Here is a 72,089-nt window from a genome sequence, read left to right on the forward strand (position 1 = left end):
AAATTCGTAGCATCAAAGGGTACAGATAAAATTGAGACTTTTGAAAACAAATTAAACACCGATTTTGTACAACAAGTCACGATTTTAAAACGTAACAGTGAAAACAATTATACTCAACATACAAACGAGTGTGATGAAAAGGCAAGTACCTCAGGCTCTACGAATTCGACATCTGTTGGTCAATCGAACTCTCCTAAGTTTGTGGAAAGGAGAACATGTTTTAAATGTGGGGAGTTTGGACATATCATTAAAAATTGCCCAAACACTCCAAAAGATAAATTTGTTGAGAAAGCACCACCTGAAAAGGTTCACCCTCAACGTCGTCCAGTTTCACCAAAACATGATAAACGAACTGTTAAAGAACAAGAAATGAAACAACGACGTAAGAACATCAAAGCAGTTGAAAAGGCTTTAAAATCTGAAGTCAAAACAGTAAAAAGGGAACCAAGTGTTTCACAACCTTTAAAACCAGAAGCTTCGAAATCTGTTTACAACACTCAATCTTGTAAACAAAAACAAACTTGGAAACCTAAGACGGGTGATGGTTCAGGGGGAGCTGCTGTGTTTGAGAATCATCAAGAAATTGAGATCACGCTTCGTGATGCTCAGGGACGACCCAAGACCACTAAGGCTTGGGTCCCCATCCTCAACTGATCTTTGAAAGACATGTGCAGGGTGTTCCAGGAGGAACTACTAATAGTCATTGGATTGTTGATAGTGGAGCATCCAGGCACATGACAGGCGACTTACGGCTTCTATATGACGTGAGAAATATTAGAGGAGGCTATGTCGCATTTGCAGGAGACAAAGGCGGATACATCACTGGAGAGGGAAGTATCTCCAATGGTATTGTGTGTTTCGATAAGATCAATTATGTTCGTCAAATTGATCATAATCTTCTCAGTTTGTCGCAAATCTGCGATAAAAAGTTCACCGTGCATTTTGATGATGCCGGTTGTTATGTGCTTAAACCTGGTTTTAAGATTCCTAAAGAATGGATTCTCTTATCGGCTCCAAGAGTAAATGATCTCTATATTCTTGATATGAGCCAAGCGATTACTACATCTGCACAAGTCACTTGCTTTGTCTCTAAAGCCACAGAAAAGGAGTCTATATCTTGGCACAGAAGAATGGGGCACATTCACTTGAGGAAAATGAACCATTTGGTGAAAAACAATCTTGTGAATGGTGTGCCTGTGAGAAGTTTTCATCTACAAGATATCTGTGTTTCGTGTCAGAAAGGGAAGCAAACAAAGAAGTCTCACCCATTGAAGAAAATCAATACTGTTAGCATGCCTCTCGAACGTCTTCATATGGACCTGTTTGGACCGATGAAACACAAGACAACTTTCGGGGATGCTTACTGTCTGGTGGTTACTGATGACTATTCTAGATTTTCTTGGGTATCTTTTATGGCACACAAGAGTGATACTCCTGGCATCCTCAAAGATCTTCTTACAATGTTGGAGAATCTCTACACGTTGAAAGTTAAGAGGATTAGAAGCGACAATGGAATGGAGTTCAAGAATCATGTGATGGATGAGTTCTGTACTTCAAAGGGCATTCTGCATGAATACAGTTCTCGTTACACTCCACAACAAAACGGCGTCGCTGAGAGGAAGAATAGGACAATTATTGAAACTGCAAGAACAATGCTGGTAGAGTCGGAACTCCCTGTTCAATTCTGGGGGGAGGCTGTGTCGACTGCGTGCTACACATTAAACTGAGTTCTTACGGTTAAGAGACATGGCAAAACTTGTTTCGAACTTCTACAGAAAAGGAAACCGGATATTTCTTACTTAAAACCATTTGGAGCTCCATGTACTATGATTGAGCCGGATGGAAAGTTTGGCGCGAAAGCTATCGATGGTTTCTTCCTTGGATATGCAACTCCAAATTTTCATGTATGGAATCTGGCAACCAAAAAGATTGAACTATGGAGTGAAGTAAGGGTTCAAAGGTACACAAGTCCTGTTAGGGCTCCGGGTGATCCTTGGATGTTCGATTACGATGGACTGTTTGACTCCTTTAATCTGCCAACCTTTGACGAAGAATCTGTAGCTGCTAGAATGTTATTTGACAGTGACAACGCTGCTGACTCGCCATTGGTCAGACCTGTTATCGTTAACCCTCAAGGTTCTTCTTCGGTTAACAATATGGTACAAAATGAGGTATTTGAAGATGCTGCTGATTACAATGAGTCATCGGAAGATGATGAATATCATGATGCAGCAGAAGGATCTTCAGCTCCAGTTGCTCCTGTTCAAGGTGCCTCTGTTGAGACGCCTCATGTGCAGAATGTAGATACTGCTGAAGGAAATGCATCCACTTTTACACACATTCCAGGTGTGGAATTGGTTGTTGATCTTAATCTTAGCAATCTGGGTATCAATTCACGTGTTCCTGAAAATCCTGAAATGAGGATTCATGATACCCATCCCCAGCAGAATATTATAGGAGATGTCCATCACGGTGTGCAGACACGTAATCAGCTGAGAAACAACCAGAATGCTGATTTATATTCAGCCATCAGAGAATCTGGTCTTCAAAATGATTGGTCCTTCACGTGTTACGTTTCACAAGAAGAACCAAAATCTTGGAAAGAAGCCTTAAAAGATAATGCTTGGGTTGAAGCCATGCAGGACGAAATGCAGCAATTTTAAAAGCTTGGTGTTTGGAAGCTTGTTGAAAGGCCGGAAAATTACAAGAAAATTGGCACTCGCTGGGTTTTTAAATGCAAGAAGGACGATCGTGGAGTAGTTATTCGTAACAAAGCGAGACTGGTTGTACAAGGTTTTCGACAGATTGAGGGGATTGACTACAATGAAGTTTATGCACCAGTTGCACGTCTGGAAGCTATTCGGATCTTTCTTGCTTATGCTTCTTTTAAAGGATTCAAAGTCTACCAGATGGATGTTAAAAGTGCTTTTCTTCATGGGATAGTTCAAGAAGAGGTGTACGTCGAACAGCCTCCAGGTTTTGAAGATCCAATTCACCCCGATCGGGTCTGGTTGCTCAACAAAGCTCTTTATGGTTTACATCAAGCACCTAGAGCTTGGTACGCAACCTTATCTAACTATCTTCTGCAGAATGGATTTCGACGAGGTCTTATCGATTGCACTCTCTTTATCAAGGAACAAGATGGAGACCTTCTGTTGGTACAGGTATACGTTGATGATATCATATTTGGTTCTACTAATGACTCTTTGTGCAGGCAATTCGAACGTATTATGCAGGAAAAGTTCAAGATGAGCGCTATGGGGAAGATGACTTTCTTTTTGGGCCTACAAGTTCAACAAACCGAGTCTGGGATATTCATCCATCAGACTAAATATATTGGTGACATCTTGAGCCGGTTCCAGATGTCAGAAGCAACGCCCATTGGTACCCCACTTCCGCAAAATCACGGGATTACTCCGGATTTGAAGGGTGAAAGCATCAACTCTTCATACTATCGCGCCATGATCGGATCTCTCATGTATCTCACTGCTTCGAGGCCTGACATCATGTATCCAACGTGCCTGCTTGCAAGATATCAAGCCAACCCGAAGGCCTCTCATCTATCAGCTGTTAAAAGGATTTTTCGCTATATGAAGGGATGCCCAGACACCGGTCTTTGGTACCCTAGGGATGATAGCTTTGACTTGATTGCATACAGTGATTCTGATTTCGGTGGTTGCAAAATTGATGGCAAATCAACAACAGCAGGATGTCAATTCTTAGGAAATCGCCTGGTTACGTGGCAGTGCAAAAAGCAAAGGTGTGTTGCTACATCAACTTGTGAAGCAGAATACATTGCTGCCTCCAGTTGTTGCTCCCAAGTCTTGTGGATTCAACAACAAATGCGTGACTACGGTTTTGAATTTCTATCTACTCCTAGTTTTGTTGATAACAATGCTGCCTTACAGATCACTAGAAATCCTGTGCAGCATTCCAAGACCAAACACATCGAAATTAAATATCACTTCATACGTGATTGTTTTGACAAAAGATTAATCGTGTCGTTCATATCCCCACCGATCACCAATGTGCCGACCTGTTTACAAAAGCTTTTGATAAATCACGGTTTGATTATCTACTTTTGGTCAATGGCATTAAGGTGATACCCGAGTAAACCTCTTTGGCTAATCGTTTTTGTAAATATTTTCTTTCAAAACTCTAAAAATACAAAAAGATTTTCATTTTCGTAACCTTTTAGCATTTTAGGGGGAGAAAATTTCAAGAAAATACAAAAACATTTGAAAAATTCAAAAATCCAAAAAGATGTCTTTATGCTCTGTCTTTTCGTTTGAAAAATTCAAAAATTAAAAAAAAACTGCAAAATTCAAAAATTCAAAAAAAATAGAAAACCCAAAAATGAGTTTCTTGGAAAAAGGAAGATGATGAACTCACTGGTGTGGTCGGTCAAGATGGTCAAAAATGTTAAACAAATGATAAGTATCTCTACTAACGATGTATCGGTAGGCTCACAATCAAACTAAAATGTGCAGGATGATACAAACCTAACAGACTTCAAGTCAGGTGGGAACCATTCATTGGCATATGGTCTTGGTACCAAAATTTCGTTTGATAGATTGCCGAGGTTCTGAGACATTCGGTCTTTATGCTGCTTATCATCTGGGTATCATGGTTGTATCTTTTACCAAAAAATAACGGGGACGCAAGTCTAGATCTTCCATGATACCATACATACGTGTACATATTGCATCCGACCTCAATAAGTGATAAACAATCACATGTCCAAACAAATAAGTGATAAAATATCACATCTGTCCGGGAGTCAAGTTCGTCTCTCTGCTGTACGAAAGTACTGGCCTGTTCACGGACTTGCTCCTGTGCCCTCATGCATCGAAAATCAAGTTCCTCATCAATAAGTGATTCTATCACATAGGGCTTGGTTTTCAAATCAAAATAAGTGAGTTACTCACATTCTTCTATACGGTCAAACAGATGATAATCGGTATACTCACCGGTAAGATGAATTCTCGTGCATGCCTTGATACGGGAATGTGTCGTGAAGTGGATTCACATCGACTTGTAAGTATAATTCTTACCGTAAAGCGTATCTCCGAATGGTGATTACGTTTGATAAGCTTGATTTATGTGGACAACAATACCGATAATCGAGGTAGTATACTTATCAAGAACTTTAAACAGAAATCAAATCATGTTGACTAAGACCGTAAGCTGGTATGATTCCTTATCCTTGAAACTCGCAAAAGTTGCACTTGTACAGTTGTTTATCTTTTCCAATTGCATTTCGTTTAGTTTTTCGCGTTTTAGATTTGCTTGTAGTGTAGTGTGTAAGTTCGGTTTTGATTAAGCCAAAGTTGTTGCTTGGTGTTTATGCCGGAAGCCTGAAACCTACTTCATAAAACGTCTTTCATTTGAAAACTCAAACAGAATGTCAAAATGGTAAATTGTTAAAAACCTGTTCAGTGTACAACATTTTCATGCCTTGGTACTTTTGAACATGATGTCGACGAATCAAAACATGGTCGACAAAACAAATTCCTATCGACGAAACAGAGGGTGGTCAAAGTCAAAGTCAAAATTTGGTCAAACCAGTTTGGTTTCGGTGAAACAGGTCATTTCGCTGAGGTAATGACGAAACGGAGTAGCCCAAGTTCTGTTTCGTCATGGGCTAAACTTACAGGCCCAAGTCAGGCCCAGGTTTCCGTTTCGTCGAAGCCCAAGATTCTGATTCGTCGAGCTGTCTGTTTCGCCGAAGGGAGTCGGTGTATAAAAGTCTAAACTGTCAGATAGTTGTTCACTTTTTCAAACCATCACTATTCATCTTCTCCAAACACTCAAAACCCCCATATCTTCGGTTACCCACTCATTCACTCAAATCATCCGATTTTCTTCGAAATCTCACAAAGTTCAAAGGTGCAAACATGTTCATGCTTATATTTTTCATATTTTGCACCGTCGGTTTTCATCGGAAACCCTCGGAGACCCTTTGAGACCTTGTTTTCTTTGATAATATGTTTTAATGTTGATCTTGTTGTTATTTCTACCTGTACCTGTTGTAACTAAGGTTTTTGTATGCTTGTTTGACTTTGATTCGGGTTTAGGTTTTTGAAACAAAACAGGGGTTTGATGTTGGTGGTGGGTTTACCGTTTTAAACGGATTTTTGACCGAAAATCTCATCCCTATTTGTTTTTGGGCATGATTTCTACTTGGTTTGGGATAAACAAGTAACTGTTTGTAAGTTATAATGATCTGCACTTTGGTTAAACCCCGTACGGCGAAACGCCCAAAATTTCAAAACCCTAACTCCGGCGAATCGGAAAATCGGCGAAACAGAAAAGACAACGAGAATCCGGTCAACGAAACGAACATGATTCCGTTTCGTCGAAGACATGATTGGCGAAACAGAATGGTCAACTAATCAGAACTGGTCAACAATCAAATTCTGTTTCGTCGAACAGGTTTCTGTTTTGTTGAAGACTTAATCGACGAAACGCAGTGGTCAACGAATCAGAACTGGTCAACTATCAGATTCTGTTTCGTCGAATAATTTATGTTTCTTCGTCCATGCCTTAGGAAATTTCACAGTCTGTAATTTGCTCACAGTAGACATGGTTTGATAGGCTATCTGTCAAATGGATACATGAACTTGTATCCATACATGTCTAAATGCATATGTAATGTGATTGTTGCTTATTGTGGACGTTTCCAATTGCAGATGGCACCGAAAGAAGGAAAAAGAAAGCCCGCAACAAAGAAGGAAAACAAAACTGAAGAGGAGATAATGTCCGAGAAACGCCATAATCAAATCGCCTACTTGGATCCGGAAGAGAAACTTGATGAATTGAAAGAAATCACTAGGTGGATCAGGGAGTCTCGTATAAACTATGCCGTTACGTTCTCGACGCCGGTGTACAAGTCACTTATCAAGGCGTTCTGGGATTCCGCGAACGTTGTACAAATAGATGGAAAGGACGTTATCAGCGGACGTGTGAACAATGTGGATGCGATCGTATCTCCGGATACTCTGAACGAAGTACTTCAACTACAAGACAATCCGGACGCTCCAGATTCTATCCCAATTATGTGTACGCGAGGCTGCTTGCTACGCATGAAATGTACCGGAGACATCTTTAGCACGCAAATCAATAAAGGTGATCTGCCGTTACGATACAAATTTCTGCTACACGTTCTCATCCAGTGCCTGAGCAATAGACGTGCTGGTTATGACATGGCTGGCAACGATCTAGTCGGTCTTATGGTGGCCTTGGTGCTAAACAAACCGTTTAGCATCTCAAGGTACATCTTTGGCAACATGAAAGAAAACTTGACAAGAACTGGGAGGAGTAGGATAATTGGGAACAAGTTCTGGATGTATCCACGATTTCTTCAAATGGTTATGAATATCCAACATCTGGGTCTTCCTAAAGCCGACAACGATGTCCTGAAGATAGAGGCGATGAACTTCAATTCTTTAAGGATTATTAAGAATCTTGCGCACAAAAGATACAAGGAAAGCAATCCTCCAAGAAAGTTGTTTGGTGCCCTGGGTGATACTGCATACGTTGCTCCTGAAGAGAACAAGTGGCATCATGATGACAGTCAGTCCGATGATGAAGAACCTGAGTTAAAAAGGAGAATGAGTGAAAAGTTTGGTCCAGATCCGATTGATTCGGATAGTTCGGGGAGTGATAGTGATGATGAAGGTGGAGATGGTGGCGATACAGGTGCCGTTGGTGCATCTAGTGTTGGAACTACTGGTGGTACATCAGCTGGTGGTACATCAGCGGGTGGTACATCAGCAGGGGGAGTGTCAGCTGGTGATACATCAACCGGTGGTGATGATGAGGCTGAATCTGATTCAGATGATGATCATCTGATTGAACCTGGATACGAGATGTATCTCGACGAACGCGGTGTAAAGAGATTCAGGAGGATTCGACAAGAAGATGATCCGGAATACGTTCCTTCTGATTCGGAAGCGGAACATCTAAGGAAAAGAAAAGCTGAAAAATCTACAGAGCATCAGAAAAAGAAGAAAGCTCGCAGATACTTGAGTACCTCTACTCGAGAATCTGTCCCTCATGCTCCAGTTCAAGAACCACCGGTAGTCTCTACAGCTCCTGAAACTCAAACTGTATCTCCTCAGGCTATTCCTCAAAGATCCATGGCTGAAGCGATTAGAGCAACAACCTCTCAGCCGAGTGGTGAACGTCAGAGGATCTTCCTGGAAATGACTCAAGAGGAGAAGAATAACTTTCTATTCTCTCATCTTGAAGCAGCGGCGGATCGTATCCAAAGACAAACAGACTTCATCAGGATCACGAAAAACAATCAAATCACTCATCAGGTGGACATTGATAGGTTGAAGTCCACGGTTGGCGAACAACAAGCTGTCATACAACGCCAACAAGCTGAGATCGATCAACTTAAGGCTGAAAACGTCCGATTAAGAGCTGCAGACGAAGAAAGACAAAGAAGTAGTTCTGTACTTCAAAAGTTGGCTGAAGACCTGAAAGGTAGATGTGACTTCATGAAAGATTGGTATGAGTCACGAAACACAACTATAGCTGAAGGAGTGAAAAAGATAACCCGTGGGTATGAATTTCTCCGAAAACGGGTTGCTACATTGTGGGAAGACAGGTGTAAACAACAAAAGATTATGCAGAAGAGGGATGAGGATCCAGAAGATCAAGGAAACCCAGATCCTTCTGCTACATCACAGCAGCCCCCAGCCACTACCTCCTCTGCAATGGTTGTTTATCAGCCGTCGGCAATAGGATCATCTCAAGGAACATCCAGCGGAACAGTTGCTGAAGAACAATTACTTAAAGCTTTGGGTGGTACATCTTCTGTCCCTAGTTCAGCTGATCTGGCATTGCAGGTTGTTCATCCAGTTACCGGAGAATTTCTTGAAGAAGGTGAGATTGTTGAAGATCTCTCGCATCAGCAGTTGATTACTTTGAAAGCAATTCGAGATATTGATGATGATGAGATTGAGAAGATGCCGAGTGAGCCGGATTCTACTAATGTTGAGAACATTGATGAAATTGTCTTCGAGGGAGATGTGAAGAAGTCGTCGTATGTTCGACAAGATGGTACTGAGTTCGCCCCATTTGACGAAGAATGGTTAAAAGACAATGTAGAGGACATCGATGAACATCTAAAGAACCGCGATACATCAGAAAATGCCACGGATGCTTTCTCTGCGTGGCGTCAACGGTTCTTGTCAAGGATTTCCAAGCCTGTACTAGAGGCTACTCAGGTTGACTACTTGCAGCTCGAAAAAGCTAAGCCTAGTGGGCGAATCCTCTGCTGGATATTTGTGAAAGAAATACATTGTGTTGCAATTAAGCGGGAGTTTGGGATCCAGTACTTTCGATCACTGCTGAGCATTCTATCGTTGCCGTTCTATGATGTGGCAGCACTAACAAAGATTGAGCTCATAAATCGCTCAAACTTTGAAGGTGCATCTTTATTCGCACGATTGATCAAGATGAACAAGAAGTCCGGGTGGAAAGACAAGTCTTACAAGCCACAGTTCCCCAGGTATCAGCAGATAAAGTTTACGCTTGATCCGGCAACCAACACTGCTAGATACAAGCTTGTTTACGAGCCGGCGAAAGTGGTAGACAAGATTCCTTTGATGCCAATGAGGCAAGACTTTCTGGGTGATATGCATTTGTGGTGTTATGATTCCGACACACATGAGGCGGTGATCGTTTTCAATGGCGACCAAGAGAATTTCAGGATGTTGGATCCAATGTGGATAGTCAATATGTCCGCATCCGACATCAACAAGTTGTACCGGCATGACATATTTCACGAAGACAAGGACGCACATCAGGCGTTAAAGTTTCAACACGTCGCTTGCTTCTGTTACTACAGGGGAATACATTCGGGCAGTTCATCGTCCGAACGACACTGAAGAAGGAAGATATAAAGACCGAAGACCGAAGACCAGTAACAGACAAGGGGGAGTTTGTTGATGCATTTTTGTGTCTGTCACTAGTCTTGTATTTTACGATGTATTTTGTACGGTCGTTTATAGTTTATCGAGTCTGTATTCGCAGTTGACCAAGTCGGATATCCTCCTATCCGCTTGTGTCTGAGATATTTGTCTCGTTGTTATGTAACGGTCGTTAAACAATGCATGTTGCATGTTAAGGGTAATTCTGTCTATATGTAAATGTTTGTTTGTTGCCTGCTGTTTTGCTGTCTGTTATGCAGCAAACAGTTAACATATTGCAGCCTTCGACGAAACAAGTCTGTTTCGTCGAACACTTGTCGATGAAACAGACTTTGATAGTTTGTTTCTGTTTCGTCAAGGTCAGCGACGAAACGGATGTGTTTCGTCGTCTGATGGGCTTAGTTTTGGGCTCAGTTCTGTTTCGTCGGCCCAATCTTTGTTTCGTCGAAGTCACTAGCCCAGCTGCTATATAAAGGCACAGATAGTCTCAGTTACAACTCAGAGATGAGAGAATACCCTGAAGGTCACTTTGTGTAAACTGTGTTTGTATCAGTTGTGCATTCTCATCCAGTCAATCAAACGATTGTGTTTCTTTAGTTAACCACTGTCTTTACTTTGTTCTATGTTTGGTTTGGCTTAGTTAAGTGGATTCCGCACACTTAACTTTGTTTGTTATAAACAAGGATTTGGTAGTGAAAATCGATCCTCCGATTTAGGGACCTACAGTGATCTTGGAGCGAGCCGCATACATGCGCTCGTTATCCTTTGCACAAACAGCCTTCCAATCGGCACGTTCCTTTGAGAGAAGTTCTTCAGCGGCACGGAGTTTACCTTTAAGGCCTTCACGGCCCCACTCCTCAGCCTTTTTATCTATTTCAAACTTCGCCTTCTCCTCGTCAAAGGCGGCCTTCGATCTCTCAAAAGTTTTCACTTGCCTCAGCAACCGCTCACGGTACTTCTCCCACTCTTCCCTTTCCCTAACCATGGTCCGCCACTCGCGAACGATCTGATGGTTAGCAGCGCGGGTGTTGGCTTCACCAACAACGTAAGCATGATAGAGCGCGCTGTGGGTTCGCTCCCTTTGACGGTTAACCTCACCAGGAGGAATGGAATTAAGAAGCCAATCTCGGCAGGGCGCGAACTCCAGGAAAGTATCCTTCTGTTTCAAGCCCCATGGCGGCTGATGCAGCGCTTCTCCCCGGCTTTCCTCAGTATAGGACTTGTAATAAACATCTCCTAAAGTGTCCATTGGACCTATAGGAGAGTGAGACGTCGCACCGGGCCTCCCCGCGCCAGCTTGGCCAGCAGCAAAACCAGCAGCGGCAGTCTGCTCCTTAGTCGCTGGACCAGTTAATCCAGCAGAAGTTACCTGCGCAGTTTGAACAGGGGCGTCGGTGGGCGAGGGCTCAACAGGTTTTTCCACCTCCACGCCTTTTCCCTTCTCAAAGGTGGGTTGGTCAAGCCCAGTGATAGGAGTTGGCCCCAAGCCCTGCGCCTTCTCAGCTGAAAAGGTGGTGACAACCTCGGGCTCCTTGGGCCCAGTAGGAGGTTTCTCAATAGCTCTTTTTCTCTCAACCTCTCTTTCCTTAACAGGCTTCTCGACAGCCTTCTGTTTCTCCTTCTCAGATTGAAGAGCAGTGAAAGGTTTGATGGTAACCTTGGTAACCCTGGGCCTTTTCAGCGTCGGCTCTGAGGGCTCTGTGATAGTGACACCCTTCTTCTCAGGGGTCGTCTTTTCAGCCTCTGCAAAGAGAGAATATTAGCAAGAAGAATAACAAGTACAAGAAAACAATATACTAACCAGGAGATAATTTGTAAAGCGAGCGCAAGTTGCTCTTCTTTCCAATCAAAGGAGCGCCACCAGGTTTTGACAACATGGAGGTCCCAAGCGCAGCCTCCCTGCTCCTCTTCCTTATGAGCTTCACCGCCGGCTCTTCTTCCGTTTCTTCTTCATCACCTTCTTCTTGCGCAGCTGACGACGGGGTAGTCCCAGCATCCGGGTTGCGAGAACCCGCGCTCCCAGAGCTCCTTGACCCAGCAGCTCCAGCCTTTTTCTCGCCTATGCGCGCCAAACCCTCAAGTGAGTCACTTATAAGAACATAATCTTCTAAGTTACTTTGATGAAGGCGGAGAGTACCTTTGTCAGCAGCAGGAGCGGTTGCGCGACTACTCCCAGCTCCCTTGCTGGTCACCTCAGGATCCAAGGTGATAACTTTCTTCCTTTTCACAGGCTTTTTCGTCTTGTCTTCAGGGTCTATCCCCAAGTCGCGCAACACACCTGCAAAGATTTGAGACCACGGGCTTAGCTCTCCATTTGACGATCCCACAAACTCCTCGCTGGAAAGATAGACAATCTCTTTCCCAGCAGAAGTCACGGAGCGCAAGGGTCGAGGGTTAGGTATATGCGCACCTTCAGTTGCGGTAGGCGGATCGACGAAGGCATCAGCAACTGGGTACATGAAATTACCCTTGATCTGGTCATACCAGTATTCTTCTCCAGCCTGGAGTGGGCGCACGCCCATGGAACCACTAAAAGTAGAGAAGGCAGCTTGATACAAGTGCGCCTCTACACGTCGAATTGCATGAATAAACACAAAGTTGCGAAGGAAGAAATTCAGGAAACTAAGGAAATTACTAACCTCTATCGTCGATCATCAAAATCGGGACTTCTTGGCTGTCAGGCAGCCATTGATCACTCATGCGCGCGGCAACAAGGACATTCTCCCCAAATACTCGGTTAGGGGTGGGAGTAAGCTGTTGATGTAGGATCGTTTGCTGACCCGAACGAGTCGTTCAGAGGTTGTCTCTTGCGTTTCAGATGCGGAATAATAAGAAATGCAAGTAGATATAGCTTGTTCTTCCTCCTAACTGCTTGTTTTATTGATTTGAAACGTTTTACAGCGCAATCGTCACACCGGCAGAGCTTCGGCGTGGAATTCGACAACAACTACTGAGGACTGCTCATGAGGTTATTATATATAGAGTTTTAGGTCCGCTTATGTGTCACATGACCATAAGAGCGGACCACAATGGTACACATAAGCGGACCATCATGACAAGTAAGCGAACCAGGAACCTCATGACCCTATGAGCGGACCTAACTCATAAAACCTATACAGACTCCTGTTTTCTCATATTTCGTGCCCTATGCTATACAATACGATGTAAGACCTGATCCTAGACACCTAGACGCAATCAACAGATGTAGTGCACCAACAGACTCCCCCTCAGATGTTGATGGAGTCGCAAATACACCTTGACATCGAAACTGTGTCTTCATATCTTCAGTCTAGATCAGTCTCTGGGCTTTCACTTCTCTCAATCTTCAGACTCCCCTTCTCAATTTACTGGTATTCTTTTGTTCTTCAGTAACATCTTCAGGATCGTTGTCTGGCTTTAAAACACTTTAATTCTCTTGATCAGATCTCTTGATTCCTTAAGTTCATCAGCATCAACGATAGACGTGATCTTTAAGATCAGAATCTGACTCTACTCATTCTTTCAGGATCGATCAACCTGGCTCCAACAGAGATCTTCAGAAATCGAAACCTGGCTACCTGCACAATCTCAACCCCAAAATAAGACTTCTTTCATACCAACACTTGACTCCTCTCATATGCACTAAACAAACATATAATTTCACCAACTCAGATTCTCTCAAAACTTTATGATGAACCACTTGAAGAAGGTTAGATTTAACGAAAACAATTAGATTTACACAAACACTCCCCCTCAAATGCTGCTCATCATGTTTAGCACTTGGAATTTTGAAAATTAGTTCTCCAACATCAGCTGTCGAAAATTTTTTTAACTTTTTCAAAATTTATGCTAAAACACACACAAAATCTTGTTGGATTTTGAAATAAAGAAACCTGAAGTGCAAAGAATGAAATATTTACAAACATATTTTTGTGAGTTCGTGTAAGAGGATCATATCAGTTTATGAGACAAATCATCAACACCGTTAAGCTTGATTACATTTTAAGCTTTAAACAATTTACCTAGATTGTCAGTATGTTTGTCCACTTAAATTTTCAACACAAATTTCAATTGATTCGAGATACGATATTAATGTTTTAGAAACTTCAACTTAATTGTGTATCACTCCACTTGAATATACTCCCGTATCCAGATCCCAAATATTCAGTCTTACAGGTGAGTATACCACAGCTGATATCTGTAAAGGGGTTAGGTGCGAAACCGTGAGAGCTCAGGTCAGAACTTCCGTTCAGCAGAGAGATGACGGCTCGACTTTTGGTGGGTCCCCTTTAGAGGATCTTTTTTTACAACAGCAATGACTATCAATTTTATTGTTTAATCAGATTGCTGAGGGCGGCGCTTTTTCAAGCATTTGCAGAAAGTATTATCCGGGGACTAGGTCAGAACTTCCATTCAGCAGAAGTCCCGTGATAATACCCCAGATATCACTGAGTATAAAGACCTAGTATCTCAGAATATGGGACCTTTCAAACAAGATTTCGGGGGTTACCCATATATCCAAGAATAGTTACCCACGAATTAAGCAAGTTTGAATTAGGTTTATATCTCTTTTCAACTTACTAAATGTGCGAAAATCTACTGACACATCCGCAGTAAGATCTTTTATCACATTTAAACTTTACATTTCTTTAGCGTGCCGTGATAGTCCACTGATGTACTATCATTTCCTCTTTTCACAACGAAACTCATTTTTGAATTTTATCATGTTTTTGGCTTTTTCAAATTTTCAAATGTTTTTGGATTTTCTAAAATTTCCCTACTCCCCCTAAAATGCAAACACATTTCAACGGAAATTTGAAAATAAAAAGACTCTAGACTTAAAAATGAAAATATAAAATGCAACACAAACTGTACAGAAACTTGACAACTGACATCAAATCACCTCAAATCGCCATTCACTCGGCACAAACAATCAGAACTCCCCCTATCACAAACCATTTTCTCATTTAGATTTCAAAACACTTAAGTTTGTTTTAATCGAAATGACTTTTCCGGAAAAAGAGTTTGTGTTGATAAAAATCACTTGTTGATTTATCAATTTTAAGAACAGGGATGTGGTTCATTATCTTGTCTATCTTTTGCCATGAATAGTAAATCAAGTACAATTTAATGTCCCTGATTTACCATTTGCATTTTAGAACCTTCTGTACCACTTGTAAAAATACAAACATCTCAAAATATAACCACAAATACCATTTGTAAGATCAACGTTACCACTTGTAGGAATGTTACGTCCACATCACCATTTTACCAATCAGGATGTCGATTCCTGCTTCGCACTTACCAACCTGGAAGCTCCGGCGTAGTCCTTCAACCTGCAAAATCCAAAACACTATTCAAATTCTTTGAAACAAACTAAGCAAACACTAGAAAGATGCCGATTCATGATCCACGATATAAACTTGGGATCTCCGGCATAGTCCTTCGACTATCATGGGAAGCAGACTTCCATCCAAGTCTTCTCAGACTTGATGGCTTTCAGCTCTTGAGCCGTAGGGTTATATGTTGCCTTTTTAGTCGCGTAAAAATCTTTTACCCCTTTAGCTCTCCCACTCAACATTTTCCCAAATATCTTCTTAACATTCCCGTTGAATGTTTTCTCGACATCAAATTCATCTTTTTCTTTATAAAACTGATTTGAAATCTCAGTTTTTCCCACTTTCTTCTTCACTTCCTCAAACTTCAATGATGGAAACTCCTCATCATTCACTAAAATCTTCTTTTCAATCTGTGGCTCTTCTGGCTTTGTGGAACCAGATTCATCGCCGACATTCACTTCACCTTTCTTTGCAACCCACACCTGGTTGTCTTTTACTTTCTTCTCATATTTGTTCTTCTTAGAACACTCACCAACCTCGAATTTTGAATTCTCAAAAATTTTAGGTCTATTGGTTGGTGTGTCAACATCAACAACTTTTTCTTTCAACTTCTGAGAAACTCCCTGTTTTGATTGGATATTTTTTGAGCAATTCCATGCAATGTGACCAGCTTCATTACATCTATAACAGGTTCTAGTCTCTCTTTGATAACAAATATCAACTCCATTCTTCTTTTTCTCAGCAAGAAACTCCTGGTTAGATTGTTTCCAGAACGGTTTCTGTTGTTCCTCCTCAGCACTCCCACCTGACACAAATTCAGATTTTGTTTTAGAATTTTTCATATTTCTGTCATTTTCTGATGGAACAAAACCAAGACCTTTCTTTTTGTAGCTACGATTTTGGTTAGGTTTCTTTTGAAAACCAAGACCAGAATTGTTGCCCTTTTTCTTATTTAAACGTTGCTGAACTCTAGAAGTGTAATTTTTAGATTTTTCAAAACTTTTCAATACTTTTAATTCTGGAATATTAACCTCTATTAGTTTGAACGTTTTGTTTATTAGTTCCGTTTTAATACTCATTATTGGGAACTCTTTATTGTAATATAATTTGTCTGAACCATTCAAAGTATACACAACTTCGAATGTTTCATCATTCAAATCTGCCTTTGACAATAAAAATTCTTTACTATAAGACCGTTTATCCGACGAATTTTGACTGTTGACTGACGACTTTGACTTTCCAGACCCTGATTTCGACTCAGACTCCTCATCAATATCCAACACCTGATCGACCACCTTTTTGATTAATTCAGACTCATGATCAGTATCGGACGAGGTATACGTGACATCAATGTTATCTGGTAGAACGTCAGTTGTGTCGGTTTTAAGCTTTATATTGACTGCTTTTTCCAATTGCTCCTCATTTGGTCTCCTAGGTGAATAACCATCCCAAATCGGAGGCGGACATTTGTTGTAACTAACAGTCGATTTCTTACCACAGTCTTTCTTGTCTTTTAGCTTTTCATCTTTGAAAGCTTCCATTCCTGCAACAGTTGGGTAAATACGATCAATGAGATAATCAGAACTAGAATAACTTTGCAATAAGCGTCTAATTCTCTCATTCTCTATCTTTTCCGTCTCCAACTCTTGCTTCCACTTAGCACTCTCTTCGATGTAAAAGTTTATTGCTTTTTGTTTTGTCATTAAAACTGCATTCAACATCGTCAGCGCTTGTTCTCTCTCAGAGTTAGTCTTTTGGAGACCAGTTACTGTTTTATTCAAAACATCGTAAGATTCTTTCACATAGTTGAGGTTGAACAGTAACTGTTCCTTTTTCTTCTCGTACTCGGCTATGATGTCGTCTTTAGCTGCACAATTCTTGCAATTTTCCAAGCACTTCTCACACGGCTTGACGACTTCAACAATCTTCTCAACTTCGATTGTTTTAACAACTTCTACCACTTTTGCTACTTCAATCACCTTTTCTTCTTCTTTCACAACCTCAGTAATCTTCTCAGCAACATTCTCAGCGTTTTGAATATCACCTTCAGATTCGGATTGTTGTTCTTTAGCAGCTCGTTTCTCTTTCAGTTTCTCCATTCTTTCTGCAAAATAGAAATGAAAACTTTCAGGAGAAAGATGAGTTTTTGCAACATTTATGTGTTTTTCTTCCTCATCATCACTGCTGCTGTTATCAGGTGATTGATCAAACTGTACAGACTAATCAGAATCACCATCTGATACATCAGAATCAGATGGTGTTTTATCAAAAACAACTTCTTTTACTTGAACATTTTCATTTTGTACGCTTTTATCAGAAATCTGTAAATCTTCATCTGAACCCTGTAAACCTTCATCTGAACTTTTTGAAACTTCCCCAGAATGTTCTGAAAGTTTATTAGTACTATCTGAACTTTCAGATGACACAGATTTTTCATCTTCACTTTTCACAGTCTCTCCAATAGATTTCATCCAAGTAGCAAACAAATCTGGCTCTCGGACGATCTTGGCAATGAAAGCTTTAAACTCTCCCTTCTCATCCACAAACATATCCCAACTAAAACCTTCTGGTAGTTTCTCATCATCTTGATTGATAATGCGTGCTGTTGTGGCTTCAGATGATATGTAATTACTCCAGCTGAAATCTACCAAACATGCTCTCTTGGGATCGTCAATCTTTCTCCCGTGAGCTGTCTGTGGTTCTTGGGATTGACCAACTTGCTGATAGATAGCTTTACGGTAGTAATCATCTTTCCCGAATGGATTCTGTGCTCCGCTAGCTTCTCTTCCTTTGCACTCCCGTTTGAAATGGCCTTTCTCCCTGCATCGAAAACAAGTAACTTTAGATTTATCAAAACCTAAAGTTGAAACATGAGCATCTAGAAAGTCATTTCTCCCGGTAATGGTTTTGAATTTCTCAGCTCGTCGAAGAACACTTGCGAGACACCATTTGATATCCATGAGTTCCATTTCCTCAGCGTCTATTTGATCGTAATCCTCTTTGGTGAGCATAGGATTTCCAATCCGACCAGCAACAAGACCTTCATAGGCTAACAGAACTGAACCCAGAAGTGCCATGTGGTCTTTAGCAGTGTCTTCAGAGAAGCTTTGACCTTCTGGAAGATTAAGAGCTATGTTGCATTGAATCATGTATCCATTTCCGGTTTTTGTACTCTGAGACTGAAAACTAGTGTTAGTCTCTTTTGGATTCACACTTGGAAACGATGAAAACCCGCTGCTGCTCTTGTTCGAACCCTGATCACCTTTTTCAGTTGAATCACCAGCACTGAATGCAGTTTGAATTTTCGGACTTCTTTCAGATTCAGTAACTGGAACACTACCCCTGTAGTACATCTTCACGTCCTGTTGACCACTCGGACTGTTCATTCTCGCGATCTTTTGCTGTTCAAGATCCTGACTCTCAATTTTCTCAATGAACTGTGAAATAGTCAGCCCGTCATACACACCAGTGTTCTTTAAAATCATCAAATATGTTCCCCATTCTTTCTGAGGTAACGCGTCAGCCAATTTATCCACCCATTCCTCACGACCTTTTTCAACTCCCAACATAGACAGTGATCGCACCAAGTGACATTATCTCTCGATCAACTTCTTAGTATCCTCTCCCGGCAAACTGCTAAACAAATCGAACTCTTTCTTTAACAATGCTTTCTTGCTTTTGATCATGTTTTCGCTTCCCTCAAATTTAACCCTAAGAGCATCCCATATCGACTTAGCAGTCTTGTCGTGCTGTAACAAGATGAATATATCTTCCTTTATAGCCTGCTGCAACAAACTGATCATCATTTTCTCGGCTCTATACATTGCTCGTTCTTGATCGGTAAACTCGGATATTTCTTTAATGACTTGTAAATCTGTTCGAGGCAATGTGTACTTCTTCAATATACACTCCCATGATCTGAGATGATTGGCTTGAACCCAGGTTTCAAACCGATCCTTCCACCCATAATACTCCTCAATGCTCATCAATCTAGGGGGCTTTTGAGTCGTTCCCGTCTCGTTTTCTAAATTCATTGCTTGAGCAATTGCGGCTGGAGTAGTCGATGTAGCAAAAGCGTTGTAGAACTCGGTATCCATGATCAAATGGCACAAATTTCAAGACAAATGACAGATAAGCGAATCTAGTACAATAAGCGATCCAACCAAATCTCTTGGAGCGAACCAGCAAGATAAGCGGACCAGACAAGCCTGATAAGCGGACCGACTTATAAGCGAACCAATCAAATGCTTTTGGAGCGGACCGGATCAAGACCAAATAAGCGGACCTGTCTTGACAGATAAGCGGACCTAAAAGTGTACTTTGGAGCGAACCAACAATACCAATTTGGAGCGAACCAGACCCAAAGTTGTACAAAGGAGCGAACTAGAATGTGACCTAAGAGCGAATCTAGATGACGTCAGTACGAGCGAACCATAAAACGAACATGATTTGACCTGTTAAAACTCCGAATTTTGACACGAAACTTTCCAGGGTTTGTCGTTATACATATGCGCACAATCCTTGAAATTTTGAGACGATTCCGACCGTTAAAACTTTCCGAACGAAGAAAAGAAGGTGTAGAAGTGAGAAAAATCGATGAAATCCGGCTATAATCTGCAGAAAACCTCCTCCCAAGCTCTGATACCACTTGTAGGATCGTTTGCTGACCCGAACGAGTCGTTCAGAGGTTGTCTCTTGCGTTTCAGATGTGGAATAATTAGAAATGCAAGTAGATATAGCTTGTTCTTCCTCCTAACTGCTTGTTTTATTGATTTGAAACGTTTTACAGCGCAATCGTCACACCGGCAGAGCTTCGGCGTGGAATTCGACAACAACTACTGAGGACCGCTCATGAGGTTACTATATATAGAGTTTTGGGTCCGCTTATGTGTCACATGACCATAAGAGCGGACCACAATGGTACACATAAGCGGACCATCATGACAAATAAGCGAACCAGGAACCTCATGACCCTATGAGCGGACCTAACTCATAAAACCTATACAGACTCCTATTTTCTCGTATTTCATGCCCTATGCTATACAATACGATGTAAGAACTAATCCTAGACACCTAGACGCAATCAACAGATGTAGTGCACCAACAGTTGATACCACCTTTCATGCTTGGGAATTGGCAGATCTTCTTTCAATATCGGCTCGGACCAAGCGCGGAAGGTCATAGCAATCGGGATCACCTCTTCGCGAATATAGAAAAATTTCGGTTTCCAGTCATGGAAACTCTTGGGAGGATTCAGCAGTATCTTCTTCACGGCTCCCCGACTTGCAAAGGAGAAGAAGCCCATATTCCTGATAAGTTGGTAAAAAGCACGGAACCTCTCCACAGTAGGTTCAACACCATGGGATCGACACAAGAACTCGAAGTGTCGAACCCTAACCATCCCAGGTGGGCTCATCTAAGAAATGTGAAACCCATAGAACTGCAAAATATGAGCCATGTAGTTTGTCGCCGGCAGCCGGAAATTCCCCTGGTGAAAGAAATCTTCGAACAAAGTGATATAGCCTGCCGACGCATCGGCAGCCGTCTGGTTTTGACCGGGGTATTTGGCATCCCACTCCGGTGGAAACCGGAACCCCCGCACTATCTGCTCGAAAAGACCCAAATCCCACCGGAGAACCGGGACAGGGCTCTCATCTCCAGGATTTTCTTCTCGATGTTCTTCAGCCTTCGGTGGTGGTGCCGTGGTGGAGTTGTGTGTGTTTAGAGATGTGTTTGTGGTGACTGGATCCGATGGTGGTGGGGGTTGGTTGCATACGGCAGCTGGTGGTGGTGGGGCTCGATTCGGTGGTGGTGGCTGGGATACGATGGTGGTGGTGGTGGTGGCTGAATTTGGTGGTGGTGAGTTGGTTGAAGAGATGGGATTAGCTGAGAGAAGAAGACATGGTTGTATGTGTATATTATATAATTTTTTAAAAATTTTTTAAATAAATGAGTAAAATTACCGATCTACCCTATGTGCAAAGTCACATGATCAGACATAACTTGAATTTTTAACCTAGTTAGTGGTAAAGGGCGAAATGTGTAATTAGTGTTCCAAATAAAGGATTGTGAGTGTAATTATTGAAGTTAAAGACTATACATTGCAATTCGATACAAACATAAAGGACGAAAATTGTAATTTACCCTAATATAATAAGGCTATACGTTGTAGTTTGGCTTTCAATGGCATTCCCTCTCTTTTGAGTAAATTGCCATTTTAGTCCCTGAGTTTTGTCCAAATTTGCCATTTTAGTCCAAATAGTTTTTTTTTTTGCCTCTGGGTCCCTGACTTTTACATTTTGTTGCCATTTTGATCAAAATGGCTAACTCCGTCCATAAACCCCATCTGTAACCAGGGGTATTTTGGGGATTAACTAAAAACGTTTTAAACATTGCCATTTTGATCCATTTTTTTTACCCTACTATATAAACACATTTCACCCTTTTGAAAACCCTAATTCACCACAACTCATCTTCTTCCTCAATTCATCAAAATCCACAGACGTCCCCTGTCTAAAATCGTTCGTGTACAAACCCTAAGTTGGAATTCATCATGGTTTACTGTGTATGTGGGTTCGAAACTAAGATCCGTACCTCGAGGACTTCCCAAAATCCAGGCCGACGCTTCCATTGCTGCACTCGTCCGGGTAATAGTTGTGGGTTCGTGTGTTGGGCTGAGCCCCCTTTGTACGTGTCTTCTGTAGCCCTGCATCATGAAGAAAATCATAGCGAGTTGGGAGTTAACAACAGGGACCTGCAAGAAAAGCTTCAACGAGTCATTTCAGAAAACAAAAGTTTGAAGATTGTTTTAGGGGTCATTTTGTTCTCTGTACTAATGTTCTACTTAGCAAATTGAGTAGTTGATTAAGATTTGTTAAATGTATGAAATGTATGAACTTTTAATGGAATGAAATGGTCAGTGTTTTGAGACGATTCCGACCGTTAAAACTTTCCGAACGAAGAAAAGAAGGTGTAGAAGTGAGAAAAATCGATGAAATCCGGCTATAATCTGCAGAAAACCTCCTCCCAAGCTCTGATACCACTTGTAGGATCGTTTGCTGACCCGAACGAGTCGTTCAGAGGTTGTCTCTTGCGTTTCAGATGTGGAATAATAAGAAATGCAAGTAGATATAGCTTGTTCTTCCTCCTAACTGCTTGTTTTATTGATTTGAAACGTTTTACAGCGCAATCGTCACACCGGCAGAGCTTCGGCGTGGAATTCGACAACAACTACTGAGGACCGCTCATGAGGTTACTATATATAGAGTTTTGGGTCCGCTTATGTGTCACATGACCATAAGAGCGGACTACAATGGTACACATAAGCGGACCATCATGACAAATAAGCGAACCAGGAACCTCATGACCCTATGAGCGGACCTAACTCATAAAACCTATACAGACTCCTGTTTTCTCGTATTTCATGCCCTATGCTATACAATACGATGTAAGAACTGATCCTAGACACCTAGACGCAATCAACAGATGTAGTGCACCAACAGTTGATACCACCTTTCATGCTTGGGAATTGGCAGATCTTCTTTCAATATCGGCTCGGACCAAGCGCGTAAGGTCATAGCAATCGGGATCACCTCTTCGCGAATATAGAAAAATTTCGGTTTCCAGTCATGGAAACTCTTGGGAGGATTCAGCAGTATCTTCTTCACGGCTCCCCGACTTGCAAAGGAGAAGAAGCCCATATTCCTGATAAGTTGGTAAAAAGCACGGAACCTCTCCACAGTAGGTTCAACACCATGGGATCGACACAAGAACTCGAAGTGTCGAACCCTAACCATCCCAGGTGGGCTCATCTAAGAAATGTGAAACCCATAGAACTGCAAAATATGAGCCATGTAGTTTGTCGCCGGCAGCCGGAAATTCCCCTGGTGAAAGAAATCTTCGAACAAAGTGATATAGCCTGCCGACGCATCGGCAGCCGTCTGGTTTTGACCGGGGTATTTGGCATCCCACTCCGGTGGAAACCGGAACCCCCGCACTATCTGCTCGAAAAGACCCAAATCCCACCGGAGAACCGGGACAGGGCTCTCATCTCCAGGATTTTCTTCTCGATGTTCTTCAGCCATCGGTGTTCTTGGATAAAAGTTGAATATTCAAGAACAAACTTGAAGATATGAAGGAGATAACTTGAAGATCTGCTACGAAGGTTTGAAGATTTGAAGACTAGATGAAGGTGATTGGAGAGAAAAGGGTGGAAAGAGTATAGGACGAGTGAATCCTCCTTATCTCGTCGGATATATATACCCATCGCATTTAATGCGATGGGTAAACGTGCCGTATTTGCCGCACACGTGGCCAACGAGAGGATGCCACGTAAGGCGTAAAACCCGGAGTGACGGTTACCACGCGCGCGTGGACCTCACTCTCCTGACGGAAAGTGGAACCGTCAGAACCAGCATGATGACATCCGTGCCAGGAGTCAACTCAAACGTCACAATCAGAGACGATCCCACCAAACCGTCAGAATTCAAATTTCGAGGAATTTCCCGCCCAAATTCCCTAACACTTAACAAAGAAGTTACTGAGGGGCGCGCAATATACCTAGTATCCAAGGTATCCGCGCACTATCAGCTCTGAAAGGCACTTACACGCGCGCACCTACATATCAAAAAGTGAGCAATCTCTGCAACTTTCTTTTTCTAAGTCCAGAGCTCCAACCACTTGCCTTGCGCATGGTGCAGCACTGGACTGGGGGGACTTGAAGGGGTATGGCCCCAAAAAAGCCGCGCAAGCCTTCATCAAGGCTACGCGCAGGGCCATACTCCTTATTCAACAATTCTCTTAGTAGCAACCTCGCGCGAGCTACGCCACATTCCACTAACAAGGCGCGAGGTCCAGCCAGAAGGGAAATACAATTACGACACTTAGCATTCTGGTAAGGAGTCCTCAGTACCTGTAAAACTGCGCAACCTAGTTCTCTGATCAGCAAGAATCGCCTAAAGGTTGCAGCGCAAGACTAGAGTCGGTAGGTACAAGAGGTCCAGGTGGCAGGAAAAAGGAGCCAATCCGCATGTTGCAGGCTCTGTTCAATCGTGCACCACGATCGTCTGACGTGCAGAAGACGGAAGGTACATAAGGACACCTACGTGGCACCAATCAAAGGGCAGAGACATCTGCCCCACGATCTCCACTTGTCTGCTGATGGCAGAAGGACAACAAGGCCGACAACAGCGACACGTGGCTCCAATCAAGACGCGCCAGCGCCGGAGAACTTCTAGAAGCCACTTACGGTCGACACCAATGAGACAAGGAGCATATCCGCTATGTTGTCGCCTTCCGGCCCAAGGCCCATCAGCCCACATCCTCTTACACCTCTCCGGCTATAAATAGAGACCTCACTTCACAGGTTAAACATTCAATTCCCTCTACTCTCACTCTTAATACTTAATTATCTTCCCCAAAGCAGTCGCTTATTCTCACGCCGGAGCCCGGTTAAGAGGGAAACCCCCATATTCTCCTCTTAACGAATAACGGTGTTCTGTTTTGCAGGATCTTACGTTCCAGACGAAGCTTAGATAATCATTAGAAGATTAACCATCATGGTAGAAACATAAACCCAACTAATTAGTCTCGTAATTAAATCTGTGTTTCTTCAGTCCTGTTGCCACCTCCATTTCTAAAAAATTTCACTTTTATAATTTTTTAAATTCCACCCTTTACCTTTTATATATTATTGTTTTCTTCAATTGTTTACGGTTTTTTTTTTTTTTTTTTGGTTTATTCCCTGTTTTTTTTTTCAATTCTTGATTTTTGGTTTAAGTATCTTTCTCTTTTCACCCGGATGATTTTGTTTTGAATTATTTGTTGACTGTTTTGTTTAAGTTTTTTTTAACAGCTCTCGATATACATCACTTGTTGTTTTCTACTTCGAGTTTTGCCGATTTATATAGCATTACAACTTCTGTTGCTGCTGCTGTTAATCTTGCTATACTTTTAACCTATTTTATGTTGTTAATGGCTCTCGATTGCCTATACATCATGTCAGTAGGTTTGCTATGATAGTTTGATATATTATTACTCGGTGCTTGTAAAATATGCAAAGAAGAACAGCTGCTTTGTGTGCTTGAATTGTTTTCCTTTGATTTGTAGTCTGTGCTACTCAAATCTTTCTTTTTTCCTTATAAATAATTATCTTTTTATTCATAAACTTACATAATTAGTTATAACTGCAGTTCCAGAGGCTGTAAAACCAGTGACTAATGAACAACAAGATGCTGACAAAGCGGCTACCAAAGACGCATCCATATTTGTCAACAAAGAACCAATAAGAGATGACCAAGTGCAGAATGCTGTAAAGTTTCTTTCACATCCAAAAGTGAAGGGATCCCTCGTTATGTATTCATATGTATATCTAAATATTCAAATTATGGCAAGTAGATAAACCCCTACATATTCTAATAAAAATTTTCAAAAAAATAGAAAATACAAGGGTTAATTGTATTTATTTACAAACTTCATGGGGGAGTGCAACCAGTGAAATTTAAAAAAATGGGAGTGCATTTAGCAACACCTTAATATAATACGACCTAGAGATAGAATTATTCTTGTCGGATGTTTCAGGTGTTGCATGTATAATTTTATTACATGGCCAAGATGAAAGAAATTCAAGATCCCAACATTGTTAAGGAATCAACTTTTGTTAGCAGCATGATAACCATTCCCAATACCTTGACTAAGCCTAGTTACCATTTCTCCAAGATCAAAGATACAAAAACCAAGTTTTACCAAATATTGAAAAAATAAGAAACAAGAACTCAATCCGACCGAATAAAGTCCGTAGGTCAAATATGATATGGTGGGTCAAATATATGTCTATACATTGTGATTGTTCAAGTTGAGTAGTTTTTCTTCTTCACCTGATATGTCTTGCATCTGAACATTTTGTTTAGAGTTCATTTTGTTCCACTCGTTTTCGACCCGGAAAAAAGCCCATTGGAATCTGCGGAAAATCTCCAATGCCGTAATTGCAAAAACCGTCAAGTAATTATGGCGAAGATGGGCTGATAACTTGTATGTCCAAGTGCACCTTAATATCAGATTGCTACCTATCACCCAAAGGTATACCTGCCAAAAATTAAAAAAAAAAATAGACATGTCATGATTACCAAAACAATGGTACAATAATAATCTACTTGTTGTAAGATTAGATGATTCTAACCCAATTTTGTCCGTAAATCAATTGTGAGACGAGATGCGGTTTGGTGAACTTGAAGATCCGAGTAAAGCCGCTGGTAAATAAGGAAAAAAGAAATGGTTTTAAAAAGTACTGCTTAACATATAAAATAGAAACTAAATAAAAATTTGCTCTAAAGTTTCATATTTGAACACCAATGCGCAGTTTCAGTTTCAACTTGACGTACAAGTAACAAAAACTAAATAGCCTACTTGCTTTGTATTTTTTTTAAAATACATGAAATATTAATGGATTATATGATGTTTATTTAGTTAGAAAAAACAAAGATTTACTTTACCTCAAATCCCAATCTCGAGTGATATCCCAGTAAAACGAGTACAAAGAATTCAAAAAACTTGAGAGTAACCAGAGAGGCCGGTAGAAGTTAATCCAATTATCAGGGAACACATGATACTTCAACGCGGAAAGAAAAATCACCGGTACAGCAGTTGAATACTTCAATGCTGAAACCATACAAGAAAACTGATTAAATTCTTCATTATAATCAAATTTTTAAATATTAGGAATATGCAACAAGAGCCTTTTGACATTTTAACATCCCGATATATCAACCGATATATCAGTGATATATCGGTAATCGGTCCCCTGCCGAGATAGCGGTACAAAATATTGGTCAGAATATCGGTACCGATAATATCAGCGACATTCTCCGATATAAGACCGATATTTGATCAATAAATCACCGATTTTCCTGATATCAGTACCATCCTTATTTCTACCGTTCATTTTTCTTCTTATTGCTGCTATTAGTGTTTTAGTTGTTACTGTTAAAGGTTAGTGTTTTAAGTCTTAGTCAGTTCTTACTTGTTACAATTGTTAGTGTTAAATTGCTATACATATAAATTTAGCATGATACTAACAACCGATATCTCAAATATCGGTCCTTGACCGATATCCAATATTTTACCGCATTAACTACTTAGGAGATGACCCTTTTGCCATTATAGAAACTTTAATATCAAATACATCCATTAAAAAAATACTTAAGATTTCATATTTGCCCATTTCGTTAAATACAATTTATAATATGACCACTATACCCTTCTCTTTTTCCTTGTACTCCAAATTCTCATATTGTAATACAAGTTTTATGGTAAGGGTATAAATGTCACAAATAGGAAACTGAGTATATTTATGATTTGTGTAGGGTGAATATATACCAAGTTTTGAGGGTAAATGAACTTATCACACAAATTAATCTGCTGCTTACCCAGGTAAAAAACTATATGATATTCGAATAGCTAAAGTAGGGATAAGTTTCAGAATATTAGTTTACCATTTAGTAGAGAAGTTTTTTCCTTGGTGTCCTTGTATTGCCTTAAACACTGAAAGAGCCGACGACCTATGAATGAGTTGGGTTTAAATGGTAATGTAAACACAATAGTGTAATAATCATCATCGAATTGCTCTTTAAGTTAACAATAATGACGGAAATACCCCTAACTTGGAGAAATATGAATGAGTTAACGAGCCGGATGAAAATGACAAGATTTCAAACCTTTTGGATCCAGATGCGGAAAAACAAACCTTTGGACGAAAGTCACAAGACTGGCCAAACCTCAGGGACTAAAATGGCATTTTACTCTTCTAAAAATTTAAATACAAATTGGATTCTAAATAAAATAAAATAATATAAATCGTTCCAAAACCGAACCGTTAAACCCGCAAACCCGAACTGGATCACGAACACCTCTAATCAGTGTTAGCCCAATTTCACATAATTTAAAAAAAAAAACATTTTGCTGATCATCTCATTATACAGCTTTGAGTGAAACCCTGAGAGCAGAAGTGCAGCGGCTGAAAATCGAGACGGGTCAAACGCGACCACATAACGGAATGTACTACAACCAATCGTTGCCACCTCAGCATTCACCACACCCGCAAATGTTTCATCACTTCACTAACCCAAACACTCAGCAGCCCCCACCACAACAGCAGCAGCATCGGATGCCTGATTCAACCACTAACCGACCACCTCGACCTACCTTCATGGACTTCAATTAAGCGGTAACTATGACGTAAAGAGTCAACCTGGGTCAACCGGGTGTACTGTGGGTTTAGTAAAGGTTTTATATGTCCGTTTTTTTTTTTTTTTTTTTTTTTTGTCGAAATGGGAGGTGTTCATCTTGTAGATAACAGGGGATTTGGATACATATTTTCGAGGTTGTTTAAATGTTTGTTACAAAAATGGATCTTTGAAAGCTTATTATGATATGATACATGGGATGGTGATACTTAGGTTTGACTATCGCAAGTCAAACCCGGACTTTGTTTTTCTTTTAGTAGAATCATATGTGTTTTTACGAGTTAAAGTTATTGATTCTGGTCCGAGACATTGCCTATCAAGATTTTAAGTAGCGGTGTTCATTGGGTCGGTTTTTAGGGTATTCGAATTTGAATTCCAAAAACCGGGTTGAATATAAAAGTAGAGTTAAGTTCCTGTGAAAATAAAATAAACGTACGAATTGAAAGAAAGTAAAAAAAAAAGTGGCGGTGGCATTTTGGTAATTATCAGCAACTTTCTGTAGAGTAATTTTGTAAAAGTTCATGTAGAGTAATTTTGGTCGTGTAGGGTAATTATCAAAATTGTAGGGTAATTATCAAAATTACACTACCCCCCCCCCCTCAAAAAAAAAAAAAAACCTAAAAAAACCTAAACCATTGTAAATGTTCATGTAGAGTAATTTTGGCCGTGTAAGGTAATTATCAAAATTACACTTAACCCCCCCCCCCCCCCCCCCCAAAAAAAAAAACCTAAGAAAACCTAAACCATTGTAAATGTTCATGAAGAGTAATTTTGGTCGTGTAAGATAATTATCAAAATTACACTATACCCCCCCCCCCCCCCAAAACTAAAAGCTAAAAACTAAACCATAAAGCTAAACCCCATAACTAAATGCTAACAAAATTACTCTACAAGACATTTTCCAAAATTACTCTACTAGAGTAATTTGATAATTACCCTACATTTCCCAAAATTACTCTACAGATGCTCAAAATTACTCTACAGATGTTCAAAATACCTCTACAAGACACTTTTTGCTTTTTCCCCAGTTATTTTGAAGTTGCCGATAATTACCAAAATGACACCGCCACTTTTTGCTTTTTCCCTCAATGCGTACGTTTCGTACGTTAATTTTGTTTTTATTTGATCATTTACCTATAAAAGTAAATATAATAATATACAGATACATATAATAACTAGAAATGTTTTGTTTTTGTCAACATGTCACACTGTCACAATTTCTATAATGAACAAAACATTTGTCTACTGTCTACGAACTCGAAACGAATGGTGAAGAAGATACGTCGGAATTGATAGTAGAGATTTCGTCGATTATTTGAGCAAGCGCGGTATCATCTTTGAGTATGTTCGTGTGAGAAATTCCCGCAAGTTTAATCACCTTCAGCTTCTGATCTTTCTCATCCTTCCACTCATCCTCCAACGCCAACAAACTCGCTATATTCACCGTCCCATCACCATCTCCATAAGCGATTTCCGGCTGCTTATCAAACCCGTCTTCCCCGTAATACAAAGTTTCCGGTGTCAGGACACCATTTCCGAATATACACGTTACCGGCACGCCCGGTGCATCCAACTTTTCAACCAAAGGTAGTATTCGAGTCTCGTAAGGGTGCACGCCTTCTTCAAACCCGATATCTTTAAGGAATAGCGATATGTCAAAAGAAGAGTAAGTTGACTTTGGTGTCACGACCAACGGTGTCTCGAGAGGAAACTGTTTTCGTCGTGGCATGAGCCACAAATTACTCTCTGAACTCCGTTGCTCATTTCTGACCAGCAACGGGTTCACCAAGGGAACACCTAGTGCGTTCCCTGAGGCAAAAGTCAACATCTCGTCAACTGTGCCACCCCATGGCGCGGACAATGCAATAAAGTGTTTGATGTACTGTTCGCGCCATGCTCGTGGGTTACGGTTGAGGAGTTGGAGCGTGAACAAGCCTCCTAGACTGTGGGAGACGAGGATCACTGGAGCTCCGTCGTTTGCATGGCTTGCGTTTTCGACTAGATGTTTTAGGTTTTCGAGGAATGTTGTGCCGACATTACAAGGATGCCCTTCTGATGCCAATCCATATCGAAAATCATATGGAGCTCCGAAAAGATTCTGGCTATCTTTGTAGCCAAGTTGTTGTATAGACTCCACCAATGGTTCCATGTAACTAGTTATATGCCTGCAAAATTAAAATATTATATTTGACTTGATTTTTTTTTTATATTTTTGTAATAAAGTTGTTTTAGAAAACCACAATAACAAACATTTTTTTTTAATTTTATTTCTGATATGGTGATTTTTAATTTTTTTTATTATTTTTCTTTATCAATTTTTTTATACAGTTTGGCTTTCTCTAATAACATGTAATATATTACTCAAAAAATATTTTATTTTGTATATACCTCTGTTTTTAATACCCCTAGTCACCGTCATTGGACCCTTGACTATGACCAGTAAAGAAAATAACCTTATGTTGACCTTCTAACTAAAAATTCGGGTTCCACCACTTAGTTAAGTAGCTATCTTAAGTTTTAACTTTCTTAATTTTAAACCGCTTTTCATAGCAACTAACCAAAAATAAAACTAAAAAAAGAGTTAAATGCCAGTTTAGTCCAAATGTTACATTTTTCACTTGTGTGTCCAATAAGGTTTCACCATTGCCATTTTAATCCATTTGGTTAATTTCATCCATTATTTCCGTTAACGAGAAGGGCAATTTGGTGATTTTATAAAGCCGAATTGCCCTTCTAGTTAATAGAATTACATATAAAATGAACGAATTATCCTTCTCGTTAATGGAAAAAATGGATGAAGTTAACCCAATGGATTAAAACGACAACGAAAAATGAAACCTTTAGACTAAACTGGCAAAATAGTCCAAACCACAAAGACTAAAAACACATTTAACTCTTAAAACAAAGAAAACAAACCCATTTTGTTACCATCATTTTTAAAACAACCCCATTTCTTTCTCTAAATATCCAAAACTAGAAAAAAAAATATAACAAAATAAAATTTTGGGTTGATTACTTGAAAGAAGGATCAAGGTAGAGAAGTGACTGAGTAGAACCAAATTGAGACACTCTAGTCTCCACTCCACGAGCATTTTTGTAATCATCAATTTGTTGATCATAATAAAGCGTCATACGTTCGGCAAAACACTCGGTAATCGGTGCTACCAACACGCCTATGTCGAACCACAGCCTGAACCACCCGTCTTTATCCTTGTTAAGCGGGTAGAACCGGTTGCACAACAAGCTAGTCGCTTTATACTCGGTTGTTAACCGGGCTTCTAGCTGGTTGCCACCCGCTCCGGGTATTAGGATTATTGGATGCAACTGCTGCTGGTGGTTATTGTTGATCATCGCGTGGCAAGTGTATGGTGGCGCGATTACTAGTGTAGCGATAACCATCGTGACCGCGGCTACACCGATGACCGCGATTCCACTCATTGTACTCGGAAGGGGAGATTGTTGATGGTGAAGTTGGAGTTATGAGATAGGGGAAAGTGTGGTTGTGAGAGGACGTGATATGTGCATGAATATGGTCCATTCAAAATAATAATAATAATAATAATAATAATAATAATAATAATAATAATAATAATAATAATAATAATAATAATAATAATAATAATAATAATGTTTGGCACCCATAAAGGTGATGTAACGTGAGAGTCCTTAGCGCCCCTCTTTGACGCCTGTAACGTGATGTTTGGTACCCATAAAAATGATGTAACATGGAATGCCAAACCATAACGTGTAACGTAATATAACATATAAATAACAATAATAAAACCCAAATAGAGAACATAGGTTGTTTAGTGTGTAAGTCGATATTTAGAGTTTCGACATGTAATGTGTAATGTTTTTTTATTAATGTTATTTCTTTAATTAATATTAATGATTTTTTTAAATATAATAGATTTTATATAATTTATAAATATAAAATAATAATAATAAAAAGTTTGTGCCACGTGTCACACAACGCCGCCCTTTCACACCCCGTCCCACTTCGCCCTTTTTTGCATCACACCACTTTTCTGACGGGTGCTGACGTGGCTGTCATCTGGCCTATCGTCTCGCGTGGTGTAAAGTACCTCCAATATATGCTTTCTCTTTCTCAGATTTGTTCAAAACGCCTACTACCATAATGGGAGACAAGACCAAGGCAAAGGCTTTCAACGGGGTGGTGCAAACAACTACATGGATTCTTTGGAAGGCACGCAACGACTACACTTTGAATAATAAACGGTGGTCAATCGCCAACATTGTTGAAGAAATCAAAGCTCAAAGTTTTTTATGGGTCAAAAATAGGTCGAAGATTATTAATCTAGATTGGAACAATTGGTGTATGTGATCTGAAACTTGACGATGTAAAATTTGGTGTTTGGTTTTCTAGCTTCTTGCTAGATCTCCTAATGGTTCAGATCTCTTACTGATTCAGCACTTAATGGTTCAGACCTCTTACTGGTTCAGCAATTAACCATTCAGATGTTGCCAAACAGCCCTTTAGTCTTCCACACCATATCCCATTTTACAGATCTTTGAATTTTTGGATACATTGAAGGCATCCTATAAATGCTATTGTTAGGTGTTAAATCATGGCACGATTAAAATGTTTTAAACGTTTTAAGCGTTTACATCGCTTTTATTGATCTATATTTGTTTGCCAAGATTCATTTATATTTGTTAGGCATGATCTCAACCAAAAAGATTAATTATTATTTATTTGTTTGTTTTATCTTTTACTTAACGTGCTTTTTTTAATAGTGTTAAGTCATATAGATCTAGACTTTTACCGTCTCAGTTACATTTCACACAAAAAGTTTTAAATTAAAGCATTGCTCTATTCAATTAAATCTTTTTAAAAAGTAATTTCTAGCATTCATAACAAGTGATAATAACAAAAGAATATCTTGCAATGATTATAACTCCTTTTTCGATGATTTTCTTGTGGATGCTCAGCGTAACATGGGATGTTTTGGTCATAGGGTTCCACATTTACGGTGGTTAGTGTTTTCTGTGATCTCATGACGGAGGTTAGAGAGGTTACTCAGTGATCTTGAAGAATTCAACCGAACTGAAAACTACAGTTGTGAATAATATTTTTTATGTATTTAATAACTAAAAACCAAACATCTTCATATAAAAAGATTACAGTAAAAAAGAAAACAATAAAGCTAACCAATTAATATTAATGATAAGACGTTTATAGTAACTATAATAGATAATAAACTATAAAGCTAACCAACTTAAAATAATTAATAAATCAAATATAATAAAAACTATAATAGATAATAAACTTGGCTAATGTGTACTGGACTTTATAGTAACGTGTAACTGAAATGGAGTGTAGCAGCAAATCTAGCATATGGGCTAGTTAAATTAACTGGGCTTAAGATGGGCTGCAAATTAACTGAGTGATACGATAAAACTATTTTGGCCCAATGCACAAAAGCCACTGGACTATGAACATTGTGTTTCAACATTTAATATACATGTCATTATTATTCGTCTTAATATGATTGACTCCTAGGCTGATTCGACCAACGGTTTATAGAACGTTAACTGATCGTGCCTGGTACACCCTAGTTTAAACAGTTAAGTTAATGATCGGTGTGAGTACATGGATATATCCTGTTCTAGGTAAGTGGTAAGATTAATATAATTATGTCTATGTAACTAAGTAAACAGTTTCTCACCGATTAAGTCATGCAACTAAGTGACCAAACTCGAAACCGGAAGTGATTGCTTGTTCTCATCTTAATAACCCTTCAATTCATTGTGTGTTTCTTGTTTCTTCTTTTCACTTCGATTTATTTTATATTAGTGTAATTCAACAAACCCCAATCATTTTTTTTTCATTTGCTTACATGATCAAATAAAATAAGGTTAATTAGTTGGATGGACCACGTGGTATGTCCATATTGCACGTTTAGTCCCAACTTTTGAAGAATAACAGTAATCCATTCTACAAAAAACAAATACCATTACCCGTCTAAAATTTAACTAAAGTAGTTCAATATAACAATGGTACAAATAACAAAAACACCATTATAAAATAATACTTGCCTAGGATGCTTCTTATGATACGTTTTATATAAAAGATTAAAACAACGGTTATGATTAAATCTAATATTTTGATACATCCTTTACAACGCTTGAGAATGGAGCGTTTACAGACCCTTTTATTTTGATACATCTTTTACAACGGATAGGAATAGTCTGTTTTATAACATATAAACATATACGTCGATAAATATAAACCGTTCTATTTTAGCACATTTTTACAAGGCTAAATTATAAAGCGTTTTATTAAACATAAGAATTTAAATTTGTCTGTTTGTAAAAGTCAGTTGTTTAGTAGTATACTCGTCCAGTAAAAAAAATAGGATACATAAAGGAAGTGTACATAGCTTTTAGTTAAGCAACTCATCTTTGCCATAGAAAACTGAAATACTTTATTCGGGTAAGTTATTGTACAAATAAAGTTAACGTACTAAACGTACAAACTGAAGGAAAAGAGAAAAACACGCGGTGACATTTTTGTAATTATCTGCTTGTAGGGTAATTATCAAAATTACTTTACAAATGACACTGTAGAGTAATTTTGATCTTTTGTAGAGTAATTTTGTAAAATGTTCTTGTAGAGTAATTTACAAAATTACTCTACAAGATCAAAATTACTCTACATGATCATTTGTAGAGTAATTTTGATCTTTTATAGAGTAATTTTGTAAAATGTTCTTGTAGAGTAATTTTAATTTTTTGTAGAGTAATTTTGTAAAATGTTCTTGTAGTATAAATTTACAAAATTACTCTACAAGATCAAAAGTACTCTACAGGATCAGTTTACAAAATTACTCTACAAAATCAAAACTACTTTACAGGATCAGTTCACAAAAATACTCTACAAGATCAAAATTACTCTACAGGACCATTTGTAGAGTAATTTTGAATTGTATGTTATTTGATAAACTTGTAGGGTAATTTTGATTCACTTGTAAAGTAATTTTGATACACTTGTAGAGTAATTTTGATAATTACCCTACAAGATCAAAATTACTCCACAAGAACATTTTACAAAATTACTCGACATGATTATTTATAGAGTAATTTTGATAGTTACTGATAATTACGAAAATGCCACCGTGTGTTTTTGTCTTTTCCTTCAGTTCGTACGTTTTGTACGTTAACTTTATTTGTATTTGATCTTTTGCCTACTTTATTTAGAATGATACTAAAGTATTTTTATGAAATAATGTGACTTGAAAGTTGATCACAAAACCAAATGTATAAAAAACATAATGGACTGCATCACATAATAATAATCATGAAACATTTAGACTGAATTTTGCCATATAATAAGACTAAACCCTAAAGTATATGTGTGATCATGTTTGAACAAGGTTTGCAAAGGACTTGTAGCGGCTTCAATTTTGCCATAGACAAACCATAAAAAGCAGTCATATCAACCTCCTCAATGCCTATCTTCTTCTCCCATTCGAATGCTTGAATCAAAGTTCCCAATGCCAACCCAAGGATACGATACCCTAAATTAACTCCGGGGCATCCGCGCCTACCTACACCAAATGCAAGCATTTTATACCTGTCCTGATCCGCTATCTTATCAAATCTTTCAGGCATAAACTTATTTGGTTCATCCCACAAAACGGGATCCCTCTGAATGGCCCATGCATTAACCATCAACATTGTTCCACGAGGCACCGAGTAGCCACCAACTGTGATATCTTCTGAAGCTTCGTGTGGAAGTAGCAAGGGAAGAGTCGGGTACAAACGTAGACTCTCATTTATGACGTTTTGAAGGTAACCTAGTTTACCCAAATCATTTTCTTGCAACAATCGGTCAAAACCAATATGCGTGCTGATCTCGTTCGATATCATTTCCATCGTATTCGGATTGTTGAGCAGCAAAGACATTGACCATTCGAGAGTTAAATATGGTGTTTCTGTACCGGCAATTAGCATTATCTGCATGTTTTGAGTCAAGAAGGTGGTTAACTTCATTCCTAGATAAATAAACTTGATAGGTTTTTAAACATTTAATTAATTGAGTTTTTAGGACCAACGCATTGTTGCGCGACCGCAAACAGAACTAAAAATAGTCTTAAAACATTATCGTGGAAAATAATAACTAAGTTTAAATAATAACAAAACCAAAGTAATCTAATTAATATTTGATAAGTGGTTTTCGGAAATAACGTAAAAAAGAATTCGGTCAATTTAATAGGGATAAGGTGATTGGCTGAGATAATGGCTTATATGGGGCCATAAACAATAATGACATGAATAAGTTTGTCTTGAAGTCCATGCTATCATATAATTATATTAGAGATTATTAAATTCGACAGGCACTGATGTAATCGCTACTTGCTAGTCAGGTGATAGGGTGGAGACTAGCGATTAATCAGAATTAATAGGGATTAATTTGATTAATCAGCGACTAATTAAGGATTAATCGGCACCTATTCGAGATTTTTACAACCATGCCGACAGGTGAAGAATTATAAGTAGCTAGCAACTTGGCTATGAGGTGTTCTAAGGTGGTGACGTTGTCGTTTGATTGAGAAGCATTAGCAAAGGTTTTTCGGGTGATTTCAGAATCAACCAATAACGGTTTAATGGCAAACCAACGACGGTCAGGAGGTTCAACTCAGGTTTGATCGTATTTTATTTTTGTCGGAGACTCTCTCTTGTTAAGGAGGAAAATCACAGCGAAAAGTTCGATTTTTTGTGGTGAAAAAACCAATGGGCGTGTCGCGGAATCAATGAAAGAGCGAGATGGTTTGGGGATTCATTTGGCGACTGACAGACGGAACAACAGCTGGGTTGTTGTCTTTGTTGGTGGTTGATGTTTGCGGGGAGGCATATCAAGGAGGAGTCTGAAAAGGTGCTAAAAGTACAATCAAAGAAGGGTGCAATTTGTTTTAAAAGCGAACAATGGTTGGGGTCAGCGGGTATCACGAGGAGTATCGTTGGAAAAACGATAGTGATAGATGATCAGTTCAGTTCGTTTCGATGGTGGTAAACTTCGTAGCATTAGCAATTTTCAATCCGGATAATATCAAGACACTGTCCTTCCAACCAAGGATAAGAATGAAAAAACAGGTGTAGGCTGTTCTTACTGGCAGAACTATCTGATTGGCATTTGCGGATAGGCGGATGTAAGAAGATTCGTCAACGCGGGGAGGCTTTGAATCTTGTCACGTCTATCAAGGAAAGAAGAAAACGGAAGAAGCGGGGAGCTTGTTTTTTCATTGACCGGTAGTCAAGAACAATGTAGTTCTGGTGACCCGGGAAGAGGGAAGTCAAACTTGGTCAAGGGATTGGAGTTGTCGATAATGGTGCGGATAATTCTTGGTGAATTATTTTAGGGATAATTATTAGATTTAATTAGATAGCTTTATCTTCTATTTATATAAATAGAATTTTAGTTGGGTTAGGACTAGAATGAGTTTAGTATATATAGAGGGTTAAGGTTCTTTTATTGGTATGCTTTCATTGTTAAATAAAAAGAAGAATCAAAAAGTTCGTTCAAATATCGTGTTTACGTATTCGTTCAAGGGCCTGATTTCCAACATAAGTTGTCATTTTCATTTGTTTAATGACCATTAAATGGACCTGGCTAAATCCAAAAAGTGTTTTTATGTTCGATTAAGTAGTGCACCTACGTGAATTACTCATTATATACAAAAGAGTAAATTACAAAAATCGTCCTTTATTTATGTCATTTATTGCAATCCGTGTTCTTTGTCTTCAATAATTATAGAAAACGTACTCAATGTTTACAAACCTTTGCAAGTTATGTCCTTTAGCCCTGACTCAGTTAATTTTTGTGATTAAATCTAACCAAATAGACACCACATGAGGGTATTTTGTGGTTAAATCTGACCAAATGGACCTCACATGATAGTAAAATGACCAAAATACCCTCATGTGGGGTCCATTTAGTCAGATTTAACCACAAAAAATTAACTGAGTTAGGGCTAAAGGACATAACTTGCAAGGGTTTGCAAACATCAAGTATGTTTTCTGTAATTATTGAAGATAAAGGACACAGTTTGCAATAAGTGACATACATAAAGGACGATTTTTGTAATTTACTCTATAAAAAATTATTAGAAATCAACTTCAAAAAAGATAGTAAGATAGAACAGTTATTGGTTAAGAATGTACTTGAAAGAAAGAGAAAAAAATTATAAAAAAAGAATACACAGATAGACATGGAAAATGAGATATAGGAAGATTTTAGAAGATAAACAACATTTAAAGATAAATGTAGTTTTTAGTTAAGTTATATAAACGGAGATAACGATGCTACTATGAATGCTCTTATACAATATATATATATATATATATATATATATATATATATAGAGAGAGAGAGGCTGGTTAACGTACATATTCCTTAACGTATGAGCGTACGTTGTGAAATTACGCACGTTGTAAAACTCAAAACCCTAATTACGCATGTTGAAAAACCATAATCACGCATGTTGAAAACCATAACATGCTTCATTACATAATTATAACATGCTTCATTACATATGTATAACATACGTGATTAGGGTTTTGAATTTTACAACGTGCGTACTTTCACAGCGTACGCTCATACATTAAAAAATATTATATTTTACCCATTCACTATATATATATATATATATATATATATATATATATATATAGAAAGTGTAAAATACAATATTCCTTAACGTGCGGCCGGTATGCGACAAAAAAATAACATGCGTAATTATTTGATACAACATGCATGATTAGTGTTCTTTTCAATTAGCCTGGGATTGATCAATTTCGTCCAATTCGTTTCAGTTCAAATTGGCTATTGTTCGGTCAATTTCATCGAATTGTGATCAAATTCATCTTTGATTTTGAAAATTTTCATAAAAAATGACGACTCGAAATCAGACCGTAGAACAGAGGATGAAGGAACATGACGGAGCTTTGATTCAGACCACAGAACAGAGGATGCAGGAACATGACCAAGCTTTGATTCGATTGGAGTCAGCGGTTAGTAACAATGGTATCAGACCGTAGAACAGGGGATGCGCTTTTGAACCGGGAGTTAGGGCATGCGTCATTATGGGCATATAACGTGCATGATTAATGTTTTTCAACATGCGTGATTAGGGTTTTTGAGTTTATAACATGCGTGATTTACAAACGAACGTGCGTAATTATAGGTCATACCGGTCGCACGTTAAGCGCTATTGTACGTTAACCTTCCTCTCTCTCTATAGGGGTATGATTTGGAGAAAACACCTAAAAGTGTGAAAACGATGAGAACGATTTTGGTGTTGACATGTGGCGTTGATACTAACTTACACTAAGGGTAATATTGTCAAAAAACCCATGCACATGCCACTCACATGACAAAGATCATGCACATGCAAGTCACATGTATTTTTCACCATCTTTTTTAAACTCATGTAACTCTTTTATACGTGATTAATTTTTAAAAAATTTACACTATAAAATCGAGTGTTTTATTATCTTTCCAACAAATATATTATTGTTATACTTTTCAAATTAAAAAAAATTGACATGAACTGGGTGTTCAAATAAAAACACCATACAAACACCAGTTCAGAAAAACACCGTGACGACATGATATTTAATAGCAAGCAGCCTAATATCATTGGCGTGAAAGAACAAATAAGACATTTGAGGTATCTCCGCTACTAGAAAAAGGGACAATTTCCTACAGAAATTTCCTACACGATTTTTTTCGTCACAAATTTCAATACTTTACGAATTTCCAACAAATTAATTTTTCAAGATTTTGTGACAAATTTTCGACCCATCCATGACGAAAAAAAAAAAGAAAACCCTAATTAATTGATAGTTGCATCACAAATCCGTCGGAAATAATCTACAAAAGGTTAATTATTATTGTTTACCGAATAAATATTTATATAAGCAAAAAAAAACAGGGGAAAATAATATCGTTTCCTACACATTTATGACGAAATATTTATTTTTTAATTAACTTAAACCATCCGTCGGAATTCCGTCACAACTTGTGACACATTTCCGACAAAAAATAAGAAAACCTTAACTAATTGACAGTTGCGTCATAAATACGCCACAAGTAATCTACAAAAGGTTAATTATTATTGTGTATCTAATAATTATTAATATCTGCAAAATAAATAAGAGAAAATAATAACACTTTCTACACAATTCTGACAAAATATTTATTTATTATTTAACATAAACCATCCGTCAGAATTGCGTCACAACGTGTGACACATTTCCGACAAATATCCTTGTATTAAACATAAATACAAGGATATATACTATTATATTTATAAATAATTATAACATAAACATATTTCCTATACATTTATGACAAATGCTTATTTTTAAATATAATTGTCACAAAGGTGTTGGAAACAATCCATGTATGAATACAAATTCCTACGCATTTATGACAAAATTCTTAAATCCATTGCAAGTTGTGACACATTTCTGACGACATTTAAGGATTTGTCACAAATGTGTATGAAACAACCTATATAATTATTCTTATTTTAAATATTAAATGTATGTAACTATGTGTACGTATGCATATGAGTATAATGATGAACACCATAGCTAATTAAGTTCAAGTTATGCGAACCCGAATGGTAGATCTTGAAGCTCGGGTTGAAGAAAAAAAGAATCTACTTGAAGCTCGGGTTTACGCATTTCTACGAAAACTGGTGTAAGAAGTTTCAGATTTTCTAGTAGTGTATATAAGATTCTTGGAATGAAGAAGAAGAAGTGGGCTAGGCGAAGTTGAAAGTATGGATGAACAGAAAACCGGTTAACCGCATTGGTTTTTAAAAACCCGAACCGGTTCGGAACCAAAATCACATGAATCTCTTAGGTTCGATATCCAAACTGGTGGTTCCATACCAATTTCACTCTCCAGACAAAAAACCGAACCGAAAGTTGTGTAGAGGTTTGTTAATGGTGGTTGTGTAATTGAAGTTTGTTTGGGAATCAAGTGATTTTGAATGGATTTTGCTTTAGTTTGGTTTTATTATTGATTTGAACTTCTGTTGATGTTCATATTTTTTATGAACTTCTGTTGATGTTAATAAAAAGCTTTTGTGGGACGGTCAAAAAAGAGTAGACTTTTTTTCTTTATTTCGTCAGAAATTTGTCACAAACCATACTCAGTTTCGTCGAAAAAACCGTTACAAACAATACTCAGTTTCCTCAGAAATTTGTAACAACACTTCTTATTTATTTTTCGGAATTGTGTCACAAAAAATACTCAGTTTCCTCATAAATTTGTAACAATATTTCTTATTTATTTGTCGGAATTGGGTCACAAAAATACTTAGTTTTACAAAATTATGTAATTTTTATTTTTTGTGTCGGAAATTTGTAACAACACTTTTAATTTACTTGTCGGAAATGGGTCACAAATAATGTTGTATTAAAATTTTGTTTTTTTTTTGTTTTTTTTTTTTTTGTAGGAAATGTGTAGTAGTTTTGTAGGAAATGTGTAGAAATTCGCGTAGGAAATGCGTTGAAATCGGGTTTCCTACGAGGTGTTTTAGGTGTTTGTCATAAATGCGTAGGAAAGACAGTTTTATGACGCATTTCCTACGAAAACTGGTGTAAGAAGTTTCAGATTTTTTAGTAGTGATCTGGATACGGAAACGAGTAAAGGCACAAGCGATTACATGCTAAGAGTGGTGTGAATTCGATTTGTCTTGTATGAGTTTGTAATATCGTCTGTGATGGTGGCCTTTTTATTTTTCTTTGTTTTGTATGTCAGTGTGAACTAACAAGTTGTTAGTTCTATTGATGAATAAAATTTTGTTGGCCGTTCAAAAAAATATGAGCGATCAGATATATCATTAGTATTAGTAATTACCTTAAATAATAAAAAAAAAACCATGAAAGAGATTTAGTCTTACCAATATAAGTCCTTTTATGATTTGATCTGTATAGAGATCAGGTTCCTTTTGCTGCAAAACAAGCAATTTATCCACCATAATCCCCGACTCACAGCTCCCTTTAACTACATGTTCTTCTATAACCTCTTCAAGAAACTTATCTACTTTCTTCATTAAACCTATCATTCTTTTCTCAACACCACCTACACCTAGCCACCCTAAAACCGGCACAAAATCTCCAATATTTTGCATATGTAATAGCTTGAACAACTCCTCCATCATACCCTGAAACTCCAAAGCTTGTTTTCTATCACCAACATTAACCTGATCTCCATGGTACCTCTTCCCCATAATCGCCATGGTTGTTATGTTATTCAAAAGGTCTCTAAACCAACACTTAAGGTTTACTTGTTGTGAAGATTGGTTGATAAGTTGTCTACACATAAGTTTGAGTTCATGTTCACGTAAATGGGTAGTGGCATCGAGGCGAGTAGTTGATAAGAGCTCAGAGGCCGCCACACGACGTAGAGCACGCCAAAGGTCACCATACGGGGCGGCACCCATGCTCGTGTAATTGTAGTTGAAGTGTTTTGCCGATAAAGGCGTTAATGGCCGATTGGCAAACACAATGTCGTTTGTTTTGGTAAAGCATTCTTCCACCGCGGACGGAGAAGTGACAACAACTGCTGGGCGGATGCCGAACCGGAGTAGCATCACTGGACCAAACTTGTGGGAGAGGTGAAGTAGGGTTTCATGGAGGGGTTGTTGTTGTTTAAGTAGGTGGAGATGACCAAGGATAGGAAGTGATAGAGGGCTTGGGGGTAGGTTTGATTGGGTTGTTCTTTTTTTGAAGATGATTAGAGCAAGTGTGGATATTATTAGCAAAAGGATGGAAAGGATCAATGCATTTGTTTCCACCATTTTGTTCATCTTTAGAGAACGTACTCTTCAAATGCAAGTGGGATTTGGGGAGATGTGATGGACGTGCTGGTTTATACAGCTTATAGTAGATATTATATGATATGATAGTCAAATTTAAAAAAGATATCTTAGGACCAGGGAGGTCACGGCACATTAATCAATCCAATTATCCATCTACATATTTAAAATACTTAATTGGTGCATATTGTCGGTTGTAACTTGTTATCGGGTGAAAAAAATTAGAATACATAGATTTTCCATTGGATTTGACTTTGGTATCTCATGATTTTAAACGAATCAAACTTTAAGCGAACATTTTGTAAACTATTCGGTGGAAAATTCATTTACATTCGTTTGTCTGATATGATAATATGAGCATAAACAAGAAATTTTGTTTGATTAGTTAAATGAATGCATATTTGACGTGATATATATTATATTATTATGTATAATAATTGCAAAATATATTACATTATCTATATAATAATTGCAAACTTTGGTCAACAATATATTATACGTAGACATATATTAAAATTAGAAGATAATAAATAGTAATTTTAATACTATAATAATATATAGATTTTTAATACTTTTATTATTTTAATATAATAATAATTATTATTTTCTTTACTTTTTAATTTTAATTTTTTTTGAATATCACGGGTTAGGATAAGCTTGGTGTCGACCGATATCGAGCCAATACTGGTATCGAAAATACCGGTATGGTTCTGTTCGGTATCGGTATATGAAGGTAAAAACCGGCACTAGTACAGAAGACGCCAAACGTTGGTGCCGAATTGATATTGGAAATCTTTTGGTTCGAGAAATTCAGTGCTGCTACCCGGTACCATTTGCTCATCCCTGATCAGGAAAATGCTGACAGAACTCAGCACATAGACAGACAGTGTATTGAGTCACAGAATGAGCCAGAAACCAAGTATTGCACTAGTATAATGTGTAGGAAAGTAAGGATCACAAAACTGCCTTTCTAATAATTATTCTCTTGGGTTCGAATATAATAATAATAATAATAATAATAATAATAATAATAATAATAATAATAATAATAATAATAATAATAATAATAATAATAATAATAAGAGATTAAACAAATCGAGCTTGTGTCTAGTTAGGGATATGTGGATAGGCCCGGGTTTGGTTTTAGGTCCCTTTGAGTTAATATACCTGAATTGTCGTTCTACTAGTGGGTTTTCTCATGGGAAATATGGGAAATTGAAACCGCCAATAAGAGTATAAGGGACACCGTTATAAGTTAAAACCGTTAGAATTGTCGGTCTACTAGTGGGTTTTCGCTTGGGAAATATGGGAAATTGAAACCGCCAATAAGAGTATAAGGGACACCGTTATAAGTTAAAACCGTTAGAATCTTTTATCAAGAAAAAAATAGTGAAAAAAAATATAGAAAAAAATGAGCTAGAAACTGAATGAAAGTAGCGCTTTTCTATGTAGTCTGGGTTGGGGATAGTGACTTTACAACCGGATTACCGCTAGGATGTGTGAAATCGACCTTGCAAAGAAAAGTAAAAAGAACCGAAGCCTAAGTAATCCGAATTGGGGATAGCGACTCTACAGCCGGATTGCCTCTTGGTTAGGGAAAGCAACGTCTACGCTCATTGAAAAGAAAAAAAAAAGAAAGAAAAGAAATGAAAAAAATAGAAAAAAAATTGGATTGTAAACTCTCTTGGTTTTGATATAAGACGGTTGAGAATTTGTCTAGTGATCGTTCCTTTAGTCCTATAAGCTTGAGGCGGGAGTAGGTGGACTGTAGATTCTATCGTGAGACCCTAGGTAGACTAACCGCACTTAAATTAAATTCACATGATAAGGGTTTGAGATTGGACTTGGGTTTAAAGGAACAAATATATTCGCAATCGCGGCTAACGCAAGCTTTGATTTTAATAAAATATAAATATACTTTTGACCCGAGTGAATATTTATCTATGATTCTGTTGCTTAATTATTTTTCGAGGACAAAAAAGAGTAAGTGTGGGGATATTTGATGTGGGGTAAAATACACATATTTATCCCGTGTAAATTGTATAATTATTGTATAGGTTTTATTTATTTTTATTTAGTTTTAGCATTATATTATATTATATTATATTATATTGTGTTTTGGCAGGTCCTGGTGCAAATGAAACAAAAATGAGTAAAAAAGAAATAACCAGCCAGTTGGGCAGAGTGGGGTGCCAGAGACCGAAGTAAATTTGCAGCTATTTTCTGTGAGTGGGCCGATGTCACTATCTCTAATTTATATATTAAAGGCGAGGGACCCAAACTGGCATATATGAAAGTGAAAAATTCATAGTGACATGTTGCAAAAGATCGAGGGACCAGAATTACAACAGTGCTCAAAGTTGGAATTAATTCCTAAAGACATCACAATATAAAATCCATGTGAAACGTGAATTTGTGTGGATATCTGTTGACTTGCTGACCAATAAAATAAAAGAAAGAAAAGAAATTGTTGGACCAAGTTTTATAGATATCGCCAATTCTGCAGTATCATAAGCCAGGCCCAAACACCCTTAATGAACTGCGTGAAGCCCATTCGTGAGGAATTGTGTTGCAACTAAAATTGTGTTACGAATATATAAAACAGAATATTAGACGGCAGAGGGAGAGGGGCACATCAGAGGCAATTACGATTGGAGATCATATTAGGCGATTTTGGAGCTATCTTGGAGCTGAATCGGAGATCGTGAAGCGTTCGAATCAGTGGATCAAGTTCAGGACGAAGAATCGAAGATTTCTCGGGTTTTCCATTCCCTTGTTTTGTCGATTTCTTTCTTGAAACTTGTTACAATGAATTCTAGTTTGATCATCTTTGATTTGTTTTCGTTTATTAACATGCTTGGCTAAACATTTAAGCCACCTAGACTTGATGAATGGATTGATATAGAGTTTTTACCTTTTTCGTTATTTGCATGAATATTATGGATTGATTGTGTTTAGTAAAGAGTTTGTTTTATTGATTTGATGCATATGCGTACTTTAACTTGGTTTATTACTGTCATTTGCTTCGTATGGTTCTTAGTGACGGTCTTTATCAAAACATAGAGTCATACTGGAGTTTTAGATTTTGGTGAGTGTCTATATCACGTAAGAAATCTTAACTCTTTAGGGGGAGAATCGGCCGATAACCTCTAGAAGTAACTGTTAGTAATTTGCTAGGTTTTAGTGTTCTGCTAGTTCTATACCTGGAAAGTGAGGGGCTATTGATAGTTCTTACCCGACGAATTGCTTTAGATAGTCCTTGGAAAAGGTTGTGTCTTAGTTGCCCCGTCGGTTTATTAGTCTATCAAGTCAAGTTAATTAATTCAAACTACACTAGATCTATGATTGGAAAAGAGTAGGTCAACATTAGGGTACTTACACAATAATTAGACAACTGGAAAGGCGTCTAATAACCAGTAGAGTTAACGGCCTAGGTAGTTCCACAAGTTTCTCCTTGAGAAAGGTCGAGGGGCTTAGTTGGACCTTAATAGGTTTAGTATCATATGATCCCGGTTCCATAATTCATGCATTTAACTTAATCGGTAATCCCTTAAAAACAATCCAGGATTCTTGTCTAGGTGGTCTCGTTTTCCATATAAGAAAACCCTTTCAGTCTTCGTTCGTATTAATTAAATTCTAGTTTATATTTTTAGTTTAAATAGAATTCCTAGATTTTCCGTAACCCCCCCCCCCCCCTAAAACAAATAAACATTTTAGTCGTGTCTGTCAGTGTCTATTAGAGTCTAGTTTACGTGATTTATAGAGTCTCGTGGTTCGATATCTGGACTTCCTAGGTTATACTACATTGATCGGTACACTTGACGATTATGTGGTTTTAGGTCGAGTCTAGAATTAAAGCTTTTTAGTGTGTAGTTTAGAAAGTCTTATTTAGTTAACTTTTATAGTCTGTTTAGCACACATCAACCAGCGGCGTATCCACCATGCTTTCATCACATTACACCCGTCCCGTTATCTAAACACTAACCAAAAACCAATCGTTTACCCAAATCGTTAAACTCGTTAAAATCGCTTCACTAGTTTAAATCGTTCTCGTTTTAATTGTGAAAACTCCTTTTGGTCGTCTCGCTAATAACATCCAAACCTTCGTGACTCGACTATCTCGCTTCTCGCATTAACAAACCACCAAAGGGTAAGTTAACTATCACAGATTCAGTCGTTACCCACCTAACCCCCACATAACCATGGGTGCAGTCTGATAACGGGATTTGTCAGATCCTATGGTACCATAGCCTAATACTGGTCGGTTCGGCCTAAACTAATGAATGTTATTCGTTATGTAATTACAACCAACAAGTTTATCCATATTATCAAAATCGTTATTAATTTAATATAAACCATTTTAATCATTTTCGAAACCATCGTTAAAAACATCGAAATCATTTAACACATATGAATCACCCCAAAACAATCGAAAACAGTAAAATAGGGGAACTATGTACTCACATGAGAATGCTTAGAAGTCTTGAACAACAACCAAGCAAAGCTAGAGGGATCACGAAAATCAATCGACACCTAATATAAGTAACTACGTAAATAAACCGGACCTAAATCGGAAGATCGGATAGGATGAGGTTTCGTAAACCAAATGAGTATTGGAACTCATATGACATGGTTTAACAAATCCTACATACTAAATCTAAACCTAACCTAAGTGCTTACGACCCATTACGATCCGTTTAGGTAGCTTACGCTACTTTAACGCGTCGTTCGCGTAAAACGCGTTCGGACCGCCTAACTAGTCCTATGACAAGTATTATATGCCTCATCATGTCTAATAATGTTACCTAATCAGTTTAGATATAAAAATTTAGGTTACATATTCTTAAAATGAATTTATGCGTAAAAAGGGCATTTTGGTCATTTTCCAAAGGCATATAAACTACCTATCATATAACTAACTAAACGAAGCGACCATAAGGTATAACCTCAGAAGGTTATTCCCTATACAACTATGGTCACAAGGGACTATGACCATCGTGATTACGAAGTGACCATAAGGTATAACCGAAACTATGGTCACGAAGCGACCATAAGGTATAACCGAAATTATGACTCGTCACTACACCTAATCAACGTGGTAATCAGTAGGTATAGTCACAAGGGACTATAACCATCGTGATTATGCTCACGTTATGAAGTTCAAACGAACTTCGTGTTGACCATAGACTGGTCAAAGCAGAAAGTCAAACACTGTTTGACTTTTACGCATAAAAGCACGGAAGAATACTTACAAAGGGTCCAAGCTAGAAGATCTTGATTCAAATTGCTCAGGTATGAAGTGTTAAACCCCCAACTTAGAGCTATTTGAATCAGATTGTGAGGAATGAGAATGAAGGTGTTGGGTGTATATAGATTTCGGTAAACCGTTAGGATCGTTTCTCGTATTTCGTGCTTCGATCTTGGCCCTCCACTTGGGCTCATGGTTTTCAAAACCACGGGAATACTTAAAACCATCAAATTCCAGTCCACGGAGTGCAAAACCTTGGGTTAAAACCATCAAAACCTCAAAAATGGACCAAGTTCAATGTATCTGCCAGAAATTTCAAAAATGGTCCATGCACTTGTAAAACTTGATTTTTGGCACTTTTAAGCCCGGTAACCCCATTTCAAAGCTCTAAAATAAAGTTAAAGTATAGGGAACTTGAAATGTGCTCAATAATATCTCGGATATCGGTTCTTTTGGTCGTACAGTTGCGTTGTTCGGTTAATTACGACGGAAATCGTAACGAACGCAAAAACGATCCAAATTACGTGACGAATGGAATTTCATCATGCCAATCACTAAAATAAAATAGTTTAATGATTGAATAAATTTTTGGATGTCCGGATATATTCAGAACGTAAGATATGCGCGAAAATGCAAACTTATGCACTTTTTGACGCTTTTAGTCCCTGTTGATCAAATAAGTTTATTTTTGCGCACCAAACACCTCAAAGCCTATTTCTAAGCTATGTAAAGGATATTTAGGGCATTTTTAACTTATGATCATATTCCAGAATGTTCGTTACGGTACGAATCGGCATACTTTCATAGTTTGTCAAAATTAGTCCCTGTATGCGAATGAACTTGATTTCGACACACCAAACCCTCCACAACTTATTTCTAAGTTATGTAAAGGTTATTTAAGGTATGTTAAGCCTATGCCACTGTTCCGGAGTGTTTGTCCCGTTAAACTTATTACGTTTACGCATCAGTTCGCGTATAACTTTCTAGAAAGCGATTTAGAGCTCGAAATCGAACAAGAATTTATATGTGCAAACGATACACATATTTATACAAATACCAAGATTGAAACACAATATTTCATTGATTTGGTATTTGTTTGATGGCCCTGGAGGCACAGATGTCACATTCAACGTCAAATACAGAATTTTCTCTTCTAATGTATGAATTTCTAAAAACTTTGAACATGTATTTATAATAAAGTTTTAATTTAGGAAGTTGTTTAATTGAAATTGATATATTTGGAGATAATGAATAAAATAAAAAACTTGATTGTATTTATGGTTGGATTTCGAAAATTCATATTAAATATATATTTTTTTAGAAATAGTTGACAATTCTGTTAAAATACATCTTAATACACGTAATTTATAAATATTAAAAAATATTAGTTTTTGGAATTAATCCAAGCATCGAAAGGTTTAACCTAAAATAGGTATTTATTTATTTTAACAACCATAATTACTAAAAATATATGTTATTTTAGTTATATGATATTTGTGAATATTTTTCATGGAAAAATGTTTTTACAATAGACATGGATATCAGATTTCTCGTGGATTCTTGTTTTTATTAGACCAACCCGTAAAATATGGATACTATATAATTCTTTTATTTTATTCACCAAATCTTCTAACATCATTTGTCTTCTCTATCTTCAAAGATCCTCTCACACTCCCCCACAAACTCCTTCGTCTTCATCAGTTACATCAACATCTTCATCTTCTTCACGTAATCGGATCTTAAAGGTATGATTGAATAACTTCAATTTTGAAGTTTGTTTACTCTGTTTTTGTTAAATCTTGCAATCCATTGTTGATTTTGAAGTTTTCTTCTTTCCATTGTCGATTTTGTTTTCTATCGATGTTTGTAAATCTATTTATCATAGTCGGCTGTTTTTTATGTGTTTAGTTCAACGATTTCTGTTATTTTGATGTCTTACATGCACTATATGATAATAGACATGTTCAAGGTATGATTGAATAACTGCGATGTTGAAGTTTGTGTAGTCTCTTTTGGTTAAATGTTGCAATCATTTGTCGATTTTGTTTTTGTTCTTGATATTGAAGAAGAAGTTATGTTTTTTATGTCAGAAGTGTTTGTGTTGTTTTTAAATCCATTTATTATAGTCGGCTGTGTTTTTTTGAACAATTTTTCTTATTTCATGTCTTAGTGTAACCGATTCCTTTGTATATTCATATGGAAGATGTTATCTTCGTAAGTGTATGTTAGATTTCTCTTATGATATACTGCATGTTGATGTTATTAGGTTTTAGTTTCTTGATATATTCATTTGATTTTTTTATGCATCATCATTATTTTTGCATTATGGTTATTGTTTTATATAATTTTGTTATGTGGATGTTTTTTTTGGATTATGGTCATTACATTGATGATGTTCTTTATTCACCGGAGCTCCTATTCTAATTACTACATGTTTGTTCACACGCAGATCAGTATGACGTCTTTTTAAACAATATTTTCCTCCGACTCTTTTCAATATCTGGTAAGTTTATGAATCTTATAAGTACAATATTTTTTCCTCATTTATTTATTTTAATAGATGTTATTTTTTTCAAGGAAATACCATATCAATATAGCAACAGGTTCCTAACGAATGCTGAGCCAAACAATCAAGTCGTTATCAAATGCGTTAATGGTAAGGAATTTGAAGTTCTTTTTACTAAGCATAAAGGTGCGTTTGTGTTCATGGATGGTTGGGAAGATATTGTAGCTAAACTATCATTTACGGAGGGTTGTTTTCTGATGTTTAAGCAAATTGACTTATATTCGTATTTGTTAACACCCTTTAAGAAGATACAACCCCATCCGCTCTTCGGTTCTAATGTTCCTTTATTTACCTCCATGTCTACGGAGAAAACGATAAGCAATGTCGAGTACTTCTGCCAATGCTTCACACAAGATTCCAATGATAATTTGGTTAGTATACGAAGTTTACTTTTTTATGTTTTTCAATAACAAATTTAAGTTATATAACCAGGATTAATATTATACGCAGATCATTCCTGCTGATTTCGTTGAAGGAACAATACGTTTACCATCTATTCGCAAGTTAACATTCAAGGTCCATGTTAATTTGTTAATTTGTGGGACAGTTTTGATGTGTTGATTGATAAAGACCGGGATACTAAGGTGTATTTTATTTACGATGGATGGGACAATGTTGTTTCTTACGTACCTATATACCCAGACTATTATGTTGTGATGAGGTACATTTTTGAAAAAATTTCCAGCTGATTGTTTATGACTTGAATGGTTGTGAGGTTCTTGTGCCGAAGGGTGTATACACGCTTGCTGCTGTAAACATACCTAAACCCGATCCTTCAATTATTGAAATACAAGACACCGACGCTGACACCGATCATGAAAACGATGACGATGAATCTGATCCAGATTATAATGAATCCATGGATGATGATTATGTTGATGTTTCTTCCATTTTAACTAACTCTGATAGCGATGGAATGTCTGATGAGGAAGACATTGAAGTTTCGGATTCTGAAGAAGATAAGAAGGTTGATCCGGACTACCATCCTATTGAGTTTGAATGGAAGTACGACAGGTGTTTTGTCAGTGAAGTTAATATTTGTATTATTTGTATCTAAAATAGTATAAAAAAATAATTTGTTTTTAGTATTTAATTTTGCCGTGTTATATAGATCATACTCTAATATTTTGCTTTAATTATTTATCGTAGCGTCTTAATGCCGATGTTGCTTAAGCATCCAGAATTGACATGACTATGGAGATGTGCATCCAGAACTTGGCTGGAGTGGATACGATGATTTCATTTCGTGTTGACAAACACGGTGGTGGTTTTCTCTATGAGGCTTTGGAATGGCGTACGGAATTTACGAAACCAAATGGTATCAATCCTCCTGCTAAGTGCACGTTTGTTTATTGCCCAGTTCAAAACAAGTTGATTCTAAGGAGTGTTGTCAAGTAGTTCCTTTCGCACTTTCTAAACAATATAACTATAATTTGGGTTTGTGTTAACTTTGTTGGTTGGCTACTTTAGCAACATCATTTTGCATCTTTATCTTATAATCTTTTTTGAATGTATTAACATTAGCTGATGTAAACCTTTTTAGACTACTAAATGGTATATAACTTATTTTATGTTGTGTTTGTTATATGTTTAATGTTTAATCTTTAATCTTTACAGCTAATAATCACAATATGCTAATATGCTCTGCAATCCAGTACTTAAATTTAAAAATATTATATTATATGGAAAATTTGTAAATACTAAAATATAGTTGTCTAACTTCCATATTAAACAAACTTTGATATAAAGACAACGTAAATCCCTTATTAATTATGGTTTACTTATTCCAAAGTAATTGAAAAAGATGATTGTTCCTTATTCATTATAGTCAACTTTCAAAAATAATTATATTAAGACGGTTTGGTTCTTGATGTAATGATATACAATCTATTTACACAACCGTCATTTATGATTTTTACATTTACACCCCCTATAATTTCAAATGTGACGAAATTGAGAAGAATTTAACCATCAGTTACAACAACACCCTTATATTTTCTAAATCTTTATATAATTTTAACCAAGTGTGTAGTTATTAATACATATTTAAGATAATTTGTAAACTGTTAACATTTTTCTAAATTATATATATTAATGTTTCATTTTTTATTAAATTTATATAAATAAGTTAAATTTGTTTATAGTTAAATTTGTGCAATGAACGAAGAAGAAAACATACCATTTCTCCAACATTAGATGAAAATACTTTAAATATGATCCACATGGATGGCTCGGGTTATCCATTTCGGGCTTCAATCAAGTGTTAAAAAATGAGTCCATATAACCGATTACTATCTATATGTAGATAAAAAATATATGATTTAATGATTACTTTCACTAAATTAATATACGGAAAATTACTAAACAAATTAAATAATTAAAGTATGTTCAAAATAATATATAATAATCTCAACCAATGAATCAAGTTTTATTAAAGTAATTATAATAGAAATTAAAATAAAAAACATATCATAGGTGTGTGAACACTTCTTTATAAACAACATTGGTGGTTGTATTTGTAGGTTTCCCATCCTTATCGAGAATTAATATCTTCACCCCTTCTCTTGATTTAACTCTTGATAATGCTACATATAACTGCCCATGTGTAAAAACTGGCTCTTTTAAAAAAAGTCCAACCTTAGACAAAGACTGGCCTTGACTCTTATTGATTGTCATAGCAAAACACACAACAACAGGAAACTGTCGTCTTTGAAAAGCAAAAGGTATTTTTTGTCGGATGGAATCATGCTAATTCTTGGAATGAACATTCTAGTTCCAACATTAGCACCTGATATAATTTCACCTTCAATAACCCTCTTTCCAAGATATGTAACTTTTAACCTTGTACCATTACACAATCCATTTTGTTGGTCAATGTTCCTAAGAAGCTTAATTGGAACACCGAGTTTTAGAACCAGACGATGATTTGGTAAACCAGATATCTTTAAACCATTCAGGACATCAGGTGAATACAACTCTTGCTGGAAGGAATCAATACCTTGTTCCGTTTGACATATACTATCAGAGCGTAGGTACTCTATTGGTTCACCAGGAAACAACTCTAACAATCGATCATTTATTTCATGTACGACCTCATTTTTTGGTGTCAGAATCACCCTTTCAGAAAAATAATCTCGATCCATATATCTTTCTAAAACAGATGGATATACAAATTGAATCAAACTTTCAATGGGATCCGAAGAATTTGTAATTAGAAGATCAGAAGGTATTTCTACAGTTGCCACACCATCATTGTCCCCTCCAACTTTACCCTCGCCAATATCGAGAAGCCATTTGGCAAATTTCTTAGTCTCCTCCATTCTAGATTGTAAAGCACCGATAGTCAATCTCATGTTTTTCGTCAAAGTAAGTAATTTACAATGGGACCATATATAAGATGAACTCAACGAAGCGTTCACAATTTCGTGCCTACTTCCATTTGGAATAACAGGAAGAATTTGTCTAAAATCACCACCAAACACAATTACTTTACCTCCAAACAAAACATCCGAATGACGATTGCTTTTATCGACCAAAACATCTTTAAATGTTCTGTCTAAAGCTTCGAACGCATGTCTATGTACCATGGGTGCTTCATCCCATATAATCAACCTAGTATGCTTAAGCAAGTAGGCTACATCACCATCGACCCTTATGTGACACATAGAACCCTCATCTAAATTTATGGGGATGTGAAATCTAGAATGGGTCGTTCTACCTCTTGACATTAGTAAAGAAGCAATACCACTGGAAGCAACATTTAGAACAATCTGCTCTCTAGACCTAACGGATAAAGCTAACGTCTTCCACAAAAATTTCTTACCTGTTCCTCCATATCAGTAAACAAAAAATACACCTCCTTTGTCACCTTTGACGGCTGTCATAATTTGATTATAAATGGAGAGTTGTTCGTTAGTCAGTGAAGATTTTAGAGTAACTAACTCGCTCTGAAGCTGGGGAATATCAAAATATAGTTCTTCTTTAACCAAACGATTGTTTCCAACAACAAAGGAATCATAATCAGGATAAGGAATTGTTGACCATCGTGTCAAAGACGAACCATTTCGAATCAGGTACTTTTCAATCTCCACCAATGTCTGGTTCTTCAATCTCTCATCGGACATTACAAGTTCTGTAAAGAAAAAAAGTAAATAAACATCAAGAATGTGAATAAAATGTATTTGAATAATGTTTTGGGTAATATATTAACAACAAACCTTTGTTCTTTGTTGCTTTTCTTCTGCTGTATAAGATGTCATCACCCAAGAATTTCCATGTTTGTTCAAATACATATTCAGGTCTTGATAATGTGTTTGACAAAAGCAAAGCAAAGTAACAAACAGTGCACGAGTATAACGACCATCTCCCGCAAAACTGACTTCTTTAATAGCTTCAATGTATTCCATGTCATCATCTAACAAACCCATAGCTTAACACGCATCCCTGAAAGTTGGAAACAACTGACCATCAACAGTTCTAATTTCTTCAAACGATCTTGGTCCTTTGACTTTGTTTAAAAGAATTTAAAGAAAATACGATTCACCCACAGCAGGGGAAACAGAATGAATACGTCCGATCTGTAACAGTTTTCTTTTACGTGGTGCCCATTCTCTATCTGTTAATTTCCAACAGAATTTAATAGGAAACTCAACATAGGTAAGTTTTCGTGCATCTTAATTATTTTTGTTCATCTCCAACCACTTTAGAAAAATCAAAGAAGACACCGATGGCTTATCCAAAACATCTTGTATATCGTCCTCGGCACCAAACACAACATTTTGTTGAGCTTCGAGATGAAAAGGAAGTCTCATAACTGGAGGAAACCTAAAGTGAACTTCATTTGCAAATATCCTCCAAGAAGCTTCACAGGCGGAAACGTACCTACAATCGTAATAGGCTTTGATCTCATCCTTTGTTGTTTGTTCATTTTCTATACCATCTCCGTTTGACACCACAAGCAAAGCTCTATCTGCACCTTTATTAATGTACTTAAACAGATATTTGATAGAACCAGCTTGATTGCACCATTCAACATTAATGTGAGCTTGGTATCTTTTCAAAAGAACTGGACTATAAGGAACAACACTTCTGTTGTCTTATTGAACTTTGGACTTTATAATAGTGTTTCCATTGTCTCTTCTTCTATATACAGGGAAACCGTCAGCATCAGTGGTTGTTTCAGGGTTGAATTTTTTGGGATAATTTTTTGAACATCTACTATCAACCATACAAGGACAATTGGGATTTGTATTTCCACATGGACCATGAATCATAAATTCGGATACAAGTGCATAGAGGTTGGGATCTTCCATCTTATCCGGTATCTCAGCAGAAACGAATTTGTCTAGATGATCAACGGACAGAAGTTTGGATTCCGGTTTCAAAAATATGCAAATGTGAGCATGAGGCAATCTACGTTTTTGAAATTCCACAGTATAAACGGCTACAATAAAATTAATGATATTCAGAAAATTGTAAAAAAACATTAGTAATATTTTTGGTATTATAATAATAATATAAAAAAACCTTCATACCTGCACTTAGTTCTCCAAAGACTTTTTTGTCCTTCAGATCCTTTGTAATTGAATCGAGCTTTATCTTAAACAATCGACACAAAATGTCTGGTCTGTCCTCAGGGTTAATTGAAGTATTTCGAAGGTATCGTTTAATCTCTGGCCACTTAGGATTACATGTAACGGTAATGAAAAAATCTGGATATCCAAACCATTTACATATAGCCATAGCATCTAGATAGTTTTGCTGCATATACCGAGAACCACCGGTAAAAGAAGATGGTAATACTACCCATATACCGGTATTAGATAGATCATCTTTTCCTTGATTGTTCAACTTTTGAAGATTTTTGTATGTTTCAGACCTAAGATGTTTCTGTTGAAAACAGATATAATTAAGCCTTTCACTCTCAATCATGGTATATGCATCTACCAAAAATTGTTGTTGGAACAATCTCCAAGCATTTAAAATAAGAGAAAAAGCAGTTGATCGATCCTGAATTCTATAAGCAAAGAACTCTCTCATTGTACACTTGGGTCGGATTTTTTTTAACGTACGTATACCATCCCTATGCGGAATGTCTATTCTATATCCGTCATCACCATTGGGAAAAAGGATTGGATACTGAAGTGCTAGATATGATGGATGAAGTTCATTGATTTGTTAAAGACCTTTAGTGTGAGACTCAACAACAATATCACGATGATCAATTATTTGTTGGATATCGCCAACAATCAATGCAACAACTTCTGAAGTTGAGGGCAAGTTGTAAGTATGACCATCAAGATCTCTTTTGTAAATGAGACGAAGCTTGAAGTTTTCATTGAAGTGGTTTCTTGCCATTCTATAACTTTTAACCAACTCATTATTATGATCCAGGAAGTCTTTTATAAACTTAATGAGCTGAATATCTATCTGTTTTAAATGCGAATCAGACTTATTTGTAGAGTCACTATGAAAATAAAAACGTATAAAGTAAATACGAAATAATATGTAACATCTAAATATTGGTATATTAAAAATACTAAATGCATAAATACTTTGATATGATATTACCTGAACAACCTTTTTCGATTTGAAACTTCATTATCAGTATCATAAATATAAAGCTGAGAGAACTTTGGATCTTTTCCAGGTGCAGGTACCAAACCACCTAATGTATGAAAATTCTGTCCACTTATACGAAATACATATGGTGCCCTACCACTATTGATGCTCGAATCTACTTTTCCACCCATTGATGTAAAGGAGAAAATCGAATTGTATTGACGGATATTTTTTAAAAAGTACTTGCTATTTTCATTAGAATTTGCAAATAGGTCCTTGTATATTGAAGGAGGCTGTATCAAATCTGGAAGCTCCACTTTTCCATAACCAGAACATAAGCTATAAGTTAACTTACCCAATGTAATTCTCCCTTTACCACCTTCGTCAGACCATAATAATGAATCACGCATCTCACATCTAAGGCTTTGATTACCATGATCTAAGTACTCTGAAAACATAAAATTGATTGACCAATAAAGAATAAATTAATAAATAACGTTTATGTAACTAAAAACATACGTAGCATTATTATTACATGTCGATACACCTTTAAAAGGGTCTTGAATGGAATGTAACTCTTCATTCTCATCATCAGAAGTAAGATCTACCATTGGAATAGGTCCGATAATGCGTTTCTTAGGTAAAATCTTTTGTTTACCAGATTTAAGCTTGGTCAACGAAGAAGATTGACGAATGGAGTTACTATTTTGTGTAATAATGTTTGAAACAATAGAAAATGGAGAACTGCTAGAAGTAGGGGTTAATTGGTTATTCAAAGTAAGAGCACCTGTAAAAGTCACAAATAAAAGCTAGTAACATAAAGTTAAGATTATATTTGTATTTTAATCTATATATATATATATATATATATATATATATATATATATATATATATATATTTTCTACACACAAACACACACACACACACACATATATATATATATATATATTGAGATATAAAATTTTATTAGATTACGTACCACTTGTTATGCCACTTAAGGGTGTTGTTATGGTTAAAGATTTCAAGTTACGCACTGTGTGGAAACTATTAGATGAAGAAGGAAGATTAGGATTATAATTCCCTTGGTCGATGAACTTGGATCTGTTAACAACTTTAAAGGATCCTCTACCACACGGACCAGTATTTTGTTTATTTGAATTTGTTCGCCTACAAATCGAGACAAATCTTGCGCATTTTTCTTCTATGAGCAACAAGTAATGCTGAAATGTTCATATTATTAATTTTTATATAAAATAATACTAATTCATATATCGAGTTAAAATAAAAAAAACAATGTATCAATTATTTTCTTTTGTAAAACGTTACATTAACATATGACTTACCGTTTGAGTTACAAGCTAATGGAACTGCATCATTTGTATCTAACAATGTACGTATATAAAAAACATGCAAGTACAACACATCATACACGAGCTTTAAATATTTAAAAATAACTAAAATTGTACGATACCGATAGATGATTGAGGTGTCGTCCTGAATGATATACCTAAAATAGTAGATCAAAAAAAAAAAAAAAACTAACGTATTAGAAATACATTTAAAGTGTACAATAAAAAAAGAAAAATTAATGTAAAATTCTAAACGAAGACTTATAAAACGTAAAATTTTACCATTGGTGATATTTGACAATGATGTTCTTCTAAGTGTACCTAAATAATTATTTGGTAACATAAGGTCATAAATATATATTTAATATTAGATGCTATAAATTTAACTGTTAACGAAAAACGAAATGTATGATGATTCTCCAACTAAACCATTATCAATCAACAGTATCAATCAACGGTGTATTTTCTAATCTTCTCTTATTTGTCATTTCCTATAATAGATAAATAAAACAAATATAAGAATTAATTTAAATAATACAAAACTAAAAAAAATAATGATGACATAGCCGTTGTTTAGCTATACCATCACATCAATATCTTCTTCCAAACACAAAAATTATTACCATCTAAATTTCTATCCCTTCAACACATTTACCAAACATAAATCATCTTCATCATCGGTTAGGGTTTTCAACAAAGCTTTCTATCATCACTTCGAAGATAATCAGAGGGTTTCGAACATACGTTGTTGGTTAATTTCAAACAAAAATGTATGATTCTTATCATCTATTATACTAAACATTTAGTAATTTTTGAATGATAAAAATCAGTTAAATCGATATGTAAGTGAAATTCTGATGTAGGAAGAACAGGGAAACAAATTGAAACAAAAAATCAGTAGTATTTATAGATTGCATGTTTAGAATATCAAAGATTTAATGTGTTGATGAATGTTAGGGCAGGATTTTTATGACCTATGATCCTTACTTGATATCCTAACAAGTGATCCTTGTTTCTTTGGCAGATAGTGATCACGGATCATCCTAAGGATCCTCATACCAACGATTGTTCTTTTTGGATTTAATGTTGTTTTGCAGGAATTACGAGTTGGACCTGGTCTTAGCAACGTAAACAAGGAATCTGTCACGCTAATTTCGCACATGCATAATCAAAGATGGACGTTATGGATAATATGGAAACTCAGCACAATTCAAGGGAAATTAATTAGGCTAAATTTACTTCTATTTCTAAAGGGGTAACGAGCTAGTAGTTAGGTGATTTGCCTAAAATAGAACCACACACACTTGTATAAATGGCACTCTTGAACATTCGGAAGAGACAACACATTTCTCACACGCTTTAGCGTACGATACTATAGTGATCCTTGTACCTAGCTCGTTACCATCCGAAGTTGTAAACATTGTTTGTTATATTGAAGTTTGGTGATCGGTAGTTTCCATCACCCGAGGTTTTTTATGCCGGAGATCATTCATTGATCAAGGGCTTTTTCCTCGTATAAATCCTTGTGTCACTTGTGCAATTTTCATTATAGTGATCCTTATCTTTGTTCATCATACCAAGCATCATTCCCCGTTTACAAAGAGTTTGGTTGCATTATCCTTGTGTGATTTTTGACCAAAACAGTTTGGCGCCCACCGTGGGGCAATTGGTGCTTCATTCATAAGAAAATTTTTCTGTTGGTGATCATTCCGGAAGCGTTGCATGGCTTCATCGTTGAAGAATACTTCCACAGCGATGTCTGCAGTCAATTCATCTAATGGCATTCCACCTTTGCCTCCACCACCAGCTGGATCTCAGAAAAATGCTGGGAAGAGACCAACTCCTATCTTCTCTAAACCTTCATCTTCTGCTCTAACTTCTTCTGCTCCCAGTACTAGTGATATATTTACTTTGATTTTGCAGATGAGGGATCATATGCAGCAGCAGGATGAAACTAATGACAGGATCCTCAAGGAAATCGGAGATCTCAAAAGGCAAAAGAAAACGGCAGAGGATCATTCCCCACTAATGCCCAAATCTTTGAATTTTGATACTCCGATGATTACTTCTCAGCCATCAGAGGCCCCAGACATTCAACATATGGGTGGATTAAGAGGAGTGCATTTCGGCCCAGCAGCAGTGACTCAGGCATCAGGATCATATTTCCAACCGGCAGGATCCTATACTTAGCATATGGCATCCTTCATGAACTCAGGATCCTCTTTCGTTTCAGGATCATCCCAGGTTCAAGGATCCTCCTTCGTTCCAGGATCATCCCAGGTTCAAGGATCCTCCTTCGTTCCAGGATCATCCCATGTTCAGGGATCCCTTCAGATACCAGGATCCTTGAAGAATTTGCAAACAGGAAGTCCAGATGTCCATCAAGGAGATTTTATTCCGATGCAGACCATTGCTTCCACTGGTCTCTCCATCATCCCAGAATCCCAGCAATATGGATTCACATTTCCTAACTTGAACCCGATGGGAGGTAACACTTTTAATAATTCTCATACCACTAACCATGGATTCATGCAGGATACAGGTATCAACCATGCTATGGCCAGAGAACTGCAGAAACTGAAGGATATGATATCAAGTGTTCCAGGGGTAGTCAAACCTATCCCGAAAATTGCAGATGGAAGCCATAAGGTATATCGTTTTGCACCACCAATTTGTGATGCTGAGATACCCAGAAGATTCCATATCCCTACTATGAAGCTGTATGATGGTACGACGGATCCTGAGGAACACATGGCACAATACAGGGAGAGGATGGAGATCAATCCAATTCCAGAAAGGTTAAAGGAAGCATGTCTGTGCAAGGGATTTGGATCCACTCTTACTGGATCAGCTCTTAAATGGCTGCTAAGTCTTCCCCCTTACTCTATTACTTCGTTTGCTAATTTAGTTAACCTATTCAATAATCAATTTTCTTGTAGTAGAAAATTTGAACGATTGACTAGCGATTTGTATAGGATAACTCAAGGTCATAATGAATCATTAAGGGATTATATAACCAAATTTAGTAAAGAATCCTTGGACATTCCTAACTTGGATGTGGCCACAACTGTTGAGGCCTTCAAGATGGGATTGCTTAAGGATTCATTATTCTATGATGATCTTGTTATGACACCATGCAGGAACCTAGACGAAGTAAGGACCCGGGCACTCAGGTTCATCCGGCTAGAGGATGACAAGAGGATCCAGGAGAGACAAGTAGGATCCTCAAAACAAGAAAAGCAAGGATCCTCTTTCAAAAGCAACAAATTCAAATCCTATAATAGAACTGACAACCAGAATGTGCATGCTGTTGACCAAGAAGAGGATGATGAAGATTATCCTCCAATTTCTGAATACTGTTTTTCCGTTGATAACCATGAACTAATCCTTGCAATGCAGAATCTAGGAGAGAAAGCCAGATGGCCCAGAAAAAATGACAAACCAGCCGCAGCTAAAGATAAATCAAAGTGGTGTGCATACCACGAGGATTTTGGGCATTTGACAGAAGAATGCATCGCATTAAGAAAGGAAATTGGATATCTGCTGAGCAAGGGGCATTTGAAAGAATTGTTGGGAAGAAAAAAGCAAAGGACTCAGGATCCTGAAAGGATCCCTGAAAGAGCTCCAGCCCCTCCGGCAGATGCACAAGTGATCAACTTTATTTCTGGAGGATCAGACATCTGTGGTACATCCTTCTCAGCAGCTAAAAGGCATACAAAGTGTTTTGGTCAAAAATCACACAAGGATAATGCAACCAAACTCTAAGTAAACGGGGAATGATGCTTGGTTTGTTGATAAAGTAAAGGATCACTTTAGTGAGAAATATGCAAGTGACACAAGGATTTATACGAGGAAAAAGCCCTTGATCAATGAATGATCTCCGGCATAAAAAACCTCGGGTGATGGCAACTACCGATCACCAAACTTCAATATAACAAAAAATGGTTACAACTTCGGATGATAATGAGCTGAGTACAAGGATCACTATAGTATCGAGTGTCTAAGCGTGTGAGAAATGTGTTGTGTGTCTTCCGAATGGGGAAGAGTGTTATATATACAAGTGTGAGTGACCTATTTTAGGTAAATAGACTAACAATCAGCTCATTACCCCTTTAGAAATAAAAGTAAATCTAGCCTAAATTATCGCCCTTAAATCATGCCGAGTTTCCATATCCTCTACAACGTTCATCTCTGATTAAGCATATGCCAAAGTTGTAAAGACGCGTCCCTTGTTTGCGATGCTAAGAGCGGATCCTGCTAGACATTCCTGCAAGATAACATTAAATTCAATGAAAACAACTGTTAGCATGAGGATCCCTATGATGGTCCATGATCCTGATCCTGGAACTCTGCTGAGGATCACTATCTGCCAAAGAAACGAGGATCACTGGTTAGGATCACATGTAAGGATCATGTGTTATAAAAACCAGCCCTAACAATTGCCCCCAAAATATAAGGAGTGATATTGTAAATAAATGAGTTATATTTTGCTTGATCTTATCTGCAACGAGCTAATCGGATAACTAGCCGTTGGAGTCGGACTAGCCGTTGTGATTCTTACGTCACAGAAGTGACAACCCTGCAGATCATCATTATAAATAGGAGATAGAGATAGGATCAATTCGCATTTAAAATCAAAGAAACTCCCTTTATAATCTCGTCCGAAGATCAATCAGGTATCTCTCTTCTTCCTTCTCTTACTCTGTTTTTCTGCTTCTTTGTTTTTCTTCAACATTCTGCAAGCATGCTGCTACGTAACTCCCCTCATAAGGATCTTAAAAAGAACAGTCCCTTGAAGGGTCAAGGGATCATCAAGGATTCTCCCCATGAGAGGTGTTGTTTCACCGATGTTCATATTGATAGAATTCGTCATTGTTTTCCGGCGAATGCTATCTTTAAATCTTTCACTCCCACTGCTTTAAGTGACTTTGTCTCCGATACTTGGGTAGCTTTTCCTGTTATTCCGTTCACCATAGGCTATACGTATCCCTTTCCAGCTTTCACCCAATCTTTCTTTTCCCTGACCGGCATATCTTACATCCAAGCCATGCCGATGATCTGGAGGGTTTTGTATACCCTTGAAAGGATCATTGAGCAAGAAGGGATCCACCTAGGAATGGCGGAGCTGTCTGAGATGTATGATCTCACAACGTTTGGATCCTGCCGATATTTGTTCAAACGGAAAGCTGGAGAGGATCACCCTGTTCTTAAGGTCACCAAGAATGACACGAATTGGAAGCGACGATTTTTCTTCGTTAGGAGGGATACCATCCCTAATGGGAAGGATCTGCCCAAGGAGTGGGCTACTCATGGTAGGATAGAGGATCCTGGAAGGATCACCATAAGGTTTGTTCCTTAGGGTGAGGATCAGTAATATTTTGTTTTTTTGTGCAGCCATATCTGTTGCTCATCTCAAGTTGACTCCTGCTGCAAGAGAGAGAGTTCTAGCCTTCAAAAAGCTTGATCCTGAGACCAGAAGTTTTCAAGTTGCCATTCAAGATTCACAGAAAGTATCTTCCGCATCTGCCACAATGTCAAGTAAGTATCCTTATTTAAAAAGTAGTTCTATGTAAGATTAAATTAGTTAGAGTACTTATCTTATTTTGATTGTGTAGGCGCTGGGAAATCTGTCAAGTCTGCCTCCAAGTTTGGTATTGATGATCTTGCTAATGTCAAGTCTACAAGGAAGAAGCCCTGCTGCTAGCCCATCTGCTTCAGCCCCTAAAGCACCTATTAGGGGTAAGGGAAAGAAGAGAAAGGCTTCTGAGGATCTTCAAGGGTTTCCCCTGCTCCGCCAACAGTTTCTGGACTACTTCAACGAGGTAAGGATCGCTGCCCCTGTTCGTTATCCTGACAATTTTGAGGATCACTTGTTTCTGACGTTATGCCTTGTTTTCCTTGCAGAATTTGCTGAAATAGAAACTTATGTTGGCCACGTCGAGGATCAAGATCGCCAAATTGCTGACCTCCAACAGATGGGTGTTGTTAGGGCTGGATTTTTATTATAGGTGATCCTTACACGTGATCCTAACCAGTGATCCTTGTTTCTTTGGCTGACAGTGATCCTCAGCAGGACTTCAGGATCAAGATCATGGGACATTATAGGATCCACATACTAACGATCATCTTCGCTTAATGCAATGTTATTTTTGCAGGAATATCTAGCAGGATACGCTCTAAGCATCATGATCAAGGGACGCGTCTTCACAATTATGGCAAGAGCTTAATCGGAGATAGACGTTGCACAGGATATGGAAACATGGCTTGATTTATGGGCGGCAATTTAGGCTAGATTGTCTATTATTTCTAAAGGGGTAATGAGCTGATAATTAGTCCTTTTACCTAAAATAGGTCACCTACACTTGTATAAATACCACTCTCCATCATTTGGAAGGGGACACGACATACAACGCAACTCTCACACACTTAGACACTCGAAACCATAGTGATCCTTGTACTCAGCTCATTATCATCCGAAGTAGTAACTATATTTTTCTTATATTGAAGTTGGTGATCGGTAGTTGCCATCACCCGAGGTTTTTTATGCCGGAGATCATACATTGATCAAGGGCTTTTTCCTCGTATAAATCATTGTGTCTTTGCATCTATATCACAGAAGTGATCCTTTACTTTCATAATTAACCAAGCATCATACCCCGTTTACATAAAGTTTGGTTACATTATCCTTGTGTGATTTTTGACCAAAACAGTTTGGCGCCCACCGTGGGGCAATTGGTGCTTCATTCATAAGAAAATCTTTTGTTCGAAATTATTTCAAAGAATTACATGGCTTCATCATTGAAAAACATGTCCACGGCAATGTCTGCAGTCACCTCGTCCCAGAACATTCTGCCTCCACCACCGGCAGGATCCCAGAAGAATGCTGAGAAGAGACAAACTCCTACCACTTCTAAAACTCCATCTCCTTCTGCTATGAATTCTTATATTCCCAGTACTAGTGATGTATTTACTTTGATTTTGCAGATGAAGGATCGTATGCAGCGGCAGGATGAAACTAATGAAAGGATCCTCAGGGAAATTGGAGATCTCAAAAGACAGAAGAAAACGGCAGAGGATCATTCTCCATTAATGCCCAAATCCTTGAGCTTTGATACTCCAATGATTACTTCTCAGCCATCAGGGATTCCAGACGTGCAAATCATGGGAGAATCAAGAGGATTGCACCACGGATCGACAGCAATGACTCAGGCATTAGGCTCACACTTCCAGCCGGCAGGATCCTACCCCCAGCATTTAGGATCCTTCATGAATCCGGGAGCCTATCCGGGGGCACAGCAGTTTCAAGGATCCTACTTTGTTCCAGGATCATTCCAGGGCCAAGGATCCTCCTTTGTTCCAGGATCATCCCAGGTTCAAGGATCCTCCTTCGTTCCAGGATCATCCCAGACACCAGGATCCTTCCAGATGCCAGGATCCCTAAAAAGTTTGCAAACAGGAAGTCTAGATGTCCATCAAGGGGACTTCATTCCAATGCAGACCATTGCTTCCACTGGTCCCTCCGTTGTTCCAGAATCCCAGCAATATGGGTTCCCTAACTTGAACCCAATGGGAGGTAACACTTTAAATAATTATCCTACCCCTAACCATGGATTCATGCAGGATACAGGTACCAATCATGCTATGGCCAGGGAGTTGCAGAAGCTAAAAGACATGATCTCAAGTGTTCCAGGGGTAGTCAAGCCTATCCCAGAGATTGCAGATGGAAGCCACAAGGTATCTCGCTTTGCACCACCAATTTGTGATGCAGAGGTACCCAAAAGGTTCCATATCCCTACCATGAAGCTGTATGATGGCACAACGGATCCAGAGGAGCATATAGCACAATACAGGGAGAGGATGGAGATCAATCCTATCCCAGAAAAGTTGAAGGAAGCATGCCTATGTAAAGGATTTGGATCCACTCTTACTGGATCAGCTCTTAAGTGGCTGCTAAGTCTTCCCCCCTACTCTATTACTTCATTTGCTAATTTAGTTAATTTATTCAATAACCAATTCTCTTGTAGCAGAAAATTTGAAAAATTAACTAGTGATTTGTACAGGATAACTCAAAATCATAATGAATCATTAAGGGATTATATAACTAAATTTAGTAAAGAATCCTTGGACATTCCCGACTTGGATATGGCTACGGCTGTTGAAGCCTTCAAAATGGGACTGCTTAAGGATTCATTATTCTATGATGATCTTGTTATGACACCATGCAGGAACTTAGATGAAGTAAGAACTCGGGCACTCAGGTTCATCCGGCTAGAGGATGACAAGAGGATCCAGGAGAGACAAGTAGGATCCTCAAAACAGGAGAAGCAAGGATCCTCCTTCAAGAACAACAAATTCAAATCCTACCATAGAAATGAGAACAAGAATGTGCATGCTATTGACCAAGAAGAGGATGATGAAGATTATCCTCCAATCTCAGAATATTGTTTTTCCGTTGATAATCATGAACTGATCCTTGCAATGCAGAATCTAGGTGAAAAAGCTAGATGGCCCAGGAAGAATGATAAACCATCCGGGACTAAAGACAAGTCAAAATGGTGTGCATACCATGAGGATTTCGGGCATCTAACTGAAGATTGCATAGCCTTAAGAAAAGAAATTGGATACCTGCTAAGCAAGGGGCATCTAAAAGAATTGCTGGGGAGAAAAAAGCAAAGGACCCAGGATCCTGAAAGGATCCCCGAAAAAGCTCCAGCACCTCCGGCAAATGCACAAGTGATCAACTTTATATCCGGAGGATCAGACATCTGTGGTACATCCTTCTCGGCGGCCAAAAGACATGCAAAAGAATCAAAAATGGATAATGGAGAAAGGCCTATTAGAACCTCAAGTGTCTCAGAAGGGAAGCTGATAACATTTGATGAGGATGATCGCATTAACATTCAAGATCCTCACCATGATAGTTTAGTTATCACTCTCTTTATCTCTAACCATTTTGTCCGCATGATCCTTATTGATGGAGGGAGCTCAGTGAACATTATCCAGCTTGATGTCCTGAAGAAGATGGGAATCCCAGAATCAGACATCACACCAAGATTCTCCGTGCTTGTAGGATTCAGTGGGGAAACAAAGAAAACTCTGGGGGACATCAAACTCCCAATCTACGTGGAAGGATTACATAATTATCAGAAATTTTGTGTTATTGACTGTTTATCTTGTTGCAATGTTATCCTTGGCAGACCTTGGATACACGATATGAAAGCAGTCCCATCCACCTACCATCAATGTGTGAAGCTCCCTAGCCCATGGGGAATAATCAAGATCGACAGTGATCAGCAGGAGGCTAAGGATTGTTATACCTCATCCATGAAGCCAACCTCGAAGCCAAGGGAGCAATAGCAATTACAGTATCCTCCGAGGGATGTCTTGGAGGCAAGGGAACAAGATGTGGACGAAATCCTTTTGGATCCTAATGATCCTGAATCAAAAATCTATATCGGATCAGGGATCCTTGGCAAGATAAAAGAAGACTTAATATCCTTTCTCAAAAGAAGAAAACCTACCTTTGCTTGGAAACATGAAGATATGACAGGTATATCTAAGGATATTATTACTCACAAACTTGGCATTGACAGGTCTATCAAACCAATCCATCAAAAAGGAGGAAATTTGCACCAGAAAGGAATGCCATTATCCAGGAAGAAGTAGAGAGACTACTTCGAGCAGGTATGATCAGAGAGGTAAAGTATCCAAAATGGTTAGCCAATGTGGTTGTTGTACAAAAGAAAAACGGAAAGTGGAGGGTATGTGTCGATTTCACTGATTTAAATAAGGCATGTCCCAAGGATCCTTTCCCATTACCCCACATTGACTCCATGGTGGATGCAACGGCGGGGCATGAACTGTTGACCTTTATGGATGCATCATCTGGATTCCAACAAATTCAGATGGAACCATCTGACCAAGAGGATACAACCTTTATGACCCCAACCGGTTTATATTGTTATATTGCCATGTCTTTTGGACTAAGAAATGCAGGTGCAACATATCAAAGGCTGGTGAATATGATGTTCAAAGATCAAATTGGAAAAACTATGGAGGTGTACATAGATGACATGGTGGTCAAGTCAAAGAAAGCTGAGGATCACCTAAGGGATTTGGAAGAAGCATTCGATATCCTTGATAGCTACAACATGAAACTTAATCCTTCGAAATGCCATTTTGGTGTTAAGGCAGGAAAGTTCTTAGGATACATGGTAACCCAGAGGGGCATTGAAGCAAGCCCGGAACAAATCAAAGCATTAGTAAATATCAAATCTCCTGCCAATGCCAAGGATGTTCAAAGACTGACAGGCAGGATAGCAGCTTTGAACAGGTTCATATCGAAATCCTCAGAAAAATGCAAAGAATTCTACGATATCCTAAGGAAGAATAAGAAGTTTGAATGGACTGAGAAGCATGAGAACGCTTTACAAGCCCTTAAAGAATATATGTCCTCAGCACCAGCATTAGCAAAACCGGAAAAAGGAGATATGTTATCCTTATACCTGGCGGTATCCTCAACCGCTGTAAGTGCTGTCCTTGTCAAGGATCACGAAGGTACACAATATCCTATCTACTATGTAAGTAAAAGTCTACTTGATGCTGAATCCAGGTACTCACACCTCGAAAAACTTATTCTTGCATTAATCATGGCATCCACTAAGTTAAGGCATTATTTTGAAACCCATACTATTGTTGTTAAAACTAATTTTCCAATTAAGAATGTCCTCAGGAAACCGGAGATGTCAGGGAGAATGGCTAAGTGGGCAGTGAAGCTTAGTGCCCATGATATAAGATATGAACCAAGAACAGCCATTAAATCACAAGCCTTAGCCGACTGTGTGGCTGATTTCAGTAGTGATCTACAAAAAGAAGCAGAATTGGAGGTCCAGCAGCTGGATGAAACCAAGGATCCTTGGATATTACACACTGGCGGATCCTCAAATGTCAAGGGCACAGGGCTCGGGATCCTACTAAAATCGCCACAGGGGGACATAATACCCCACTCCATAGCCTGTGAGTTCCAAGCAACTAACAATGAGGCTGAGTATGAAGCCTTGATTGCTGGCTTGCAAATTGCTAAGGATATGGGTGTAAAATATCTTAAAATATATGTAGACTCATTATTAATCACCAATCACTTTAATGGATCCTATGCTGTTAAAGGTGAAAAACAAACCAAATATTTAGAGATAGTCAAAGAATTGGCACTCTCTTTTGTTTCTTTCAGCTTAACACAGGTACCAAGGGAGGATAACACGGAAGCTGATGCATTGGCCAACTTAGGATCATCCTTAAAAATTCCAGGAGACATAAGTATCCCTATCATCCATATCCTGGCTCCTGCTATTGAAAATCAAGTGGCCATGGAAATAGAAGAGGATACTGCAATAATCCCTAGTGAAGAAGCTCAATCTTATTCAGGATCATGGGTCTCACTAATCGTGAAATACTTGCAAAACGGAGAGATTCCAATGGGAGAAAATCCTAGAGCTTTCCGGATCAAGGTATCTCAATTTACAATCTTAAATAATGTGCTATATAAACGATCCCTTGCAGGACCATACTTAAGATGTATTGAGGATCCTGAAATTGAAGAAGTGTTGAGAGACTTCCATGAAGGAGATTGTGGAAACCACACTGGGGGCAGGGCATTATTCTCAAGGATCCTTAGAACAGGATACTACTGGCCAACCATGAAAAGGGATGCTGTAGAATATGCTAGGAAATGTGATCCTTGTCAAAGACACAGCAATATCCTTCATCAACCAGCTGAACTGCTACACCCTATACCATCCTCTTGGCCATTCATGAGATGGGGAATGGATATAGTGGGCAAGCTTCCTAAAGCACCTGGTGGAAAAGTATTTATGCTTGCCATGACTGACTATTTTTCTAAGTGGATGGAAGCTGAAGCCTTCGCCCAAGTCAGAGAAAAGGAAGTCATATCCTTCATCAAAAGAAATATTATAACTAGATTTGGCATTCACTCTGAAATTGTATGTGATAATGGCTCCCAATTCATTGGAAGCAGAACCACTAACTTTTGTGACAGTTGGGGAATCAAGATGATAACATCAACACCAGTTCATCCACAAGCCAATGGCCAAGCAGAATCATCCAACAAGATCATCATCAACAATCTAAAGAAGAAGCTAGGATCCAAGAAGGGAAAATGGGCAGAAGAGTTACCTTATGTGCTATGGGCTGATAGAACAACTCCCAAGAATGCCACTGGTCAAACACCTTTCTCTTTAGTATTTGGGGCAGAGGCAGTGATCCCAACAGAAATGGTGATACCAACTGCTAGAACAAGTGCTCGTGATCCTGAAGAAAATGCTACAATTCTAGCTCAGGATTTGGATACTATTGAAGAAATCAGGGATCTAGCTAGGATAAGGATGGCAAGCTACCAACAAAGAATGGCTGGTGCCTACAACAAAAATGTCAGATTAAGGAAATTTCAAGTCGGAGATATGGTGTTGAGAAAAGCATTTCAAAATACTATCAATCCTGCTGACGGGAAGTTAGCACCAAAATGGGAAGGTCCCTACTTGATTGAAGCTGAAGCAGGAAAGGGGGCATACATGTTGCTAACCATGGAAGGAAACTTGTTGCCAAGAGCCTGGAATGCTGTTCACTTAAAGAAATATTTCATGTGAACATGATCCTCCATGCACGTGATCCTTACATTGAAGTATCCTTAAAGGATCCCGGTGATATCAGTGATCCTTACTCTGGTAATATGCTTATCCTAGAAACTATTGTATTTTCTTACTTTTTACCTAAGGATAAGGATCATGTATCCTTCATCCTCTACTCACGAAACATTTGAGTTATGATAGTTCAGGTATCTTCAGCATATCGTCAAAGATCTTCGAAAGCACCGCAGATCCTTGGGTCCAACCCCAGTTATCCTTGGGATTATCCCCAGTTTCCGCCAGCAGCGCACGATGATCCTGATATAGTTCACGTCTTTGGGACCAGTACCCACTTCCGGGGCTGA

The 72,089-nt window shown here is 37.8% G+C and overlaps 4 protein-coding genes across 4 annotated transcripts; all 4 read right to left on the reverse strand.

Moving 5' to 3' along the window:
• Nucleotides 1-25,948: 25,948 nt before the first annotated feature.
• On the reverse strand, nt 25,949-28,465 carry LOC110880457 (SPX and EXS domain-containing protein 5). The gene is made up of 5 exons (XM_022128980.1): nt 28,460-28,465; nt 27,751-27,880; nt 26,752-26,917; nt 26,439-26,508; nt 25,949-26,344 (listed from the first exon to the last, which is right to left on the reverse strand). Exons 1-5 carry the CDS (start codon nt 28,463-28,465, stop codon nt 26,093-26,095), a joined length of 624 nt encoding a protein of 207 aa, XP_021984672.1. The 3' UTR covers nt 25,949-26,092.
• Nucleotides 28,466-29,531: 1,066 nt separating this feature from the next.
• Nucleotides 29,532-32,002, reverse strand: LOC110883866 (lecithin-cholesterol acyltransferase-like 1). Its single transcript, XM_022131517.2, has 2 exons — nt 31,517-32,002; nt 29,532-30,665 (listed from the first exon to the last, which is right to left on the reverse strand). Exons 1-2 carry the CDS (start codon nt 31,936-31,938, stop codon nt 29,750-29,752), a joined length of 1,338 nt encoding a protein of 445 aa, XP_021987209.1. The 5' UTR covers nt 31,939-32,002; the 3' UTR covers nt 29,532-29,749.
• Nucleotides 32,003-35,815: 3,813 nt separating this feature from the next.
• On the reverse strand, nt 35,816-43,133 carry LOC110880624 (cytochrome P450 81Q32). Its single transcript, XM_022129111.2, has 2 exons — nt 42,441-43,133; nt 35,816-36,480 (listed from the first exon to the last, which is right to left on the reverse strand). Exons 1-2 carry the CDS (start codon nt 43,131-43,133, stop codon nt 35,866-35,868), a joined length of 1,308 nt encoding a protein of 435 aa, XP_021984803.2. The 3' UTR covers nt 35,816-35,865.
• A 10,711-nt stretch (nt 43,134-53,844) lies between these two features.
• On the reverse strand, nt 53,845-55,599 carry LOC110880456. The gene is made up of 4 exons (XM_022128979.1): nt 55,514-55,599; nt 55,390-55,472; nt 55,041-55,304; nt 53,845-54,995 (listed from the first exon to the last, which is right to left on the reverse strand). The coding sequence occupies exons 1-4, from the start codon at nt 55,597-55,599 to the stop codon at nt 53,845-53,847; spliced, it is 1,584 nt and encodes a 527-aa protein (XP_021984671.1).
• Nucleotides 55,600-72,089: the final 16,490 nt, after the last annotated feature.

This window comes from Helianthus annuus, chromosome 10 (assembly GCF_002127325.2).
Source record: "Helianthus annuus cultivar XRQ/B chromosome 10, HanXRQr2.0-SUNRISE, whole genome shotgun sequence".
NCBI lineage: Eukaryota > Viridiplantae > Streptophyta > Magnoliopsida > Asterales > Asteraceae > Helianthus > Helianthus annuus.

What these genes read in the sequence shown, in the direction of transcription:
- LOC110880624 (XM_022129111.2), bottom strand. Translation starts at nt 43,133, where the DNA reads ATGCTACTCCGGTTCGGCATCCGCCCAGCAGTTGTTGTCACTTCTCCG. An exon ending in TCATAAAAGGACTTATATTG is followed by an intron (nt 36,481 to 42,440) that starts GTAAGACTAAAT and finishes CAAAACATGCAG; the next exon opens with ATAATGCTAATTGCCGGTAC.
- LOC110883866 (XM_022131517.2), bottom strand. Translation starts at nt 31,938, where the DNA reads ATGAGTGGAATCGCGGTCATCGGTGTAGCCGCGGTCACGATGGTTATC. An exon ending in TACCTTGATCCTTCTTTCAA is followed by an intron (nt 30,666 to 31,516) that starts GTAATCAACCCA and finishes TTAATTTTGCAG; the next exon opens with GCATATAACTAGTTACATGG.
- LOC110880457 (XM_022128980.1), bottom strand. An exon ending in ACTCGAGATTGGGATTTGAG is followed by an intron (nt 26,509 to 26,751) that starts GTAAAGTAAATC and finishes CTTATTTACCAG; the next exon opens with CGGCTTTACTCGGATCTTCA. An exon ending in TGATTTACGGACAAAATTGG is followed by an intron (nt 26,345 to 26,438) that starts GTTAGAATCATC and finishes AATTTTTGGCAG; the next exon opens with GTATACCTTTGGGTGATAGG.
- LOC110880456 (XM_022128979.1), bottom strand. Translation starts at nt 55,599, where the DNA reads ATGGGTTTGTTAGATGATGACATGGAATACATTGAAGCTATTAAAGAA. An exon ending in GGTCGTTATACTCGTGCACT is followed by an intron (nt 55,473 to 55,513) that starts GTTTGTTACTTT and finishes CACATTATCAAG; the next exon opens with ACCTGAATATGTATTTGAAC. An exon ending in AATTATGACAGCCGTCAAAG is followed by an intron (nt 54,996 to 55,040) that starts GTGACAAAGGAG and finishes ATGGAGGAACAG; the next exon opens with GTAAGAAATTTTTGTGGAAG.